Source organism: Erithacus rubecula (assembly GCF_903797595.1).
Source record: "Erithacus rubecula genome assembly, chromosome: 26".
NCBI classification, from domain to species: domain Eukaryota; kingdom Metazoa; phylum Chordata; class Aves; order Passeriformes; family Muscicapidae; genus Erithacus; species Erithacus rubecula.
Window position 1 is genome coordinate 512,700 of NC_136678.1, and position 51,505 is coordinate 564,204.

The following is a 51,505-nucleotide window of genomic DNA, read 5'->3' on the forward strand; positions in this document are numbered from 1 at the left end:
AAATAACTGTCTTTCAGCTGTTACCTCTTGACATTTCTTCACTGCCTTTCCTTAGGTGAGTGGACCTTCTTTCAGGGAAAAACATGTCTCCTCTGCAGGGAAAGCAGTGCCCACTGAGTGTCCCAGCCTGCTGGGACATTCTGCAGCCTTCCAGTGGCAGGTGGCAGCTCAGCCTGGCACACAGGGGTTAACAGGGCCTTGGGTGGGTGGGTGGAAAATAAGCTGTGAAATGGAAGAAGGTCAAGCTCTTGGAGGAGGTTTCTCTGTTGCAGATGGTTTTAAATTATCAATCCCTCTAGAGGAGAGGCCCCAAGAAAACTGTAAAACCAGGGCTGGAAATGAGGCAAAGCACGATCAGGTTTGTGGGATCAGTGGAACAGGAGCAGTTGTGGCTCTCCTGGGACTTGTTAGATCCCACTGTCTTTCTAATTAGGAATTCCTCAGTTATCCAGATCCAACAGCTAAATGTGATTGGAGGCCAAATGCCATTAGCACTTTTCTGTGGAGAGCAAGTGCCTGGAAAGGGAGAACACATGGGAAGAGGAACAGCACAAATCTTTGTTGATCTGGTTAGCTCAGGCTCTCTAGGATTATTCTGCTCCTGCTGCAGCTGAGGAGAGCTGAATTCAGGTTTCAGTAGAGGCTGGTAAATGCTTCCTGTGGGAGCATTACTAGACCTTACCCAGTGTGTTACTCTCTTTACAGACTTGTCTGGCAATGGGGTTTATTAAAGGTGCAGTGTCTAGTCAGCAAAGCCACAAACTGCTGTCCTGGACCAGCAGGACTGATGTCTGAGGGAGCATCTTTGGGATTATCATTAGCAGGTGAAAATGCTGTGGGAATCCTACATTGCTAGAAAACAGTGGCTGCAACTGAGAGGATTTTCCAGCAGCAGTCCAGATTTCCCAGATCTTTGTCTTTTCTTGGCCTGTCAGCTTTCAAATGGTTTATATTTGACTTTGTAATTACTTCTACTTTCTACTTTTATATCACTGCAAAGGTAATGGGATCTAGAACTGAAGGATCTTAGCTCAGGCATCAGTTTGAGCAATTCCATTTTCCTCTGCTATCATGCTTTTCTTATGAACTGGGGAGGTTTAAACACTGTCGCCAGCAACAATGGCTGAAAAGAAAGAATGAATGAAGAAAATTACTCCAGAATTTAATTTTCACATTTATCTCTTAAATTGTTGGTTGAAATGGTGATTTCCAGCCCTGCAAAGGAGAAGTTTTTGATACCTGTGTGAGAATCTTCTTTCTCAGACTAGTGGAAATGGTGCTCTGTGGTTCTTCTGCCTTGATGCAATCTAGCAGGAGTCTAAACTGTGGCATCAAGGGTTTTCTGTGTGTTCCCATTAACATCAGATTTTAAAATTATCATCTTCTCATAGGAAACCAGAGGAAAGCCTTCTTCTGGTTCTGCCAGTCCAGCCAGCCTGTGAACCATGGCCATCACAGTAAAAACACTTCTCTTGCCACCTTCTGGATCCAGCCCTTCCTCTCCAATTGAACACGAGATTTAATATGAATTTATTCACCCAGTGCAAGGAAAGCAATGGCTGTGGGGTCTCAGGCTGAAGTGAGTGAAAGCAGCCTTCAGGTTAGTCAGGTTTTGTTGCCTGCAGGTCAAGCTGCTGGGAGAAGGGAACCTGCAGTCCCAGACTGGCCATCTCTGTGAGCTCAGGAACTAAGCAAAGGCCCCTCTGCTTTAGGGGAGCTTTCTGAGCAGAGGAAGGTTTACAAGGTCTGCAAGGGCAGACTGGAAGCAAAAGATTTGGGGTCACAATGCACTGAACTTGTACTTCTGGGATAAACCTGTCCATGGAAATCAGAGATCCCAGAGTGCTTTGAGTTGGAAGAGAACTTTAAGACCATCTAATTCAAATTCCCTGCAGTGGAGAGAGAACCTTCCACTGATGGAACGAGTGGCCTTGTTTGCTGCTCTTGGGATAGTGATCAGCCTGTGTCTGTGTTGGAGGGAAAGGAGCAAATTGAGCTGTGCCTTTGGCTGTAGCAGTGAAGCTCTTCTAGAGCAACTGGATTTCTTTCAGGACTCCTGGAATAGCACAGACTGAGGGTCTCTTCTGCTGAGGGCCAAGCCTAGGCATGGTTGACCACACACAGATGTGGTTTTACTTCTCTGCTAATGAACTGTGATATTTCCTAAGACTCTGAGTACACGACCTGTGTGGAGCCTGTCCTCTCCTTGGATCTGCACAAGTGTTTGTCCTTTGGGGCACAAGGTCTTGCACTGGAGATGCAGCGTGCCCTTGAGTGATGGTCGCATCTGGGCAGGCTGGCCCCGGCCATGGCCGGCCTTGCCAAGGGCTGCAGGGCACCTCCCCTGGCCTGGGGGACTGTGGGGCTATAATGAGCCCCAGAGCTGCCTCAGCCCAGTCTGGAGACTCCCAGCAGCTCCTGGGCACAGCCTCACCCTCTGCGAGAGTGGGGAGCTGTCAGGGCTACAAGAGTTTGCTGTTTCTTTTGCCATTTAGTGAGATTTTCACCAGGGCTGATAAGGGGCTTGTCTTCCTCCCCACAGGTCACTGATAGCTGGGAGCAGGGGTCCTGCTGGAGCACTATGAGGAGCCCTGAGCTCTGAGTGAACAAGGGCACCGTGGGCTGGAGACACAGAAGTGACTTCCAGAGGATCATCTCAGAAGCTCAGCCTGTAGAGAGTGGTGAGTTTGGCCTTGACACCACTGATTTGTGTGGGGATGATGCAGAGCTGGCAGTGGGAAGTGACACTTTGTTGTCACGCTGAATGTGGCTTTGTGTTGCGGTGAATGGAAATGGTTGTGAATGTTCTGGGAGTAGTGGGCTGCTGTAGTGGCTCCTGTAGGGTACACTGATTTCCTTGCATTTCCCTGGGAAGATGCCAGGCTGTTGAAGATCTGCTGTCATTGTCCCCTGGAGAGGACAGGAGACTTGTGGCACAGGTAATTAGGGTTTCTAAGGGTTTGCATCCTGGAGGGTGAGTATGGGTATGTTGTCTTTCCTTCCTGGCAGCGAGACACTTGTGTTTGCTCTTTGATACTTGCTGTAAATCTATTGCCTGTATCAAAGTCTTCTGTTATGAAAAGTCTATGGGAGTATTGTGGCCAGGAAGGGCACAGACTGACTGGTTCTCATGCTGCCATCCCATCCCTGCTGCTCCCAAGGGACATGGATTCACTGTCCTGCTCTGTTGGATTATGGTTATTTTCTTTAAAAGAGCCAAGCAGTTGTTAGTTGCTACGAAGTTGTCTATTGTAAAGGCAGATCAGTCTGGAAAGGAAAAGCATCCCAAGCATTAAAGTTCATGCTAAAAGTTTTCAGTATAGATTCCTCAATAGAAGTAAAGTCTCAGTTAGAAGGGGAAGCTGCTCCTGTTGTAGTCCCAGGAAGGCTGATGCTGCTGCAGCTCCCGTCTTCTTCTGGGTGGTGATGATGGGGGTGGTGAGGGGAGAGAAGAAAGAGAGAGCAAGAGCAAATCTCTCCCCAGTGCATAGATTCTTATACAAAAATTACCCAATAAGCTAAAAACACAAACCCAAACCATTTCTTCTTAACCTATTAGAATTCTAGTTTCTTAGCCAGGTTACGTATAAACTATGTGTATGATCTATCTTGTTCTATCCAAAAAATGCAAGCAATATTCTTACTATAGTTTCATTATGTCTAAAACTATGTTCCTGGAGCCTCTATGGAAACTTGTTTTCAACCCAGGTATCCAGGACTGTGTTTTTCAGCCTTCCCTAGAACTTGTTCTTCTACACTGGCATCTAAGACCTTTCCACTTTAAAGTAAAATACATACTTACTTACTTACTTAAGCTTACTTATCTAAAACTTAAACTTACACCTCTATTTCATGTATGAGTGGCTTCATATACTTCAATCCTTCCAAAAGTTTTAATTCAATCCCTGCACTCTGATTTTTCTCTGAAGAATTTAGAAAGGCCTCTGATTTACTGACTCCAACACTGCTCACTGGTAGGGCTTAATGGCTTTTGCTCCCTTAGAAAATAGGGATGGTGTGTGTCTCCTCTTGGCCTTTGGTATCAGTGCTGCTTTCATACATAAATGGGTATGGGCTATCCAGTTTGTGTGTCTGTGGATCCTGAGCAAGCATTTACGTTGTGTTCATAATCCCTGGGGCAGAGGAGAAGATCAAGTCAGGTATAGATTTACCAAAGGGATAAGTCACACAAAATATGATCCTTGGGCATTCCTCCCCACTCTGCACAAGACCTCCATTCATCACTGGAGAGCTTGTGACGTTCCCCCTCTGTGACCTGCTCAGAAGTTTTCATGAAGTTTGCCTTCCGCAGTTCACTGGCCTTCAGTTCTGTGGTTCTAACCAAAGCATTTGAAATTTTCCTTTAAGATTCATCTGAAATGGGAAGACTCAAGCTCAAAAGATTATTTCAAGTTAACAAAAAAAACCCACAGAAAGCCAACCCAAAGCTAAAAGAGAAATTTAGGTGAAATTACTTATTCACCAAGTATCTGGATCTCTGGGATAAAGCACAGTTAGAATTTGACTGAGCTCACAACAATTAGGTATTTTGTTTAGAACATTTTCTGTGCCAGGACTGTCCTGATTTTCGTGATTTACGAAAACAGATTCAAAGAGAATCACAAAGAGAAAAGCTTTGTCAGGGGAGGCTCAGGCTGGATTTTGGGGAAGGTTCTTCCCCCAGAGGTGCTGGCACTGCCCAGGCCCCCCAGAGAATGGGCACAGCCCTGAGGCTGCCAGAGCTGCAGGAGAGTTTGGACAGCACTGCCAGGGATATACAGGGTGGGATTGTTGGGGGGTCTGTGCAGGGCCAGGAGCTGGACTGGATGATCCTGGTGGGTCACTTCCAGTTTAGCATATTCCATGATGCTCCTACAAAAGAGAATTCTGCCTCTGTTGCTGATTACTTTATCATTACTGATTTAAGTCCATGCTAATGGCTTTGTCCCTGCTGTGTCTGTGTTTGTGCAATGCCTGTGGCACATCCTGAGCCTCTGCACCCATCCCCTCCCCATCAACCACTCACTGCGTGTCACTTCCCTACAAGTTTGGCTAATTTTGCTCACCAGTCTGCCAGCAATTATGTCACATCTTGTCCGTGCATTGCACTGTCTGAAGCCCATAAATAATTCCCTGTGACACCCCCAGTCCTACAAATCCTCTGACTCCCAAGTGTTTTGCTTATTCACTCAGCTGATTTATGGCCCCAGGACTGGAGTCCAGTCAGGTTCACAGGGAATGGTCTCTTGCTCTGTCTCATCCAGACAGATTGATGAACACACAGGATGAAGGGCACCATCCCACGTTGCCAGGCTTTATTTTGGGACATTAAAAATGTTGTCAGTAGCCAAGGGCTTGCTCCAGCTCTGCACTCAAAGCTGTGGAAGTTTCCCTCTGTCTCCAGTGGGGATGTCCCTTCAGCTGCAAAGCAGACTTCTGCCTGGAATGAGGAATAGCCAAGTGGATACCTGAACAAGGCTAATGAATGACAGGGATGTGTTTTACAGAGGAGTGAAAATGTTAAGCTGCTTCCAGTGTCACCCTGTGGTGCTGGGTGTGTAGCAGCATTCACCTCGGGAGGGGTGACTCTCTTGGAAGCATTTATTCCATTGAATGAATCATTCTCATGTGGACACCAATGTTTCAAGTGAAGATATATGAATTGCACTATGACAATTTTTGGAAGGCTTTTGCAGTCTCCTTTTAAAGTTTCTGTGATTTCTTTTTCTCATTGTACTGGAGTCAGAACAAAACCATGGTCATTCATGTAACAAGAGAGTAAAAATTTTAAAAGTAAGCAGGGGTAGGGTTTAATGACTCTGTGCCAACCAGGGTGTTATTTTCTGGTCCTTATTTAATACACAAGACGCTGGAAAATGCAACGTGATTGGATTCATTACACTGAAGGAATGTTCCCTTCATATCCAGCACTGTTATTTTAACCCTGCAATCAATGTGTGGCATTAACGTGCTTCCTTCTCATTCTCCAGAAGTCAGGAATTCACAGGAGTTTAAGAACTCACAGGAGCTTATTTTTAATCCAAGTAAATGTCTGAAATCTTTAAGACTCTGTAAGCTCAGCAGTTTATACACAGTGCATGTTGTGCACTGAGAGATGGGGCTTGTTACTGCCTGTGCAAATATTGTTAGTATTTGGGGGTTTTACCAAACTAGTTTGGGTAAAATCAGTTTCTTGTTATGGTAATACGTGTCCACTGTCAAACCAGGCTGAGAATGAAACATTCTGACATGAAGCTTTTGGAGATGTAAGGAAAGGCTTTGGAGCTGAGTTTGGGCCACCTTGCTGTTTCAGGGTAGCTGCTCCTCACCACTGCCCAGCATGGAGGAAAGGAGTCAGGAGTAGCAAAGAATAAATGCAAGTGTAACATAAACAGAGCTTAGGGGAAAGCTGCTGCAAGCTGGTGTCAGGTCATCCTGTTTGGTGAGTGTTGTAAGCATCAGGCATACCAGCTCCAGGAGTGGTGACATGTTTAGGAAGATACAAGAGGCAATAGGGGATTATGTTTGTTGTTAATAGGCTCAGTACTCTGGAGGACAAATAAAATCCATAAGAGGGTGATCAAGAGCCTCTCAAAATCTCAACCATATACTGTGTAATTCCCTGCCTGGGGCAAGACAGAGTGCCTTGGAATCAGCTTCTTTTTAGTTCAGTTTTAGTTTAGTTTTGTATCTTTTCCTTCCCACAAGCTCCTCATTCTCTTCATTCCCAAGTTTTAAGACATCCCACAAGTGTTTATAGGAGGAGCTGTGTGATGTGCCAGACTAGCAGCACTCAGATGAAACGCAAACCCCTGTGGTGGGAGCAGCAGAGGTCACCCAGATCAGGCCAGGAGGGGACAGGAGAGAGGGCTTGGCTATTGCTCACACAGCTCTGTTCCATTTCTCAGTGCATTTCCACAGGAGGCTCACAGAGATGTCAGTTATTGCTGAGATTTGTAGAGCATGCAGAGCTCCAAAACAAGATTTGTGCTAAGGACAAATTGGAGGAGTGATTTTTTTGTAGAGAGGTGTCTGTGTTTTGTAGAGAGGCTCTTTGCAGCTGCTGGGTAATGGCAAAACACATTTTGGTTCAGAAGCTGACCCAGAGGTGCTGTGAGTGACACTCTCTTTGGCCTGGCTATGGGATATCCAGCACAATTTATTTTTGGTCACAAAGTTGTCTCTTACCTTTAGCTGAAACCCACTCTCACCCAGACAATGCAGCTCAGAGTTGAATGTGTGACAAGGAGATATTGGGGTCATTCCCTGTGTTTTCATCAGGTCAGAGCTCAGCTGGATGGATGCTTGGTGTAGCTGTGCTCCCAAAGTCCCTGTGCCTTTCAAAACTGATGGAAGTTGCATGTTCCTGTGTCCCTCTGTTGACTGAAGGAGTCCAGAGGGTAAACAGAGACACAGCACTAATGCCACAGGCAATCCAATCTAATTGCTCTTTCAGAGCTGCAGTAACTCTATAGTTCCTGAGCATCTCTCACATGACAGAGAATCTGCTTTCCCAGCTCGCTGCGAGGCAGGGATGTGTAACATTACACATTGTCCAATTTAAAATACAGGGAAAAGACTCCTTTGGCAGAACGTCCCGAGTGATCCATAACAATAACTCCTTAATGCCAAGCTCACACTTCAGCATTCCCTTCTAAAGGCTTCTTGTCTGCTGTCAGGTCTGTTGCTAATTTAACCAAGCTAAATGAGATCAGGATGTACCTCTGCTCCATGCCCCAGTTTAGACATCCATCTCTGTGGTTTTTCTTCTCAGCAACTGCTCTTGCCATCCATCAGAGCCCACCACGTGAATGCCATGTGGTGAATGCTTGCCTGAAACATGAGAGGAGGTCTTTAGAGGAAAGCCAGGTGACAGAGGGATGCTGCTGGATGTGTACATTTTCCATTCAGCCCTGCTAATCATCCTCATACCCAGGTTGTGTTGGGCATGACAGGCTGATTGGCAGGTCGGTCTCTACTTGGCTGCAAGGGTGTGGCAAGTGAGAAAGGATAAGCTGTGTGTCAAGGTGTGACTAGAGGGTTTGCCAATTTTAAATATTTATTTCCAGAGATAGGATTTAGGCGTAAAGACAACGCAGGCTCAAAACTTAAAAAAAAAAAGGGTACAAGAAGAAATTTATTAAAAACACACACAAAAAAATATTCAGAATAAGATTCCTAGACTATTCCCTCCTCCCTTCATTCCACATTTTTTACCAACCACATACAGAGAACACTTCAATCAGTTATTCACTCAAATAATCATTTCAGTTCACTTAAGAGAGAAAAGTTCCTTTTTCTGCTTTAGACTTAGGGGGGTGTCTTCACCTTCACAGTCTGTATCCTCATGGACCTACAGAACTATGAATTTTCCTCTCATTCCCACAGTCCTTCCAGAGCTGTGTTATGGGTTACAATGCACACATAGGGTACTGCTTTTACAGGCAGGATGCTGAAAAACAAAATCCTCTTCATCTCCTTCTCTATCAAATGTCTCTGTTCATATTCCAGTCCCAAAACAGAGAGCTCAGTTTCCCGAGGCAAGGAAAGTCTTCAACTCAAGCACCCATCCTCCCCAAGTGTATTTCACAGTTTAAAGGAATTTTAGTGAAGTCATAACCCCCTCCTAGCCCCACAACAAAAGATTTTCAGCTACTTATCAGTTGCATCTTTTCAATCTCTTCCTATCAGGAACTTTATCTTCATTCCGCCGACCTCTGTGGACTCCATGCTTTATTCCTTCTCATTAAGGGGGTTCAGGAGATCTAGAAACTTATTCAGGCAGTAAGAAGTTAAAATTGTGTCCATATCGTTAAGAGGAAAGCATGCGGCCGGTGCCAGGGGTTGTCCATGTGGCCCCGCCGAGCCAAGCCAGGGCCAGACTAAGGGCTTCCCGCAGAACCGGTGCCGGGCAGGGGTGCTGAGCCGGGTCCCCCGCAGAGCCGGTGCAGAACCGGGGCGGGGCGCGGCAGGGCCGGGCCGGGCCCCAGACCGAGCCCGGAGCCAGGCCAGAGCCCCGGCCGCGGCCCCTGCTCCTCCCGAGGCCGGAAGCCAAAAGACCCCCCTGAACTTCATCCACTGTGATTTGTGAAAGCAAAATAACTTTTCATTGGTTTTCCGAGCTGTCCATCACCAAACCAGCTCTCTGATTGGTTCCAGCAGCTAACAGCGGAAGCCCCCAGAGACGGGAGAGTCCCTCCCACTCCCCAGCCTCGTGGTGCTTGCCCTGAGGGGAATCCACCCTCCCCCGGCCACCTGAAACCAGCACACTGTGTCACTAAAGGGAGCAGTGTTAAGGTCTGTCTTTTCCCTTGCAAACTGTAAATAATGAAATTATTTGTCTTTTTCAAAGGAGAACTTGTATGTATTTGTGCTGACCCCAGCAAGCTGAGTAAAGCATCATGAGCAGCCATCAGACAGGTGAGAGAACAGACACAGCTCTGGGGAGCCCCTGGGAATAACCCCAGCTTGCTTCTCTGGCTCTGACTTGGCAGCAGAGCCTTTCTCATGCCAGATTTTGTAACTGGAACAAAAATTGGAACATCCCTGTCCAAACCATCACTGGAACTGTGAGCCGAGGTGATCCTGAATTAGGACTTTGATTGCAGAATTTCCCACTTGGACACAACTTTGGCAAAGCCACCACAAAATCCCAGACCTTAATGCCCAAGCCTTGGGACACATTTCCAGCCTGTGGCACTGGGATGGGTGGGAGCTTTGTGGTCCAGGAGGAGTTGAGCAGCAGCAGTTATTGCTCTGCAGGAGATAATGCAGACTGAGAGATTCTTTCTGAAGGACAAGCATATTAATTGAATGTACCTTTTCTTGCCTTTCTAGTAAAAATCTTCAAGAAGTCTGCTATCCCAGGAGTTATTATCACTCAGTTTGTGAATGATGTTCCACAGGGATGCAGTACACCTGATTTTGAGAAGAAACCACTCACTCTGACACTGCAGGAAGGTGAGACTCTTGATAAACAGGCAAAGCCACAGATCTGGAGGTTTGGGTCCATGTCCCACCTACATGAAAAAAATATCATAATTAAATCTAGTGAGTTTCTAAAGTGATTTGACATGACCACAAAAAAAAGTGTTGTATAGCCAAAGTCTTTGTTATACTGATGACAATTCCATGAGTACTCACAAATCTCTCCTGAGTTGTCACTATGTGTATGCAAGACCAACATCTGGATCTTATGTGTACAGAAAATCTAGTGAATTCTGCAGGAAGCTCTCACAGTAAGGATTTTGCAGCAAAAGATTAAGCACATTGAAAAAGTTGTTGGTTTTTAAATTTTCTTATTGAAACTTGTTTCACGACTTTTATCAGCTGCTTTTTAAAGTAGGATACACTGACTGGTGGTGCTAGTTAGGCTATAGTGGCCTTTCTGTGCCTAAAAGGGCTCCAGGATAGATGGACAAGGGCCTGGAGCACCAGGACAAGGGGAAATGGCTTCCCACTGCCAGAGGGCAGGGTTAGATGGGATATTGGAAGGAATTGCTCCCTGTGTGGGTGGGTAGACCCTGGCACAGGGTGCCCAGAGCAGCTGTGGCTGCCCCTGGATCCCTGGCAGTGTCCAAGGCCAGGCTGGATGGGGCTTGGAGCAACCTGGGACAGGGGAAGGCGTCCCTACCCAGGGCAGGGGTGGAATGAAATGGACTTTGAGGTCCCTCCTACCCAGGCCATTCCCTGGTTCTGTGATGATTCTGTAAGGAACAACATAAGGATCTTGCACAGAGCAGGCATCTGATGAGCCAAGAACTGGAACCAGTGAAGAGCCTCCCAGAGGTCTCTCTGCACCTGCAGAGAATCCTTTTGTTTTTTCCTTTTTGTTGGTGTGGAGTAGCCTGAGAACATTGTGTAGCTCCTCTTCCCTGCCAGGACTGAGCCAGCAGTTGGATTTTGGTGTTCCACAGGATTTCCAGGATCCACTGAGGTTTTATGAAGGAGCACAGTGGAACCTGTCCCACTTCCTCCTCCTCCACCTGCACATTTCAGGCACTACACAAGGCCCCTGGCTAAGTTTTCACCTATGTAAATTTTCCAAGTTATTTCATTTTCAGCAGGTTCTTTTCAGCTCCCAACAAACTGTTGGTGCATTCAGGTTGGTCACTGTAATTCTGTGTCTGTGCAGAGCCGTTAATTCTGTCGTCATCACCCCACTGTTCAGTGGCTGAGCTGATTCTCCTGTGACAGATGGCAAGCATGGGAAAGTGCAGTTAAAGTGGCTAAAATATAACACAGGGATAATCAACTGGAATCAGACTTCAATAAGAGATAGTACTGCAATCTCAAAAGCTGACAAATGCTTTTTGATAAGGATCTGTTGGCAGGAACTTGTTCCATCAAATAAGTTTGGTGATAGTGACTGCAGAAAGGTGTGTGAAATATTGCCAGACTTTCTAGGGAGAATCTGTAACAGTGGTGGTTGCCTGAAGACCAAGAGTATTAAAAATAAGAGAGAGTGATCATTTTTAGCCTGAGGTGTTTCCATGGATAACTCACCCTCATTTCTATTCCCACTCACCCACACAAGTCACTTCTCTGACTTGCATCCCAGTATTTTCTGTGGTTTTGGAGCCTTTTGGAGAAGAGGTTTGTTCTGGGTAGTGGGAAAGCTGTTGGAGATTTCTGTGGTGGGCTGCAGGGTACACAGATTCCTGGGAGCAGGGATGAAGGAGAGGAGCCCCCTTTTCTTTTCCCTCTCTTCAAACAGCAGAGCCTGGTGGGTTTGGAGTGCAAGGTGGTACCAGTTAAAGACTGGAGAAACAATGGGATTTGATAGAGGATCTGTGTGATGAGAAGGGATTTGGACATTTTATGGATAAAAAGCAAATCTGGGTTGAACTTGCTGTTGGGCTTCTGATTTCAGTGATGGTCAGAGATGTCAGAAGCCATGTCTGGCAGGTTAATGCCACATTTTAAAGGCCTTTATGATTGAATACAGACAAACCCTAAATTACTGATGTGCAAAAGAAGATGTTACTGTTATTTTTGAAGAATTTTTCTGCATAAAATAACAGAAATTACTCACTCTGGGGATTACTCTTGATAAAATAAGAGGCCAGGCCTGAGAGTCCTCATGTTCAAGCCTGTCTTATATAACTAAATTCTTGTCTCTTTTCAAAGGCAAAAATGCCATTTTCAGAGCTGTGGTCAAAGGTGTCCCAGCTCCTGAGGTGAAATGGTCGCGTACACGGAAAGGAATGGATGATCCTGCCAAATATGAAATGTCCTTCAACAGTGCTACAAATGAATTCATTCTGCAGGTAAAGATCAAATGTATCAGAAAGGACTTGTGTAACTGAGAGAAATGGACAGGAAAAACCTGCAGTGGGATGAGGGGAAGCAGAGGGACAGCTCTGATCTCTGCTCTCTGTGACAGGGACAGGAGCTGAGGGAAGGGCTGGAGCTGGGCCAGGGCAAGGTCGGGCTGGATATCAGGAAAGGTTCTTTCCCCAGAAGAAGGGAAGTGCAGGGCACTGAACAGCATCCCCAGGGAATGGGCACAGCCCCAAGGTTGCCAGAGCTCTACTCTGGACACACTTGGACACCACTCCCAGGGACAGGCTGGGACTGTTGGGAGTGTCCTACGCAGGAGCTGGACTGGATGATGCTATGGGTCCCCTCAAACTCAGGCTATGCCATGATTCTACACATCCCCTGCTCTGAGCTAGCACAAAGATAAGCAAACAAAGCTTTTTAAAGCCCCTTCTGGGAACGGAAGAAGCCTCTGAGGTGCCATTGAGTAGCTGCTTTATGAGAAGCTGAAGGTGAACTGAACACTAGCCCTTTGTGTGAGCAGTTTCTGTGCTCTCCCTTTGAAGATCAAGAGCCTGGTTCTGGATGACAGTGATTTGTATCGCTGCTGTGCCATCAATGCCTACGGAGAGGCCTCGTGCTGTGCTGGCCTCAGGATCATCCAAGGTAGGACTGACAGCTCTGGGGCTCTGCACAGCTCCTGTGCCCCCAGGCAGTGGCTGTGCTGCTCCCTGGGCTGGTTCCAGGATTTTGTCTGGGTATTCTTGCTGTGAAAGTTTGGTATTCCCCTCATTGAGGACTGGAGATCTTTTGGTGGCTCCCTGACATTGTGGGTTTTAAGGCAAGGGGGAAGAAAGTGGAACTGTGCTCACTGCACTGGTCCATAATTAGATCCTTGGATTTAGTGCTGAACTGCCTCGATCCTTTCTTGTTGTTGAATAAATCCATCCCTCTGTGCTGCCTCTGGACCTTGTTCCTGCTTCCCTTTAGAGTCAGTGCAGAGAAATGGGCACTTTGTGGGTCAGATGTAACTGTTATTCTTGGAATCCACTCTAGCAGAAGATATTGGAGGTGCCCATGTCACCTCTGTGCTTTTCAAGTAAGTTTTGAAGGCGCCTATCTGCAGTTGCCATTTCCACCTTGGCTCCCCATCTCTACAACAAGATGTTGATATTTCCTCCCATTGCTTAGACCATAAAATTGGTAGGGCAGAAATGCTCTCCTCCTCTGCGTGGAGTCTCCAGCAAGCACAGACTCAATGGCAATAGAAGTATCACTTTTATAGATGGAGGTTACTGGGAGCAAATGTTGGACTGACAAGGAAATCCAAACTGGGATTCCCTCTTGCACTGGTAACAGATAAAATGGTTTCATGGCTCATTTATTCACTGCTGTTAATCTAATCTTGTTCATCCTATGGCTGGTGCTCCTTTTTTTTCTCTTATAAATGATCAGTTGGCTTTAAGAGGAAGGCGAAATATGTTCCTGTTCATGCTGCTGACGGTAAGTTGAAGATCTGTATGGGTTTTATATCACTGGGTGGGGGGGGTTGGGTGGCAGAGCAAATAATACTCTGTCTGCCACACTATTTATTGCTACCCCATACTTGTAAAGACCAGAGTAAGAGAATGATTAATGAGCCTCTAATGTTCCGTCATCTCTGACTGCTTGCTCTTTACCTTTTGCTAAACTGATGATTTTAGACAGTTTTGGGCTTTTCTAATTATTGATTGTGAAATCATTAGGAAAGGAAAAAAATGATTTGAGGATGTTAAACACATCTGGATCAAACTTGTTAACATAGCTGAAAATAGTGTGTTTCCAGAGGGAAACCCCTTTGGAGAGATGAAACTTCATTGGGACTCAAAGGATGAGCATGACAGTGAGAATTGTCTTATTGTAATTTCACTACAGTTTTTTGGTAAAGTGTGAAAAAACCACCAGGGAAAAAATCCTTTTGAGCAGAATGATGTTGTCAGTGGTTATTTTGCATTATCTTCTTTGGGAGGATGTATTTCACAATGCTGGGCATGTGATTGTTCATTGTTCATTATTTTCACCACTCTTGTAACAGAGCTCAAGAAGACACTTCTGGACTCCAAGAAGCTGCTGAGGAAGAGGTAGGGCTCTGGACTGAGGGCCATGCTCCCACTTCTGAATGCTTCTTGGTGGTAGGGTGACAGTGATAACAAAGAGACTGTGTTTCTACAGTAGGGGACAGCTGCAGAATCTGTTAGGACAACATTTCTTGTGTCCAAAGTTGTGGTGAGATTGCTATGGAGAGACAAGCCAGAACAGCTTGGCACTGCCCATTGGACTGTGATAAACAGTGATAACACTTGTGATAACCACAAGGTTCCTCATTTTGAGGGATATTTCCTCTGCACCACAGGGTTTTGACAGGGAAGCTGTGTTTCTCTGCTTCCCTGAGTTTAGCTCATGAGTAGTTTCCCATCCAAAGAACAGCTTTTCATGCACTGATGGCTCTGGCTGCCCAGGCTGAGCTCTGGCTCCCAGCCCAGCTGCACTGCCAGGTGCACAGGGCAGGATCCTTCCCTTCCCAGGTGAGAAGCTCTAAGCATTGCTGATAATGATCTCTGTGCAGAATCCTGAACAGTGCTAGGCAATTACCTGGCCTGGACCAAACAGTGCCAGAGTTTCTGGTGATAATTCTGCAGTGTGGAGACTGTTCCCTGGCAGCATTTCATCTGTAGTACAGATGCAGAAAACCTGTTCTGGAAGTCCCAGTCCTTCCTGTGTGCACCTACAGGGTCAAGTGAACTACAGGAATGATTGAGAGAGATGAAAGTGAATTAGGGAGAGAAAAGCAGGATGTCTTGTTGTTCATGAAAATGTCTGAATGTTTCCCCCCCCCCCGGTTCTCAGGGTTGTAGCACCAAAACCAAAGCCCCTGGACAAAGAAGCTGTGTGGCAACTGTTGCTGCATGCAGATAAGAGAGATTATGAGAAAATCTGTATGAAATATGGAATTGTTGACTTCCGTGGGATGCTGAAGAAGCTGCAGGAGATGAGGAAGGACACAGAGACTGAACAAGACAAGGTAAAATAAACTGAAACCACTCATTTTTAACAAATTGCAGGTTCTGAAAACAGGCTAAATCTTCCTGAATTGCTTTGGAGATGAAAATTTTGTTGTATGACAGTGGTTTATGACAATATTTTAAAGAAATTCCACTTATTTACTTATAGGTGAAAATGCTGGTTAATTTTTTGAAGCTTAATTCACAGATATTAGGAGATACTGACCACAGGAATATTCAGTTGTTTCTGATAAGAATTCAGACTCCAAATTAAAAACTATATGTTCAAGAGTAAAAATTGGCCTTCACATACAGGGGCATATAGAGGTCTGGATGGGAAGTGTGGGAGTGACCAGAATGCAATACACAAAAAATAATTTATGTATAGAAGGAAACCGTGGCAACTTACAGACACTGCAACTCACTGTACCAGAACTGTGACTTAGAGGTATTTCTACTACATAATGTTAGGGGTAGCTCTTTAAAGTAGATTTCACATTAAATCAACAGCTTAAGAACTTCTATCATGGTAGCTTTATAATTTACTAGATTCTTCGATATTTCTTTGCAGTTAATTCACGGTCTTAAAAACTTTGAACACATCAAAGTCAACAAGGACGGAAATGCTACGTTCAGTCTGGAGATGGAGCTGAAAAACAGCAACAGCAACGTTTACCTGCTCAAGGTGAGGGAAATGAGTTGGGCAGCAGCAGCTCAGAGCAGCCCCTTGAGTGTTATACAGAAAAGGCTTCATCTTCTAGGCAGTGGCTGAGAGCAAATAAATGCCTTAAAGTTGTCTGTCTTTTGCAGATCCCTGCTTGGTTAGGGAGCAGTGTGGGTGTGGGGTGATCTTTGGTGATAAATATCCCTGGGGATTTGTAGGTCCAAGTACAGAGCATGCAGTCACTTACTGACATCCTGTGTCTTCAGGAAATTTATGGAACAGTTGAGTTGGAAAGGACCTAAAAACTCATCCCATTTCGTCCCCTGCCATGGGACACCTTCCACTGTCCTAGGTTGCTCCAAGGCCTGCCCAGCCTGGCCTTGGACACTTCCAGGGATCCAGGGACAGCCACAGCTGCTCTGGGCACCCTGTGCCAGGGCCTCTCCACCCTCATGGGAAAAAGCTAATTTCTTATATTTAACCTGACCCTTCTTTAGTTTAAGCCCATCACCCCAAGAGTGTCTTTCAGGCTGGAGGAATTCTACAGTTTCATATAAATTTTATTCACTTTCTTAAGAGCATTATTGTACTTTAATGTCCTCTTAGGAAAGAAGATCTCAGAGGTGTAAAACAATCCCTCTGAATCTGTAGTCCCACAGATGGGATCCTCAGGTGCTCAGTGCTGGTTGTGTTTTTCTGAAAGATGCTTTTTAATCCAATTGTGGTTAGAGGCTTTAATCCAGTGGAAATCAGAATGCCCTGAAGGGGAGGACAGACTAATTATGAATCTCCTGGATCAAAGGTATGACATTAAGTCTATGAGCCACAATTTGGACAATGTAACCCAAGAGTGCTACAGAAAGTGGTGAACTCTCCTGCTCATCCAGGGTATAAGGATGCTGAAATCTAAGCCAAGAAATTGCTTTTTCTTTGTAGCTGCAAGAACTGTGTATTAATTAAGCTTCAGACTCTTATGTAGATGGCCAAGAGCTGCTGTTTTGCTGAGTTTCAGAGCCTGGTGCCCTGCTCTGTGCAGGATTCACTGCCCAGACAGTGCCTGTGTGCTGCAAGGAGCCCTGGGCACTGTAAGGTTACTCATTTGTATCTACGAGGGGGTTGTGACAGCAGTCTGTTTGAAATGCCTGGCACTGTTGAGCCCCTGCCCTCCCCAGGATGGCGAGCGGCTGCGCTACGGGACAGGGGACGAGTACAGGAAGCACTGCCTGAGGAGGGTTGGCAGGAGGTACCACTTCACTGTCAACGACGTGCAGCCAGAGGACGCGGGCGTGTACCAGGTCAGGGTGGAGGATGTCCCCATCTTCTCAACTGAGCTGGATGCTCAAGGTAAGGAATTCAGTTGGATGGATGTGATATGCAAATGTGACTTTTTTTTTTTTTTTTTTTTTCTGGAAAATTGTGTCTAGGAGCAAGTGCACAGCTCAGTAACTCCTGACCACCACAGAGGACTGGTTTCATGCTGCCCAGTAAAGGCTTCTTGTCGAGCACATGTGATAAGGAGCAGGAGGGTTATTAAGTGCTTTAGGTGCTGCATTTGCAGTCCAAGGAAGCAGCCTAAGCTCGAGTACCAGTCTGGCTGTGGGTGACAGTGAGCACACTCCTTAACCTACTCCATATTACAGTTTGCTTCTGTAAGCTCAGAATAATAACAGCAAATTCAATCCAAGCATCATGCTGCAGGAACACATCAATGACTACAAACTGGCAGCACACCAGACCTGTGAGGTACTAATGTCTCAGAAGATAATAAAGACAAAAATCTACTTTTACAGAAGCACACCTGAGTTTTTCCTTTTTCTCAGTAACCCGATGCTCAGAGGCACCACAACTTCCTGTTCTTTCCTCCTTCAGCTGTAGCAATGTGGCTGGGAGCACAGCAGCAGCTGTCTCCTTCCCACAGCTCTCGCTCTCCCCGCAGCCATCCCGGCGCGGTTCCGGCAGCCGCTCACGGACGTGCGCTGTGCCGAGGCCGGGGACGCCGAGTTCCAGTGCGTGCTGTGCACGCCCTGCCACCAGCCCCTGTGGCTGCACAAGAGCCGCCCCCTCCAGGCCAGCGACAAGCACCAGATGTCCGTGACACCCGACGGCCTGAGCCACAAGCTGATTGTCAGGAACGTGGGGCCCTCGGACAGCGGGCTGTACACGCTCGACGCGGGACAGGGCTCCTCCAGCGCCTGGCTCCTCGTGGAGTGTGAGTGACTGGCACTGAGTCGTTCCGTGGTGTGTTGGCACAAAGCATGCTCACTGCCTGATGGCTCAGGGGGATGTTGATCTGCTAGGAAATGAATTGCTGAGCCGAATTCCGAAATTATGGCTGAGTAAACTGGGTGTGTTCAGTGTGGAGAAGATGAGAGACCTTGGACCTTTCCAGTGCCTAAAGACGCTCCAGGAGAGCTGCAGAGGGACTTTGGAAAAAGGATGGAGGGACAGGGCAAGGGAATAGTTAGATGGGATATTCGGAAGGAATTCTTCCCTGTGAGGGTGGTGAGGGCCTGACCCAGGTTGCCCCATCCCAGGCAAGGTTGGACATTGGGGCTTGGAGCAACCTGGGCTAGGTAAAGGGGCAGGGGATAAGAATGAGTCTTAAGGTCCCTTCCCATCCAGACCATTTTGTGAATCCATGATTCTGAATTCTGTTTTGAAAAATGGAGGTCTGGGTAGACCCTCTTTCCTCTTCAGATGAGACCAACTTTTCCTTGTTTAATTAGTCCTGACAAATGCTATTGGCTTGTTTGCTCTACAGTTATGATGAAGCAGCACATTCTCCATCAGTTATCAAAAAAATGCTCCCCATCTCCCCACATGTTTTTGAGGAAGCTCAAGTCCCAGTGATCACAGTGCAGCAGGCAGGGATTCAGGGAGCTTTTGGTACTCTCAGTTCTACACTATCAGTGCCATTCTTCTTGTTAGATAATATTTTTCATTCCCAATTAGAGTTAATCATGCTGGAAGGAGCTCAGAGAAGCTGGGATAGTGGGAACATTCAGTGCAGGCACATTTACAGTCATCTGGCTTATATTTGTTTGCTTATGAAAAGTGGTTCCTTTGGTTCCCTTTGACTCTGGTTTCCTTTGGGATCTTCCTGCTGCAGCAGGGGTCTCTCTCACAAAAGACTCTCCAAAGCAATATTGGAAGCAAAGAAACCGCTCGTGGGTTTCAGGGAGCTGTGGGCTCTGATAAATTATATCCACCCTGGAAATCAAAGCATTGAGTGACCTGCTCTCAGAAGCCTGAATTTCAGATTAATCTAAAGCTATTCACAGATCTGGAAGTTTTAGTCCAAGTTGCACATCTCTAAACCAGCCATTATCCAGATGTGCAAGCTGCTTCCATAGCAGTGAAATCCCAGTGCCAGGGTGAGAAGTGATGGTGTGCCTGTACATGGAATATTCTGTAACTCCTCCATAGCTGGAGGGTGAAGGCAGATGGAACTAATGAATCCCACATACAGTCTCAGCCCCTCTAAATCAGACCTGCCTTACTGGATGTTTCTTTTTCTGCTGTTTTTGTTTTTTTTTGTTTGTTTGTTATAATGAGCTTGTTTCCATTAAAAAACAATGCATTTTAACTAAAAATAATTATCTTTAATTAACATTTCATTGTCTGAATGTGGCATTCAATAATTCAGGATTTGAAATTATTTTAAATTTACTTAAATGTATCTTGCGTGTGTGTCCTAAAATGAAATTCAAACCGTGCTAACACATTTTCTTTGGTTGTTGATGCAGTGCATGTCCTATTGATTTTCTGTTATTTTGCTTTTCTTCTTTTTCTGTAAATTGTAAATCTGCTCCCATGAAACAATGCAATTTCAGGTGCCAAAGGAAAGAGGAGACAGGATGAAGGAGAAAAGATTGAAAGGGAGACATCTGAGTGGCTGAAAGAAACCATGGCAGACAACGAAAGGGCCAGGAAGCTTCGGCGCCAAGAACAAGCTGCTGCAGAAGAACGTCCTTCCTTTTCCACATCCTCTGGTGTGGGGAAAAGTGGCTGGTCCAGAACTGGTCAAGGCAGCAGTCAAAGCAGGGGCCAAGGACACTCCATTGATTCTGATGATGGAAGCCAAAGATTTTTGGGAAAAGAGGGGCTACGCAAAACCCACATAAATGGAGAGGTGGGGTCTGGGCAGTTTCCTGGAGCAGGTCTAGATGGAGATTCAGCAGCCACTGATGGCAGCATCTTTGGACTAAAAGGCTTAGAAGGCAGAAGTAGGTTAAGGGCTGTCCATAGCATGGACTCTGTGTCAGGCAGAGCAGGTCCTGGTGAGGCAGTAGGAGGGGCAGGTGAATGGAATTCTGTGGATGGCAGAGGTGAGGGTGTGCTGGGTGCTGCTAACATTGACATGGAGGATGGAGAAGGCTTGGTCTCTCAGCTTGACAAGTTTGGGAGTTTAGGTGATGCCAGTTACAGGGCTGGTTTGGGGATTGCTGGGAAGTTGGGTGCTGAAAGTTCTGTGCCAGATGGGCTTGATCCTGATTCGACTGGAGTGGGAGCCAGTGTGGGTGATCTGTTCAGCAGGACTGGTCCAGGAGCTGGAGCTGGAGGGAATGCTGCAAGTGCTGGAATGGCAGGAAGAATGAGGTCCCACCACAGCAAGGATGAGCATCCCAGTGTGGGTGATATGAACGGAGCAGGTATAAACAGAGAGGGACAAACAGGGATTCTCTATGGCAAGGATGGCCTGGCACCTCATGCCAGTGGTCAGTTTGGGCAGACAGGAAAATCTGGCTCACTATATGGGCCAGGAGGCCTTCCAGGTGGAGATGGGGCTATACCTGGTGCTGGTGGCAATTCCACAGGAGAAATGGAGGCTTTGTATGGTCCAGATGGCCAGGCACTGGGAGCAGGTGCTGGTGGTGCTGGTGCAGGGGGATTTGGATCTGCCTATGGAAAGGATGGTCTCCCAGCTGGGGCTGGTTTTGGTGGTGCTGGTGCAGGGGCACTTGGATCTCCTTATGGGAAGGATGATTTTCCCATTGGAGGAGGTGTTGGTGGGGCTGGTGCAGGGGGACTTGGATCTCCCTATGGAAAGGATGGTCTCCCAGCTGGGGCTGGTGGGGCTAGTGCAGGATTTGGAGAGTCTTTGTATGGCCCAGATGGCCTGCCACTTGGAGCAGGTGCTGGTGCAGGGGGATTTGGAGCTCCCTATGGAAAGGATGGTCTCCCACTTGGAGCAGGCAGTGGGGGTGGTGTTGGTCCTGGGGGATATGGAGTTCCCTATGGAAAGGATGGTCTCCCAGTTGGAGCAGGTGCAGGGGGATTTGGAGCTCCCTATGGTAAGGATGGTCTCCCAGTTGGAGCAGGTGGTGGTGCTAGTGCAGGGGGATTTGGAGTTCCCTATGGAAAGGATGGTCTCCCAGTTGGAGCAGGTGCAGGGGGATTTGGAGCTCCCTATGGAAAGGATGGTCTCCCAGCTGGAGCAGATGCTGCTGGTGCAGGAGGATTTGGGGAGGCTTTATATGATGGTCGGCCACTTGGAGCAGGTGTTGGTGGTACTGCTGGTGCTGGTGCAGGGGGATTTGGATCTCCATATGGAAAGGATGGTCTCCCAGCTGGAGCAGGTGCTGGTGGAGCAGGAGAAGTTGGGGGTCCCTATGGAAAGGATGGTCTCCCAGCTGGGGCTGGTTTTGGTGGTGCTGGTGCAGGGGGATTTGGATCCCCATATGGAAAGGATGGTTTTCCCATTGGAGCAGGTGTTGGTGGGGCTGGTGGTGCAGGGGGACTTGGATCTCCCTATGGAAAGGATGGTTTCCCAGCTGGGGCTGGTGCAGGAGGATTTGGAGAGTCTTTGTATGGACCAGATGGTCGGCCACTTGGAGCAGGAGTTGGGGGTGCTGGTGCAGGGGGATACGGAGTTCCCTATGGAAAGGATGGTCTCCCAGTTGGGGCTGGTGCTGGTGGGGCTGGTGCAGGAGGACTTGGAGAAGCTTTGTATGGTCCAGATGGTCGGCCACTTGGAGCAGGTGTTGGTGGTGCTGGTGCAGGGGGATACGGAGTTCCCTATGGAAAGGATGGTCTCCCAGTTGGGGCTGGTGCTGGTGGGGCTGGGGCAGGGGGACTTGGATCTCCCTATGGAAAGGATGGTCTCCCAGCTGGGGCTGGTGGTGCTGATGCAGGATTTGGAGAGGCTTTGTATGGTCCAGATGGCCAGCCACTTGGAGCAGGTGGTGCCATTTCTGCAGGTGCCAGAGGAATTGGAGCTCCCTATGGAAAGGATGGTCTCCCACTTGGAGCAGCTGCTGGTGTTAGTGGTGGAGGGGGCATTGGGGGTCCCTATGGAAAGGATGGTCTGCCAGTGGGAGCAGGTGCTGGTGGTGCAGGTGGAGTTGGGGTTCCCTTTGGAAAGGATGGTCTGCCAGTGGGAGCAGGTGCTGGTGGTGCAGGTGGAGTTGGGGTTCCCTTTGGAAAGGATGGTCTGCCAATGGGAGCTGGTGTTAGTGGTGGAGGGGGAGTTGGGGGTCCCTATGGAAAGGATGGTCTGCTAGTGGGAGCAGGTGCTGGTGGTGCAGGTGGAGTTGGGGGTCCCTATGGAAAGGATGGTCTGCCAGTGGGAGCTGGTGTTAGTGGTGGAGGGGGAGTTGGGGATCCCTATGGAAAGGATGGTCTGCTAGTGGGAGCAGGTGTTGGGGGTCCCTATGGAAAGGATGGTCTGCCAGTGGGATCAGGTGCTGGGGTAAGTGGCTCAGGGGGAGTTGGGGGTCCCTATGGAAAGGATGGTCTCCCACTTGGAGCAGGTGCTGGTGTTACTGGTGCAGGTGGCATTGGGGGTCCCTGTGGAAAGGATGGTCTCCCAGCTGCAGCAGGTGCAGGTGGAGTTGGGGGTCCCTATGGAAAGGATGGTCTCCCAGCTGGAGCAGATGTTAGTGGCTCAGGGGGTGTTGGGAGTCCCTATGGAAAGGATGGTCTCCCAGCTGGAGCAGATGTTAGTGGCTCAGGGGGTGTTGGGAGTCCCTATGGAAAGGATGGTCTCCCAGCTGGAGCAGATGTTAGTGGCTCAGGGGGTGTTGGTGGTCCCTATGGAAAGGATGGTCTCCCAGCTGCAGCAGGTGCAGGTGGAGTTGGGGGTCCCTATGGAAAGGATGGTCTCCCAGCTGGAGCAGATGTTAGTGGCTCAGGAGGTGTTGGGACTCCCCATGGAAAGGATGGTCTCCCAGCTGGAGCAGATGTTAGTGGCTCAGGGGGTGTTGGTGGTCCCTATGGAAAGGATGGTCTCCCAGCTGCAGCAGGTGCAGGTGGAGTTGGGGGTCCCTATGGAAAGGATGGTCTCCCAGCTGGAGCAGATGTTAGTGGCTCAGGAGGTGTTGGGACTCCCCATGGAAAGGATGGTCTCCCAGCTGGAGCAGGTGCAGGGGGATTTGGAGCTCCCTGTGGAAAGAATGGTCTCCTGGCTGGGGCTGGGGCTGTGGCAGGAGCTGCTCATTTCCCTGTTGGAGGTGAGGAAGCAATGGGATCTGGCCGTGGCATGGGTGCCACACTGAGCAGAGCTCCAGGATATGCAGGAGGAGAGGGCTTCTTTGGGGAAGGCTCTGCACTTCCCCAAATGCAGGGGTCTCCCTATGGCAAGGACAGAGGGTCAGCTGTAGGCATGGCTGGTACAGGAGGGGTTGGGAGGCTGGGAGGGGGTGAATGGGACTCAGTCAGTGGTAAAGGAGGTGTGGGAGGTGCTGGTGGGCCAGGTGGTGAATATGGGCTGGATGCACATCTTGGCAGATCTTCGAGAGGTGAAACTGGAAAGGGCTCTGCCAGTGACGTCAGAGGGCCAGGGAACAAAGGTTCAGCTGGTGACAGAGAGTCTCTGTCAGGTCCAGGAGGAGCCAGGGCAGAGGACAGAGATTTCAGACAGTTGGGCTCCCTTTATGGCACAAATTCTGCCTTTGGAGGGGCAGGGAGTAAATCCCATGACAGATCTGTTGATGGGAGTAGTTCAGGTGGATTTGGTCAAGGTCCACTGAGTTATGGCCAGATGTCAGGTCCTTGTAGTGAACCTCCTTCAGCAAACCAGAGAAACAAGGAACCTGACCTGGATCTTAAAGCAAATGATTCCCTGAACAAGACAGAAAGCACAGGAAAAAAGAGACGGAGTGTCCTGGATGATCTCAAAGGTACGTGGTTACCTGGGGACCCCTGGTCTTTGCATTTTGATACTCACATTCCTAATCCTGCAAAGAAATGGGATGTTATGGTTTAGATAAACACAACTCTGTGTAGAAATGTGGTTGTCCTATGATCTGTTCCTAATTCTCCCACTGATTGGCTGTTTGATCTTACACAGTTTGCTCTGATCAAATTGCCTTAAAGGTCTAAATTATTTTCTTTGTCTAAATGATCTAAACCAGGTCTCATCTCTTCATTTGTATTTCACATATCATGGAACAGACCAGTTTACATACATACTAGTTCCCATAAAGTTTCAAGAAATATCATCCTATTTCTTTGATACTGTTCCAATTCAAAATGGAAGGTTTCACTTTATTTCTCAAACACCTACTGCAAAGAACTGTGTTTTCTAAGTTCTGAGAACAATTCTGTGCCTGCTTATATGGGATTATATAATGTAAAGAGCTCTCTTCTCTTGTAACATCAGGAATAATAAGGTGTTGCATAGAGTAAGAGGGAAGTAGTTGTTTGCAGCCATTTGAATAAAACCTGTGGCTCCACCAGCAAGATGATGATGATGGGAAAATTGTCGGAATGAGAAATTTCAGGTGTATAATCAGAGGGGAATATTCACCTAATGGAATTATTCACAAGTTAGGAATTGTCATTGCTAAACCATAAATATAAACAAGGAAATAAAATCATCAAAACTGGGGTTCAGGGGAAAGGAGTGGCGTATGTATTAGAGAGGAGATGATGATGGTAATGGAGAAGAACTTGGGAAGGGAAAGAGGAATACAAGAGAGCAGAGGAGAACAGTGTGCCTGGGGCTGTTTAGGGAATGTATTGGACAGCCCCATGTGTGGTCAGTGCAGAGGAAGAGGAGGATGAAGCAGTATATCCACAGCCTGGAGCAGACTGGTTTTTCCACTGGCTGTAGAGGGAGCCAAGACAATTAACACAGACATAAACTAGCAAATCCACAGCTGGATAATGTGATTTGTGATGAATCCATTGCCCATGAGGTGGATATTGGGATGGCTGTGCATTTCTTTAGGGAACGGAGTGTGCCCAGCTGGCCCAGTGAAGTGGCACAAAAGCCTCTCCTCACCAGAGGACTTTTTTTTTTTAAGTTCCTTTCCCCTCACGTTGACGTGAATTTTCAGCTCTAGGTGTCTTTCTGTAACACAGACTTAGCTCTTTTCCCTTCCTTTGTGCCTGTTCAGTCCCACGCTGTTACCTCAACAAGCAGCTGGCAACCGTGCGAGTGCTGAAAGGGGATCCAGCTGAGCTGTCCTGCACTGTCAGCAAGGACAACGTGACAGGAACCTGGTTTAAGGATGGCCTAAAGGTATGTTCCTTGGGCTTGCTGTTGGCTTTGGGTAGCAATGCTCTGCTCTCTGTCTCTACTTCCTAAGGGTGGTGTTAATGTGTCCTTCTGCCTGAAAGTCACCTGCAGTCTAAGTGGGGCCCTGGAAGGGTTCACAGAATCCCACAGTGGTTTGGGTTGGAAGGAACCTGAAGGATCATCCAGTCCCTGGGCAAAGATACCTTCCATTAGACCCAAGTCCTGTCCAAGCTGGCCTTGGACACTTCCAGGGATGGGGCAGCCACAGCTTCTCTGGGCAACAGAATACCACAATATTGTCATTAAACATGCATGACATTCTGTCCTTGTTTGAAGGACAGGTGTCTGCCAATAAAGGCAGAAGCTTCTCTTTGAAATGGAGAATGTAAACCCCCTTACTCCAAATTATTATTATAATTTTGAAATTAAGGCAAAGATATGGGAATTAGGAATAACAGTTCTTTACTAGGAAAATTAAAATAGAAATACAGTATTACAAAAAACAATCCCAAAACATTGACAGAGTCAGAATCCAAGCTGACACCCGTCAGTCAGTCAGGGTGGTGGCAGCAGTCCCATTCAATGGTGGCTGCATCCTCCTGCAGTGGCAGATGGGGTTCACCTGGAGCAGTGCTCCTGGAGAAGGTGCAGTTTTCCTCTGAAGGTCCAGGGATGATGTGGAAAAGTCTGGCTTTCGTCTGGAATCCAGTGGAAAGATGGATACCTTGCTGTCCAAAATCTGTTTTTATCTAGGTAGGAAAGGCTTGGCTCCTCCCCTGGCTGGAGCATCTCCCAGTGGGATGATGGAATTTTATCAGTCATGCACTGGGACTCAATGGCCATTAACAGGAGATATCTCCTGGAGGGAGGATGGGTTGTGGAAAAGATAAAGATGATTGCCCCACCTAGTCTTAAAGATGGCCCATTAGCAGATAATATGTGCCATGGAGATAAGGAAATCACTACCCTACCCGGCTTCAACAGATGGTGATAGAATACACATTTTCTGGTCACATCAACCCAAGACACATTCATAAGTCTTTTCAACTGCATTTCAAATTGTAGTCTGTCCAGTTTCAGTTTGGATTGCATTTTTTCCTTTTTTTCAAACGGATAGGTCTCTGTCCTTTACTTTGTAGTTAACAAGCATGGATGGAGTCGTCTTTGAAAAGAAAGGTCTTGTCCACAAACTGATCATTAACAAAGCAGATGATATTCATGCTGGGAAATACAGGTTTGAAGGTGGAGATGTAAAAACTGAAGCTTCAATTTTTGTTGAAGGTGAGTCTCAAACCACCAAGTCAGCATGAGATGGGCTTTAAATGTAATATGTTTACTCAGAGACATGTCGTTGGTAATTGAGATAACTTTATTATAAAGAATTACAAGATAAATGGGAAATGTTTTTATGTACAGATTGATTCATTATGCATTTGCAAATTTAACTAGGGACCCTTCTGTCAGCAACTCAAAGATTTTAGGGTGCATGAAACACTTTATCAGGCAGATTCTTCATTCTTGTTCTTAGTGTGTTACGTAGGAGAAATTTTCTCAAGTGAAGGGACAGTGTGATACCGCAAAATTTTGTGATAATTATCCTGTAGCAAAGTACAATTAAAGGTTCAGATCCAAGTGTTGTGAGCCTCTAAGCATTGCTGGCAGCACCATGAGGGGACCTTTCCCTCTAAGGTGAGCCTTATCTTCCTTGAATTTTGGTTTATAATGACCTTGTATCACCTGCTTAGATCCTCCCCAGGTGGACAAAGTCCTCCTCAAGAACTTGACCAGTGTCCCCACAGTGGTCAAGGCTGGGGAGGGTGTGAAGCTGCGGATCCCGTTTGAGGGTCGGGGGCCCATCAGGGCAGCGTGGCTGAAGGACAGGATGGAGCTGGGGGATGACACCAGGGTCCGTGTGGACAAGACAGACACCTGCACCACGCTGTCCATCTCCAGCTGCGACAGGAGGGACTGTGGGGATTACAAAGTCAGGCTCAAGAACGACAGTGGTGTCCTGGAGATCAACCTAAAGCTCATGGTGATAGGTAAGATCCTGTAACATTCACTGTGGCTTTCACTGTAAAGCTTAGGCAGGGAATCCATTGACACTGGTGACAACCTTATTTGGAGTGACTGGGTATTTTGAGAGGAACAAGACTCTATACATTGCCCCAAAATCAGGGTACAAGGAAAGATTGCTGAACATGCTTCTTGCCTTTTAGTACAAGGGAGCACAAACCTAATTTGGTTTTTCATGGCCTAAGCAGGTGAGTTTTGAATGCTCAGATACTGTTGGAGATGTGGCTGTACACAATATGCAAACTTGAAATAGGTTATCAAGGTCCAGTTCAGCCCTCCCATAGACATCTGGGTTCCTTTGGGAGACCAGAAATTATGTTTTGCCTGTATTGCAAGCTGAGCTGGTGCAAGGCTTGACCCAGTTGACCCAGAGAGAGCAAGGGCCTGCCTTTCCATTTTCTCCATCAAAAGTTAGAAGACTGCAAGTTTGGAAGAGGCAATTCACATGCCCAACCCTCATCCTACAACTGTGCCTGCATTTCATCAGGAACAGTCTTCCAGCATGTGAGCAAGGGACAGTGTCTGCTCCAAACCCAGGAGCAGGTCTGGGTCTGGAGCCAGCTGTGTCTTTGTTCATCTTCCCAGACAAGCCACAGCCCCCAGCAGGACCCATCAAAATTGTAGAAAGGTCTGCCAGCAACATCACGATCCAGTGGAAGCCCCCAAAGGATGATGGGGGCAAACCAGTGCAAAGGTACCTCGTGGAGAGGCAGCAGGTGGGCAAGAAGGACTGGGAGACTTTGGGAGAAACCCCCAGGAGCTGCACCAGCTTCACCACGAGCAAAGTGGAGGAAGAGATGAGCTACTACTTCAGGGTGAGGGCCGTGAATGCTGAGGGAGCGAGCGACGCGCTGGAGTCAGAGGAAGTGAAGGCTGCTGGTAAAGGTGAGGAGAACTTCTCATAATTCATAATTAAAATTGGGAAATTCATTATTAAAGTTGACATCTAAGGAAATCCACTGCATTGTGGATATTGCTACAGATCTCAACTTCAATCTTCACACAAAGCTGTGGAGGTTGCCCAGCAAGAGCAGCAGTTTGCTGTAGGCTCTGCTGATGCTGAGTGGGATGTAATTATTCCTTGGTCATGCTCCATTTTGGATTGGAAAGGAAGTTTCATGGGGGAAATTCAAAATGCATCAAAATCAAAGGAGATTTTTACCAGTGTGGCTGCAGAGGGAACATGTGAGGCCTTTTCTTAACTCCACGGGCAAAAGAGTGTCTCTGTATGTGCAGGAATTCTCAGCATGACCACTCCATTCCCCTGATCTGCAAACATTGTCTTTGTCCTTCAAGGAGTTTAAATGAACATGAGTGTGCCATGAGCACAAAGGCAGTACTAGAAAGCAATGCTCAGTTGTAATTATCTTCTCTCTCCATTCTTATTCCTATGATTCTGTATCTTGAACACTTTAGCAGAGGGCAAAGAAATCTATTTTGTTACCAGTTTCTGTTGTTGAAAACGAGAATGATGCTGACTGTTGATATCATGTAGGAATGACACAGCCCCCTGGCAGAGGAATTGTCAATACTGATGATAGTGGGTCTTTTGTGAAATCCAAACTCAGGAGCAGAGTCCATGCTGGATCCTGTTTGTGTAGGGAACAGGATCTACAGCTTCAAGTCTTAGACAGATTATGAAAGCACATCCATAGGAATGCCTGGGGGAATCTGGAAGAAGGAAGTGCACACAACACCATTTTATCTTGCAAAAAAAACATACCTGCTAATAATGAAGCCCTCATCTCTTTTGTAGCTTCCCCTGGTGCCCCAGATCCCCCTGAGATCATCAGTACCAGCAAGGACACCATCACCATATCCTGGAAAGCTCCTTGTAAATCTGGCGCTTCCCAAATTATGGGATACATGGTTCAGAAACGCAAGAAGGGCACTGTGACCTGGCTGCCAGTCACCAACGTGCCTGTCAAAGGTGGGTATTCTGACTCCTGGAACAGCCTGGTGGATTTGAAAAGGCAAAAATGTCACCTGTGTTTATAAGCTGCTTAGGATCTTACATCTTTCACGTGAAGGTGGTGATGGGTGACCTTGAAGGTATTTTTCAACTAAATGATTCTGTGACTAAAGGGCTGCTTGATTTTGAAAGGAATACAATGAACACATGCACTTGGCTAGGGAATGGCAGGGGAATCAGTGCCAGTTTTTATGGCTCCTGAGAATTTTTCAGTCCATAATTCTACCTGGAATAAGGCACAACTTTGTTGTGTCACCTTTCCTGATGGGGAACAGCTGCCCTGAGGCAACACTCTCCTCTCCTCTCCTCTCCTCTCCTCTCCTCTCCTCTCCTCTCCTCTCCTCTCCTCTCCTCATCCTCTCCTCTCCTCTCCTCTCCTCTCCTCTCCTCTCCTCTCCTCTCCTCTCCCTCTCCTCTCCTCTCTCTCCTCGTCCTCTCCTCCTCCTCTCCTCTCCTCTCCTCTCCTCTCCTCTCCTCTCCTCTCCTCTCCTCTCCTCTCCTCTCCTCTCCTCTCCTCTCCTCTCCTCTCCTCTCCTCTCCTCTCCTCTCCTCTCCTCTCCTCTCCTCTCCTCTCTCTCCTCCTCTCCTCTCCTCTCCTCTCCTCTCCTCTCCTCTCCTCTCCTCTCCTCTCCGCAGACAAGAAGCTGAAGGTGCCTGGCCTCAAGAAGGGTGTGCAGTATGAGTTCCGTGTGGCAGCTGTCAATGCTGCTGGCACAGGACAGCCCAGTGACCCCTCCGAGCCCACCTTTGCCCGGGACCCCAACAGTAAGTGCCCTGCCTGTGCTCTGCTGTCAGGGTATTCGTGGATAGATGTTCTTCAATCTTCTATAGAAGTCTGTGGAGACAAGGATCAGTAATTGGGGAATATTTCATGGTTGAGAATCAGCTGGAGGAAGGAATGGAAGGATTTCCTGTAGGATGTCCAAGTTAAGACTTGGCAGATCCCAATGTGGGATAATGTGCAGTGTGGAGGAACACTCAGGATGGGCTGCAGAGTGTTTTGGAATGTTGCGGATTTAGTGTGGGGCTGGTAGGAGCAAGGATCTCGATCCAGCTCTGAAGAACTGGGACAAGGTGGGGCAGGATAAGGTGGAAATCCAGTGCACTGCAAGAATGTTGGGGAATCTCAGGCAGTGACTGAAAAGAGAGAAGAGAAATCCTAGAAAAAATAATTTAAATAAAATTTCTCCTTCCAGAATCTCCAGGCCAAGTGCAGGGTCTTAAAGTGAGCAGCAGTGACAGCACCAGTGTCACCTTGACATGGAACAAACCTGAAGTACAAGATGGGAATGACGTGAAAGGCTATGAGGTGGAGATGAGGCCCTGTAACAGCCTCACCTGGACCAAGTGCTTCACCCTCCCAGCAGAGAGCACCTCGTGCAGGGTCCAGGGCCTCCAGGCCAGAGAGAAGCTGTTCCTGCGTGTCAGGGCCCTCAGCGACGGCGGCCCCGGGGAGCCCTCTGAGCTCCAGGCTTGTGCTGCAGCTGCTGCTCCCGTGGGTGAGTCAGGGCTCTGGGCTCTGTGCTGGGAATGGGCCAGCAGGAGCAGCCAGGGCTGAGTCAGGGCTCTGTGCTGGGAATGGGGCACTCAGGGAGGAGGAGCAGCCAGGGCTGAGTCAGGGCTCTGTGCTGGGAATGGGGCACTCAGGGAGCAGGAGCAGCCTGGGCTGAGTCAGGGCTCTGTGCTGGGAATGGGGCACTCAGGGCTCTGGAGCAGCCAGGGCTGAGGGATACTGGGATGGGCTCACACAGCTCAGGAGGGGCAGCTTCTCCTGCTCCTCCTCACTGCAGGGTTATTTACTCACCTCAGCAGGACAATCTCAATATTAACTGATATTAGATATGCAGTGCATGGTGCTCAGCTCATTTAGAGATTTTTTGATAAAAAACCCCTCAGAACTCTTATTTTCTCACATTTTGCCCCCTGTGCAGGGCCACACCACAGTCACTTGACAGAACTTGTATGTGCGTTACCTCCATTTTTAGACAACTTTCTGAAATTAAACATTTTATTTTGTTCACTTAAGTCACAATTTTTATGCTGTTTTGGGATACTTTATTTTACTTTTTATTGTTTTGCTCAAAAGTTTTCACCATTTTCACGTTTTCATCTTTATTTGCAAGCTGTAGCTCTGTTTTTTCCTGTTTTTTGGGAACATTGCAGAATTACAGACATAAGAGAGAATTCTGTGAGGGATTCATCTTCCTTAGTTTGGCTCCTAAGTGAAAGGAGCCAAGTCTACTTTGGCATATGCGTGGAGACCCCATTTATCAATAAAAAAATAAAATAAAATAAATCCATCTAAAGCACATGTTCAATTCTATACTGGAAACACTAAATACAACTTATCACTACTCTATTTGGTATTCTTAGAAAAATACTAAATGCTGTAGTATATTGACGAAAAGAGAAAAGAAAACATTTTAAATGCTAAAAAATACTATCTTAGATAAACTCTGGCAGCTTTCCTGTTGACGTTCTGTGCTCTGTATTGCATGCATATTTTATAAGTATCCATTGGAATTTTCTTCTTCTAGACAGCATTTAATCACAAAATACGATCCCTGTGATGGGATAAAGTGTGGCAAAGAGCCACTTTCTCTGTGACTGAGACACCACATCAATACAGAGATTGTTGTGAATGTATTTTTACATAATTTTCCCTTGTTTAGTCATAGTGATAAATAAATAGTAATGAAATTTGAAAGGTGTTAAGTCTGGGACTGAATCAGGGAGATTATTCCCCCTTTGAATTCCTCACCAGCCTCACCCAGTTGGGAGAGGCACTAGGGGGTGCATCACTGATTGTCATCAGTGATTGTGCCAACATCCACATTTTGGAATAATCTTTGTCTTTTCCAGTCTCTCCCAGGTTGCTGATAGATGATACAGTGAAAAGCTTCCTGGTTATAAAAGCAGGGAATCCCATCCGGGTGAAGATCCCCTTTGAGGTGGGTATTCAGGGCTTTGGAGGAATTCCCTGCCTGATTTTATGATGCATTCAGTAGCAGACAGGAAAACTGAAGCCACTGTTTTTATGTAATGGAATTTTGTCTACAAGTCAGTGGGCAAATAATTTAGCCTGCTTGGGCTGTGTAGACTTTCATGGTGAGGAAAACATGAGCCAGAATTGAGCAGTCAGTCTTGGCATTGGTGTTTCATGACATTGTGGTCGTTCCTTAACCTCTGCAAAGAATGCTCAGTGGTGTCCACCTGGCCTTATCAATGTTATCATCATCTGGGACTGCTCTGTCAGACCTCCCAAATCAGTGGTTTCCCTGTGACTCCCTCAGAAGGCCTTGGGGGCACCATTTCCAGCACCACCTTCACTGTGCTTGTCTCACCAACAGCAGCACTTGAGCTCTGTGACTTGAGAACTTGGCAGGCACTGACAGAAACCTCAGTGCTTTGGTGTAAGCTTGGAACAACACAGGCTTTTTATCCTGGAAAGTCTGGTCAGGCTTTGGAAGGGGCTGCCCTTGGAGTCCTGGAAGGTGTCACAGGGACACCTGTATGTGGCACTCAGTGCTTTTAACGTGGGGATGGGGCATGGGTTGGACTTGATGGTCTTGGAGGTCTTTTCCAGCCTTAATGATTCCATGATCCTGTGAAGTCTGGGATACCAGAGGAGGGTGCTGAAGTGTGTGTATTTGCTGGCCTTTCTCCTAATCTCTGGGAGAAGAGACCAAAGATGGCACAATGGAAATAAAAACTTAGAGGATGTTTTTTTTCCTTTCCAAAACCAACAGAATTTTTTTTTTAAAGCAAAAAATATTAACTCTTGACATTATCTGACCGTGATCTGGCATATCTTGTTTGACACAGTTCTGAACACTTTACTGTGATAACTTCCTTAAAGGACAACAAGGAAAAAATTTGTAAAGAAACTGTAGAGCAGATCAGGACCCTCAGATCCATAATTGATCCATATTTCTAACATTACTGTGTTGTGGAGGTGCATATTTGAGGTAAGACAATGAAACTAAAGATATAAGACATAGTCTGGTGGTAAAACAAGTGGCTGTGCCTTGTTGTTTCCAGGGATCTCCCGAGCCAGTGGTGACCTGGTTAAAGGATGGGCTGCCCCTTCCCAGCCAGGCTGTCGTGAGCACCGAGGATGGGAGCACCCAGCTGCTGCTCAGGGCAGCTGAGTTCAGTGACAGTGGCACCTACACTGTGCAGCTGGGGGATGAGCTGGGGAAAAGGGAAACCTTCAGCTTCCAGGTTCAAATTGCAGGTAACTCACTGCCATCCATCCAAATCTACCAGCAACTCCTACTCAATGGAGGCTGGGGCATGAAGGGACTGAGAGTAGTCCTGGGAGAAGGATTTGGGTGTGCTGGTGGGTGAGAGCTGGAAATGCCCTGGTCCCCCAGTATGGGCAGCAGGGGAGGGGAGGATTCTGCCCCTCTGCCTCCTCAGGTGACATCCCACCTGCACAGCTGCCTCCAGCCCTGGGGGCCCTCAGCAACAGAAGGATGTTGAGCTGCTGGAACAATTCCAGGGCAGGCCATGGAGCTGCTCCAAGGCCTGGAGCCTCTCTGCTCTGGAGCCAGGCTGGGAGAGCTGGAGAAAAGAAGGCTCTGGGAGAACCTTAGAACCCCTTCCAATGCCTAGAGGGGCTCCAAGGGAGCTGGAGAGGGAGTTGGGACAAGGGCCTGGAGGGACAGGACAAGAGGGAATGGCTTTCCATTGCCAGAGGACAGCGTTATATGAGATATCAGGAAGGAATTCCTCTCTCTGAGGGTGGCAGAGGTTGCCCAGAGAAGCTGTCCCATCCTTGGAAGTGTCCAAGGCCAGGTAGGGCAGGGCTTAGAGCAACCTGGGATAGTGGAAGGTGTCCCTGCCCATGGCAGGAGGTGGGACTGGATGGGCTTTAAGGTCTCTTTCCACCCAAACCAGTCTGGGATTCCATGATTTACTGTGAATAGGGAGAAGGCCACAAACCGAGTGTGGCTGTGCAGGCACAGGGAGAACCAGGGTACAGTTTTCTATGAAACTGTCTCCAGAGTGAATGAGGGAGGTCAGCACAGGCTGGACACTGAGCACAGCTCTCCCAGCTGAGATCCCAGGAGGGGAAGCAGCTCAGCTGTACCACTCTCCTCTCACTGCTCAGCAAGTGCAAATGTTGTGCAGCAGCAGCTCAGTTCATAGCAAATGCATTTGTGTGCCTGGAGAACGAAATAATGGAATTTTGTCCCTTCCAGTGACCAGGATGCTCAGACATGCAGTAGACTTCAGGTTTTTAGGGTTCTGTGTGACCATTCCTACAGCTGTGACATTGTGTGCCCTCCCCTGGCAGATATCCCCCAGCCCCCTGGAGCCATCCGGCTGGAGGAGAATGTTCCCAGCACAGTTACAGTGACCTGGGACCCCTCAGCATCCGAGCAGTGGGACAAGAACCTGTACTACACAGTCCTGAAACGGGAATCCCAGAAGGGTCTGTGGCACGTGCTGGGGGACCTGATCTACAACAACAAGTTCACCTTCACCAGGGTGGTCCCAGGCAGGGATTATTACTTCAGGGTTGTGGCAAAAAATGACCTGGGAACCAGTGATCCATCAGATACTGTGCAGCCCTGGAGGGTCTGGAAAAAAAAGGGTAAAACATTTTCAGATATTTTTCTGTGTTGTGTTTTGTTTCTTTGATTGCTTCTCACACCCTCAAATGGGTCTCTCCTGGGAATATTCAGTTGCCCAGAACAGGAATGTACAGAGATGTCCTGAGGAATTCCAGCTGGGCAGGGAAGGTTTGTCCTTTCTGGAGGGACATTGTGCAGACAGACCCTTCATTTCCAGCCATTATGACATGTGATTTGCCCCAAAATTAATTCCCAGCAAGATCTAAGGCTTTAGTACTGTAGGAACCAAAGTCTCTGACTTCCAAGTTAAATGTTAGGTAATTCTGAGGAGCAGCAGAGGTTACAATCCATAGGTGCATGGGATCTCTTTTTGCAGAATTCCAGACACTGCAAAAACAAACCCTGCAGTGCTGGGAGCAGTGTGTGAGTGTGCCTTTGGTGCTGTTTATTTTTCACAGCTGAATTTCGAGTGAGAGCACAGAAATACAGGGGAGTTAACCAGAACCAGCCCCCGAGGTTCCTGGTGCCACTTAGGTCGCACGTGGTGGTGACGGGCAGCGAGTGCCACATGAGCTGTGCTGTTGGAGGCCATCCCCCCCCCAGAATCACATGGTACAAGGACAGCAGAGACCTCTCCAGAGATCCCAACTACTTTTGCACCAACGACTTCGGCGTGTGCTCCCTGGTGGTGCTGGGGGTCACCAAGCAGGATGAGGGTGAATACATGGTGGAAGCCAGCAATGAGGTGGGGCGTGCCTACAGCAAAGCCTTCCTCGCCATCAAAGGTAACTGCACTGCTCCTTGCCTGGTGCACCCAGGGGTGTCACTGCTGCCCAGGGCCTCAAAAATGGCCCCCAGCCAGCTCCACCTGCTGACAAAGCAATGGTACATTTGGGCTGCTTTACTGAATTCCTGATCGTGGTACTCATGATCGAGGACCAAACAAACCAGAAATAAAAAAGCATGTGGGAAAAACCACTTGATTTCCACACGAGCCAGAGGTTGTGGCTGAGCTTGAACAAATTTTTTAGAAAGAACAATCCTATCTTTATTAGATAGGATAATATCAAGGTTAAGTTTCTCTCTAAAACAGGAGCTGCAGAATACAGAGCCAGGCAAATGTGCCAGCTGAGGAGAGCATTGAGAGGACATGTGATGTTTGGCCAAAGCCAACACAAAGGGAGGAAAGAGAAGGACATGGTCAGAGGCATTGGGATCCTGATATGGATGGAAGGGCAGTGGGATTGGCTGGGGATAGACTCTTGGATATATTTATGGATGAATATTGTTGGTGACTGTACCTGGTGAAATATCCTTTACTTGGAGTCAAATATTTTTCTTTCAATGCAAAATACCTTGCTGGATTACAGGAGTGACAAAATGGGTCAGTTAAACCCCTGTCACCCTCTTGCAGACTTTTAGGCCCTGTAACATTTCAACTCCCCCTCCCAGGGAGCCTTTCAGACTGTTTCTGATCTCCTTCACTACAACCCTGAGCTGTTTCTCTCTTACTCTCACTTTCAGACTCCTCCCTGTAGTGTGGCTCTGCTGAGAACATCCCTGCATGGCTCCGAGGATGAGAAGGTTTTGGTGAGGACTCATCCATATGAAGGCTGTGCATTTATTGTCAGATGTTCTTCACAGTCTGAGGGTGTTACTTTTTCAGATTGCACTTTGAACATAGTGCTGCATTATCATCAATACTGGGGGGAAAAAAGCTTTAAAGGCACTGTATTTTTTTTTTTTTTTTTAACAATCAGGCTTTCCATGAGACCTTTAAAACACAGCTTAGAAGCTTCAGGAACACAGAAGATGAGATGAAAATAATTGGTCAAAATTAAATTTTCTATGGAGAACACAGTTGGGAGAGACCATCCTGCCACACCACTCCTCTGCAACAAGGACATTTCTGGACATCAGGAATCTCTGGTCCTTTCACTGTGCTTTTTTAAGCCAAAACAATCACTTTGGATTCCATGTGATTCTCTGCAGGTTTCTCAAATCTAGCAGAAGCAGTTCCACATGTGTTCTACTACCAGTAGCAGTTAAGTAGATTATCTTCCCTAAAAGTTAAAAAGAGCATCTGCTTGCTCATTTTGCCTGGGCAGGAGATGAAATCTCAGACCAGCCTGGCATGGGGTAGGTGAAACTCCCAGTGCAAATGCACTGGTGGGAAGAACTGGAAGTTTACAACCAGTGTGTGAGCAGAGCAACTCCCAAAACGCACAGCATGTGCTGTACAAAGGCTGTGCCAGTGCTGAAGCACCCCCACCTGTGCATCCCACTGCCCCTTGTCGTGGCACTGCTGGGAACCTTCTGCTTTGTGCAGAAGGAGATGAAAAATCCTTCCTGGCTGACCAGAAATACGAGGGACCCCCAGGGACCTCCTGCCATGGCCAGGGGTTCCCATCATTGGGCTGGATAGCAAAACGTTGTGGTGGCCGTAGGAGAGGGTCACAGCCAAAGCACCCAGGGTACTTAGTGACAGGAGAGAGCAGAGCCAAACACAGCTGGGGCCGGAATATTCCTTGGGATTACATTTTGTACAGATGTAGCAGCTACTGATAATGAAATTAAACCACAATTCAGTGAAATCCACCCTGAGTCCGTGTTTATTCCGGAGAAGGAAGGCGGTCAGTTCCTGGATCCCTGTCTGCTGCTGTTCCGCATCTGACTGCAGCACACTGACCCCTCATGGAACTGCCCCAGCAGCTGCTCCCCCTGCGGGGCTGGACGGAAACTGGAACTGAAGCTGGGGGACCTCGGGAAGCCCCCGCACAGCAGGAGCAGGAGATTTCTGCAAGTTGTGCTGAGATGTCAGCAGCAATTCCAGGAAATCCGCTGCTGCTGCTGCTTTCCCCTGAGAGCTTCCAGCCGAGGGGCGGCTCCCCCGCCGGGAATCACCTCCAGGGCGGGAGGGCCATGTCTGTGTCTGGTGTAGAGACCGTCGGGCTCCATGGCAGGAGTGCACTGGGACGGGACTTTGGATCTTCGCCCCCAGGGCCCGGCCGCGGCTCTGGGGCTGCGAGCGCGGCCCGCGCACGGAGCAGCCGCTCGGTACCGGCCGGGCCCCGCACCGCCCGCAGATGGGCTCGCCCGCCCCCCCGCACGTCCATCACACCAATGCCGTCGGTGATTGGCCCATCCTCGGGCCCTCCCCGCCCCAGCCAATGGCGGCGCGCCGGCCTGAGCCAGGATGGCGGCGTCCCGGAGCAGGCGGGCTGAGCGCCTCGGCTCCTCTCCCGACGAGCCGGGCTGTAGGAGAGGGTCACAGCCAAAGCACGCAAAACACTCGGGCGGGCTCCGAGCGCTGGGTCTCTGCCTCCGGAGCGTCCCTCGGCTCTGCCCGGCGCTGCTCCGACAGCGAGCGCTGCTCTGGCCCCGGGAAAGGCGCGGGCACCGGCCGCTCTCTGAGGGAGCGGGACGAGACGGGCTCGAGAGGGCGGGAAAATAAAATGAAATAACAGTAAAGAGAAGGAGAAACGGACAAAGCTGGCGGTTCGGGCGTGGGGCGGCGGCGAGAGGAATTCCGTGACTGCGGGGTCGCCGGGGAGCGGAGCGTCCCGGGCCGGGAATGGCCCTGCATGGCCGGGAATGGCCCAGCACAGCTGGGAATGGCCCAGCATGGACGGCAATGGCCCAGCATGGCCGGGAATGGCCCAGCACGGCCGGGAATGGCCCAGCACGGCCGGGAATGGCCCAGCACGGCCGGGAATGGCCCTGCATGGCCGGGAATGGCCCAGCACGGCCGGGAATGGCCAAACACAGCCGGGAATGGCCCAGCACAGCCGGGAATGGCCCAGCACGGCCGGGAATGGCCCAGCACGGCCGGGAATGGCCAAACACGGCCGGGAATGGCCCTGCATGGCCGGGAATGGCCAAACACGGCCGGGAATGGCCAAACACGGCCGGGAATGGCCCAGCACGGCCGGGAATGGCCCAGCACAGCTGGGAATGGCCCAGCACAGCTGGGAATGGCCCAGCACGGCCGGGAATGGCCCAGCACAGCTGGGAATGGCCCAGCACAGCTGGGAATGGCCCAGCACGGCCGGGAATGGCCCTGCATGGCCGGGAATGGCCAAACACGGCCGGGAATGGCCCAGCACGGCCGGGAATGGCCCAGCACAGCTGGGAATGGCCCAGCATGGACGGCAATGGCCCAGCATGGCCGGGAATGGCCCAGCACGGCCGGGAATGGCCCAGCACGGCCGGGAATGGCCCTGCATGGCCGGGAATGGCCCAGCACGGCCGGGAATGGCCAAACACAGCCGGGAATGGCCCAGCACAGCCGGGAATGGCCCAGCACGGCCGGGAATGGCCCTGCATGGCCGGGAATGGCCAAACACGGCCGGGAATGGCCCAGCACGGCCGGGAATGGCCCAGCACAGCTGGGAATGGCCCAGCATGGACGGCAATGGCCCAGCATGGCCGGGAATGGCCCAGCACGGCCGGGAATGGCCCAGCACGGCCGGGAATGGCCCTGCATGGCCGGGAATGGCCCTGCATGGCCGGCAATGGCCCAGCACGGCCGGGAATGGCCCAGCACAGCCGGGAATGGCCCTGCATGGCCGGCAATGGCCCAGCATGGCCGAGAATGGCCAAACACGGCCGGGAATGGCCCAGCACGGCCGGGAATGCTCAAGCATGGCCGGGGCCGGGCACGGTACGCCGGGGATCCCCTGGGCCGGGGTACCGCCCTCGCCATTCCCCACCGGCTCCCAGTGCCCCCGGGGCTGCTGCTGCTCCTCTGAGCGTTTTCCTGGGGCGGCCGCGGCCTCTCCCAGCTCCGGGAGCCGTCCGAGCTCCTCGCTGCGGCCGGAGCACGCTCGGGATCTCCTGGAATTCCTCGTGGAGCGGGGATTCCTGCCGGGGGGAACAGCAGGGGCTGTTCGCGGCCGCTGCTGCATCCACTGTCCGGGGCACCGGCGCAGCTCCTTGGCTTCGGTTCCCGCGCAGTTGTCCAGGACCTGCTGCTCACCCAATTTGTGGATAAATATTGGGGATATTCCTGGGCACTGGGTCCAGCGTGGGGGGCAGCAGAGCTTCTCCCTTTGCTGGGGGAAAGGGATAAAGTTTTTGGCCAGTGCAGAGGGAAACAGAGGTAGGATTTTCCCCACTCGCGGGTGGGCTCATTCCTCACCCAGAGAGGTCAGGCCTTTGCCAGGGTTCTGCAACACCGGCAGCTTCATTTTCCAGCCGGGAGTTTGTAAACCAGTCAGGTGTGAGGAGACGGCAGGGGAGTCACAGCAGGGCAGCTCCCGCAGCCCAGGGTGATGGGGAGAGGGCCTGGGAGCATTCACGTGTAGCCCACAGGGACGGGGGTGTGTGTCCCATCAGAAAGGATCCGCTTCCAGTGCTGCCTTGGGCAGCAGGGACAGTCTGTGTGTCCCCTGCACACAGGCTATGGGGAGCCCCCCTTTGAGCAGGAGCAGGTCAGGGCTGGGACCTGCTCCTCTTCAGCAGCACATCCCGAGCAGCTCCATGGCAGGGGTGGGATAACGGGTTTGGGGTGGGCACAAGAACATTCTGTCGTGGAAGCTGCTGAGGAGCTTCGTCTGCCACGCTTGGCGGGAGAAGGTGGCGCCTGTCCTGCCATCCTTCTTCTCCAGAGAAGGGATTGGGAGCCATAGGCACAGCTTGGAACACACCCAGCATGGCCTGGGCACTGCCGAGGGTGGGACGGGGTGGACAGGACCCTTTTCCCACTGGCTGTCAGGTTCTGGTTTCTCTCCACGAGTGCCAGCATCTCCTCAGCTGCTCTTTGTCCACCTGTTTTATTTGCTGTCAAAACAACCAGAAAATCTTCCCAATCCAGCAGTTCCAGCTCTTAGTTCACTTTAGCAGTTATTAATAACAACACATAAATAAATAAATAAATAAATAAATAATTTTTTAATTTTAATTCGAATGTTTCATCCTTTTCCCCTGTTCTAGTGGAAGGTATTTCTTCATGGCATGGGGGTGGAATTGGTTGTCTTTAAGTTTATTTCCAGTCCAAATCCTTTTAATATTCTGTTACTCTGCTCCTCCTTCCAGGATCTATTTGTAATGGCCAAAATATGTCCTCGAGGGACCCTGAACCTTTGGCTCCCTGTCACCAAGGTTCCAGTGGTGCTGCTGGGGTGGCACTGCTGCAGCCTCTGCTGCCACTCAGGAGTCCTTGGGAGCCCCTCCCCAAAATTCCCATCCCATGAGACAGCAGCAGTGCCCCATTAATGGAGTTCGTGAGCACTTGAGGAGAGAAATGGGAGGAGGGATGAGCTGAGCTTGGGGCTCCCACCCTGTGCAGAACAGGGTGTGCTGTGCTGTGCTGAGCCGTGCCTCTGCCAGCACTGGGATTTCCCCCCGTGTTCCTGGGCTGGGTTTGGTGTCACTGCTGAGGTCAGTAGCTGTGCCAGCCTGGCATAGACAAGCTGGGGAGCAGGTTCAGACAGCAAAGTCCCCTCTCAGCCCTGAGTAGGGAGGGTGGATCGTGCTGGAGCAGGAAGTAGCTCCTCGCACTGGAGCCTCCTGGGCAGGAGATTGTTTGGGGTATTTAGCTGATTTGCACCAACCCTCCTCCCACACCTCAGAATTCTTTTGTTTGGACTCCATCTAATCTTTGGTGACTTAGTGAGCAAGAACAAATCTTCCCATGAATTGGCAGGATTTTCCAGCCTGTTTTCTGAGTGCTGAAATCTCACTCAGGAAATGCACTGGACCTTCTTCTCTGTCAATTTTCCCTTCTTAAGCTCTGCTTAGGAAAGGGTTTTCTCCATCGAGCACAGTGACCAAGGCTGTGCCTCTTCATCCTCAGGTTCCTGGTCTCAATGTGCTGGCAATGTTCATGTCCATGTGTTTGCCCTGTTCATTTGTGTTTCCCTTCCCTCCAGGACAGAGTTGTTCAGTGCCATGGCACTCAAATGTTGGTGGATCCCCTCTGGAAGGAGCTGCTGCTGCATCCAGGAAGAGTTTGGATCCTGATCTGGGTCTGCTGGGAGCAGGATTGGGGGTGGGAGTTGTGGTCATGTCTTTGGGAAGCCTTTTGTCCCAGAGAGCTTCAGTGCATCCCGCAGGGTGGGATTCCCTGGCAGGGCCTGGCTGTGCCGGTGTCAGTCCCCAGGCGGCCCCCGGGGGTGAATTTGGGTCCTTTTTCCCTTTGGGACGGGTAGCTCCTCTGTGGCTGCAGGAATCCCAGCCCAGTTGGATTGAGCCTGGGCAGCGTTTGGCGCGGCGGCAGCCGCGATTTGCTCCATCTCCGGCTGCAGGTGCCGCGGGAGGGACCCGGCGCTCCCGGAGCGGCTCCTGCCGCCCGCACCGCCTGCCCCGTCCCCTCCTCTCCAGGGGATGGTGCTGGAGCACTGCGCCGCTCCCTGGCTCTTCTGAGAGGGTTTTCCGTGCGGGAGGCTCTGCGGTTCAGCTCCTCCAGAGCCTGGAGACGCTTGAGCCTCGCTTAAGAGCTGCCATTGGCATCACTCGCCTGCAGCTCTTCTTTCCTGGCTGAGGAGATTCGGGCAGCAGCAGCTGGAAACTTGAGGGTACCCTGGCAGCTGCAAAGCTGCTGAGGCAACCCTTCGTGTGCATTGGTGAGGACATTAAATACCACTGGTCCCAGCAGGGCCCCTGAGCAGTCCTGGGGCAGCTGCCAAGGCCTAATGAGAGGGACTAATTTGGCACTGATTGTACAGCACTGTCTATTCCTCAGGGAGGTGATCCCAGCCCGTGTCCTTGAACACCCACACTGAAATGTCTGGCCAGGGAGGGATGCTTTGTGCTGGGGGAGGCTGGTTTGGGATGTGGCCCTCCTGAGGAGGAAGAACAGGAGCCCAGTGAGATCCTGGGTTGCTCCATGGCTTGCTGGGGGCAGGGTTTGGATCAGCCCCTCTGTAGGGTCAGGCCTGCTTGGTTTGTTCATGGGAAGTGACAGGAAATGGGTCTTCTTGTCCAGCACACCTGGACAGGATGGGCAGGGGACAAGATGGGGACACAATGGAGTGGGGACACGATGGAGCATCTTTCTGACCCTTGGCTCTGGATCTGCACTGGCTGCCATTCCCTCCATGGAGCCCTCCATGTGCACGGATGATGCTCCCAAAGGGAAGAAGCTCTGCTCTTACCAGATTCCAAGTCCTTGTTCTCTGTCCCTGTGGGTTTGGATGCCACAGGGGTGTTGGTTCCTTCCCTCTGACCCCTGGCTGGGGGCCCTGGTGTGAACCCTCGGAGCTGGACTCACTTTCCTGCACAGGACAGGGGTTCTGTGGAGGCTGGAGGGAGACACTGACAGCTCACATTTCCTGGCTGAGTCACCCCAAAGGTTCCAGCTGGAAGTGCTGCCATTGGCACTGCAGGGAAGAAGACCTGGACAAGTGTGGGGTGTTCCCAAGCCCACCAGTGTCCCAGCAGTGGTTCAGCTGTGGTGGGAGCTGAACTTCTCGAGATTTGGACAGTGGGTGCAGAGCTGCAGCTCCCAGGGCACTTCCCACCCATGGCACTTTTCCTGCAGGGAGCGTTTCTGGATGCAGGAGCTTGTCCAGCCTGAAGTGGACCTGTCAGCCATGAGCACAGCTGCATGGAGGTGTCCACCAGACCATGATTTCCTGCCTAATCTTAATTCTGGGGCTGGTTACAAGAATGGCAAACCAATGCCACGCAGCAGGATGGTGTCAGCCCTGCCCTGCCCTGCCCTGCTGAGGGCAAGTCTGGGGAATGCAGTGGGGGCTGGATCTCCCATGTGTGGAGCCTCATGGAACACAGCCTGAGTGCCACAGTGTGGGATTAAACCAAACCCTGCTGTGCCTGGTGGAGCTCCAGGTCTCCAAGGAGTTCTCTTCAAAGCCAGGATGCAGCAGGGCAGCACCAGTGCAGTGAAAGGTGATGCTGTGTGTGCTGCTCTGGCAGCACCTTGATCCATGGGAAAGATCTTGTTACACCACCAGCAGCTGTTTGATAAGGAAACCATCTCCACATCTGGGCAACTCAGCTGCAGTTTTTTCTGCATAAAAGGACTTTTGAGGTTTCTCCTTGGTCTTTGCCCACCCTGGCACCTACAGAGATCTAGGAGTCTGTCCAGGGGTATCTACAACTCAGAGAGAAAGGAACATGCTGAAATTGGAGCTATCCAGCCTGGAGAAGGGAGAGCTCTGGGGAGAATCTTAGAGTCTTTTGCAGTGCCTAAATTGGCTCCAGGAGAGCTGGAGAAGGCCTTAGGACAAGGGATGGAGTGCCAGGACAAGGGGGAATGGCTTCCCACTACCAGAGGGCAGCCTTAGATGGGATATTGGGAATTAATTCCTCCCTGTGAGGCACAGGGTGCCCAGAGAAGCTGTGGCTGCTCCATCCCTGAAAGTGTCCAAGACCAGGCTGGATGGGGCCTGGAGCAACCTGGGATAGTGGAAGGTGTCATGGCAGGGGGTGGAATGGGATGAGCTTTAAGGTTCCTTCCAACCCAAACCATTCTGGGAGCCGATGGAATGAAACGTGAACAAAACCAGTGTGAGCAGCAAACTGCCATTGCTTGCAGTGGCTCACACTGGTTTCCCTCAGCCTTCCAGTGACTCGGGCTCCTCCTCACCCTGGGCAGGCTCAGCCTATGCAGCACATGCAGATTTGCATGACAGACCCAGAGGCTCTGACCTGGGAAGTTCTGTTACCCTGCACATGACATTTCCTCTCATTTCCTTGCTCCTGTGCAGGACCTGGCCTAAAGCTCCAGTCTGGCCAATTCCATTCCCTCTAGGATGGCCTTGGAGTAATTGGAGATTCCAGACATGGTGGCTTGTGCAGCATTTTTATTCCCCTGTGCACACAGCTCTGCCTTTCTCCTCTTTCTGTACAGCCACCTGCTCTTTGTGTGGTCCTCAGAGAATCACAGAATCTCCTCAGTTGGAATTGATCCACAGGGATCACATCCAACCCCAGGCCCTGCACAGACCCCCCAACAATCCCACCCTGTGCATCCCCGGCAGTGCTGTCCAAACTCTCCTGCAGCTCTGGCAGCCTCGGGGCTGTGCCCATTCCCTGCGGAGCCTGGGCAGTGCCAGCACCTCTGGGGAAAGAACCTTTCCTGATTCCCACCCTAAACTCCCTTGACACAGCTCCAGCCTTTCCCTGGGGTCCTGTCCCTGGTCACAGAGAGCAGAGATTGGAGCTGTAGCCCCTGCTGAGGTTTGATCTCAGTTCTTTTTCTCCATCTGAACAAACCAAGTGCCCTCAGCCACTCCTCATGTGATTTCCCCTCCAGACCCTTCCCCATTTTCTCCTCCCTCTTTGCCTGGTGCTGCTGCTGTCACTGCTCAAGGAGCCCCAGGTTTCTCTGCTGCCATTGTCCCCCAGAGCTCCGTCCCTTCGCTGGCTGCAGCAGCCCCTTCCCCCCGTGTGCTGCAGGGCTGGCAGGGCCGGGGGGTTCCCGCTCCCCCAGCCTGCTGCTGCCTCTCCCTGCCCACGCCCTGCTCCTCTGCCCTGGCGTGGCCTCTGTCCCCGCCCGCTGCTCGGAGCAGATGAAAGCCGAGCGCGGTGCCTAATTTATAACCAGCTGGGAGCTCAGCCTTGGCAGGGCAGAGCACGCCAGGAGATGTGGCAATGCCCAGGGAGCTCACACTGCTTATCAAAGGATGCTTGAAAGGCTCAGCAATGCGAGGGGAGGGTTGAGTTGCTTCATTCCAGCAGAGGATAAACTCCTCTATTACAGGGACACGTGCTTGGGAGAAGCAGCTGAGAGCTGGATTTTCAACTCGTCCACAACCCCTGGAGCCTTGTCCAAAGGGACCCAGGCTGAGGAGAGGGCACCTGGCTCAGCAGGGCTGCACCACCTCCCTCTGCCACCTCCTGGAAGAGTGCCCAGAGAGCAGATCACTGCCTTTAGCACAATCCCAAATGTGACTCAGTCCCAGGCCATAGCCCCAGGACCTGTGGGCAGCAGGAACTGTGGCCAGCACTGACCTGCTGCTGCCCAGGCAGCCTGGCAGTGCTGACCTGACCATTCCTCCCTGCCCTGAGCCCTGGGCACATGTGAGGAGCCAGCAGGGACCACAGGCATGGCTGGTCACATCCAAACTGGTCACAGGGCAGTGGCCAGAGCTTCCCTGTCACCCTCCTGTCTCTGCTGCGAGGTGCCACTGTCCCGGCTGCTGGCCCTCTGTGCTGGAGGGATCTCATTGTGCTTGAGGAAGGGCAGGATTTGAATGGTCCAGGGTGGGAGGGAAGCACAAAAAGTCTCCAGGTCCTTTCCCTGTTCCAGTGCAGGACACTGTGACCCCTCAAAAGGGGTGTCTGTCTTCTCCTTAAAGGTTCCAGTGTAGCAGCTCCATGGGGTGAAAGACACTCACCTCAAATCATCAATAGTTCCCTTTTTCCCCCTCAGACCCCCCTTTTTCAGGGATAGGAAGAGTCCAGGAATTGTTCTCCCCATGAGCCCTCCCTAGCAGCCAGGACAGGGGAGAGTTCAGGTGCAGCCTCCTGCCCACAGTGCAACATTGGCTGTGAAAGCCTGGGAGCCTTTGGGGCACTCCTGTTCCACCTGGGAATGGCCAGGCACTGAGGGAAGGTGCTGTGCTGCTGCCCAGGCCATTTCAGCAGCTGTCTGGGGCTTTTTGGGTTTCTGTGGGTCTTGAAGAAAACTGTCCCACACTGGATCCTCTGCAGCTGCCTCGAGTGTGTGACACCCCTGTCCTGGTGTCCCTGTGCTGCAGGAGGGTCCAGAGAGCAGCTCCAGCCCAGGCTCCTCCACCACCAGTCCCTCTCTAGCTTTAGCTTCTTCTGAGCTCTTACACCCAGCTCTCTCCAGGACAAAGCCTGGGGCTTGTGCTGTAAAAAACCCACTTCACCTTCCCTCCAGTTATTTCTGACACAGGAAAAACCCCTGTGAGAATGAAAATTATGTCACAGGCCACACAAGAGTCTGAGAGCAGGAGCTGTGGACACAAGCTCTGAGGAGTGATGTCCCAAAGCAGGATGACTGGGAGCCCATCTCTGGATGGATGATGGATGACCAAGGACCCCAGATCAGTCTCTGTGCATCTTGTTGTGATGACTCTTCCAATGTTGCTGAGCAGGGCAGGCCCTCAGGACAGCCATGGCAGTGTTTCCCTGTCCCAGCCACTGAGATAGGACTTCCCATCCTGGCCAATGTTGAAAAAGTGTCCTAGTTGCAAATGTGTCCTCTGTGACTTCCCACGGCCTGGGCAAATGCTTTGGATGCCATGTGCTGTGCCAGGAACAAGAAGTTTCTCTGTCCAAGGAGGTTCCCTCCTCCCAAGGCTGCTGCTGGGCTGCAGCAAAGGGCTCTTTCCTCTTTTATTCAGATCCCCATAAGGGCAGGAAATTCCCAGGACATGAGACCTCAAGTGGAATATGGAGTAGAAGTGTCTGGAAAACTTGTGTTATACCCCATTTCTGACCAGAAGACTCTAAATTTTATTGTATTTTGCCAAACCCAGTTAAATCAGAGGTCAAAACCCATTCAGGACTGCTACTATTCAATCACTTCTGAAACCACTTCCTTGATTCTCCAGAGAAAACACTGAACAAATGTCAGCCTGGTGTGATTACAGGAGGAGCACAAGGCACTTTGATTTACAAAAGAAATGTAAGATTTCCTTTTCAGCCACCCCTAAGCAGCAGAGCAGTTCCTAATGAGGTAATTTCGTTGGAATTACCTATGTATTCCAGCCTCAGCAGCTGCAGTGTCTGTAAGCAGAGAAATTGCTCCTGGGTGCCACAGAAGGGGTGAACCTCCTCTGCAGCCTTGCAGCTTCCACTGCCCAGCAGGAGCCTTGAGTTTGCAGAAATGGCAAAAAACCACAATAAGCCCCTGAATCAGCTGTGTTTTGTTGTCCCCCTCACAGGGGGTTTTCAGTCCCCTGGATGTTGTGAGTTTGGAGTTTAAAATGGCTTTACTTGGCCAGTTTTGGTTGCATAATGTTCACTCCTGGTCTGTGTATAGAAACTCCAAGTCCATGGAGCTGTTGGGAAATTTGCTTAAACCCCCATTTTTCCCTTCTCAGGGAAGACCTTTGGTGCCAGAGGAAACCAAATCCAGGGCTGAGTGAGGAGCTGACTCCAGCCTGGAGAAGCAGAGGTTCCCCAGAAGTTCCTGAGAGATTCCCCAGAGGTTTCCTTGTCCCTCTGGAGAAGGGCCAGAGCCCTGCAGAGTGCTTTGGAAAGGGACAAGTGGCACTGTGGAGCAGCTGCAACAGGGACAATTCCCACTGCCCATAAGGAAAAAGCTTTACCCATGAGAGCTGTGCAGCCCTGGGATGGGATCTTCTCGGAGAGCTCAGGGGCAAGGACTGAAGCCACTCGAGCTGACCTTGCACTGAGCCCTGCTTTGAACATGGCCTGGGGCTCAGGACCTCCCAGTCTTTCCAACCTTTCCTGATTCCCTGACCTGCAGGGCAGTGACAGTTCCCACATGTGGAGCTTGTTGCACCCTGCAGGAGTCACGAGAGAGGGAGATGTCCCCTGACAGTGACTGTTCTTCCTTGGCTTTGGCAGCCTGGGAGCTGAGTCTGGCCCAAGCACCACCTGCTTTCCTGCACCAGGACGAGGCAGTGTGGGACATTCCTGCACAGATGACCTGATCAGTCTTCTCCATTCCAAACAGAGATGTGTGGCAGGAGGGCAGGGATGCACTCTGGAACATCAGTCTTCTCCTTGGCTTTGTGCCATGCTCAAACCTCAGACCCTGCCTAAGGATTTCTGCTTCTGTCTCCCTCTGGATTTGCCAGTGAGTGTCACCAGCTCTCTCTGCAGTGCCTGGGGCTGCTGGGATGTGGAGTAGGAGCTCAGCCAAGCACCTGAGAGGAGGAATAAATCCCTAAAGCAAGGCTGAGGGGTTGGAGCCTGGCCAGGCTGTCCCAGCCTGGGGTCTCTGTGCTCATTCCCTGCAATGTGGAGCCACAGAGAGAGGAGCTGCACTGGCAGTGCTCAGCTTCCCAGAGCAGCCCAATCTCCCCTCACACACAGAAACAGGACTGCAGGAGTTCAGCCTGGTGCTTCAGCACACTTCTGACCCAGAGGGGATTTTGAAAGGACAGACCAGGCAAAAGGGGCTTGGAAAATCAGCACCAACTGTGCAGGAATGACTTGAATGCTTGGATGTAAGGGAAGCTCCTTGCTCATCTCTCTAGCACTGTTCCCTGATGATGGTTCCGGTGCCAGGTCATAAATTCTCTTGGAAAATCTGTGTTTCCCTGTTCAGTCTGAAGGTGAACATGTGGATACTTGTCCACCTTGCAAAGCCAATTCAGGATGGACTGTTCCTGGAAAGCAGGAATGAAACAGAGAACCTCTGCAGGCTGTGCTGATTGGCCTCGAATGGAACCTCTAATCTCTGGTGCTGTGTCTCAGTGTTTAAAAAAAATACCCTTCAGTAATCGTGTCAGTAACATGAATTGCACAAACCTATGGAATGGTTCAGAGCAGTTTTTATTTAACAGGATTTTGATGGTTATTTAGAAAAGAGAAAGAGCTTTCAGGTTGTCCTGTTCATCCTTTCCTGCTGGAAATCCTTCCCTGCAGCCCTCAGTGGGTGCCAAGGGAGTAAATAAAACCTGGGAGAAGCAGCTCTGCCCCACACTTGGTGTCCAGTGCTGTTGTCATCCCCTCCTCCTTGGGTTTGTCCCCAGCACCAGAGAACCCCCCCACTCCCTGGACCTCTGGAGTTGGGTGGGATGGAGGATGAGACCCATGGGTCAGCCCTGCTCTGTGTGCCTTGTAAGTGACCCCAGAGTGGTGCTGCCCCAGTCTGGTGCTGCTCAGTTGGTCCTGGGAGTAACTTGGGAACCTGTCTGTGCTCTCTTCTCAGCCATCTTTTCTCCTCATTTTCCAGGGCTCCTCACAGCAGCAGAGACTCCTGAGGGATTGCAGTGGGATGCCACAGGATCCACAGAGGGGGAGGAAGGTCCTCATCAGCACAGCCTGGTGCATCCCACCCCAGGGAGAAATCAGGTGCTGTGCAGGAATCAGAGCCTTCCCTGTGCAGACAACAAGGAGGGTGGAGAGGCAGTCCTAGAGCAGCTGCTTTTCCAGAGAAGGGGATAATCATGGGTTCACTGATACTCTTCTGCTGTGGCAGGTTCCTGATGGGCGCTGGGCATGGGGTCAGCCCAGTGTTTTCTTCTGGGAAGGGCTGACCTGTGTTGGCAGTGGCAGAAAAATCTTCCTGGAATTTGGGAGGGCAGGAGGCCAGGTCTGGAGATGGCATCACTGCAAAGCTGTGATAACAATGCTCTGCTCCTCCTCGTGGCAGGACAAACATGGCAGTGCCCCTTGGCAGCCTGTGATGGGGCCACAACCCTGCTGAGGGGCTGGCACTCCTCATGGGCCCACAAGACCCCAGGCCTGAGGGGGAACCAGCACAGGGCACTTGTCTGAGCAGACACTCAGAGCAGCCTCCCACACTGCCCTCCCAGCAGGGCCCCCTTTCAAGTGAAGGGGAAGGCTGAAGCCTTCAAGGGAAGGCTCTTTCAGCAATCCTGGGCCCCAAGAACAGGCTGCAACCCCTGACTTGCACCATGTCCTCCCACAGGTCTGCTCTGAGGATGTCACACCCTGCCATGGAGGTGTCTCTGCACCAGGGAAGTCTCTGAGGTGGGGCCAGGTCCAGGGTTCCTGAGCTGGGCTCTCTGTGCAATGTCCTGGGGCTCAGCCTGGGTCTTTGTGCCCAGACTCAAACTCCATCTCAGGCTTTGCCCTTGGGCTGCTAGGCTGGGTCTGTAGCAAGGAGGGGCTTTGCCAGCAGGGTCCCTGGGTGAGTTTGGGTGTGCAGAATCTCCCCCCAGTGCAGCTCCTTCCCAGAACAGGGACATGAAGAGCTCCCCCTGACCAGGGCACAGCAGGGCAAAGAGGACTGGGAAGAGATGGGATAGAGCAGCAGCTCCTTGGCCTGTTCTGGAGAGGCTCCTCAAGTGAGATGGGTACACAAGGAGATGAAAACTGGGTGGGTTGGCCTTGTCCTGGAGGGGAAGCAGAGATCCTGCTCCATCACCATCCTCCCCTCCCAGGGCACCTCCCTGGGGCCTGCCCTTCCCTGGCAGCTGCACAACCAGTCCTGGTGCCTGTTTCCAGAGTGACCTGCTGACCATGTCCCTTTTTCCCTGCTGATCACATCCCTTTTTTCCTGCTGACCACATCCCTTTTTTCCTGCTGTCAGGCCTGCACAGCCCTTGGAGCTTTGAGCAGTTCAGAGTTGTGATGCTGTTGCTCATCAGAGGTGGGACCTGTGTGTCAGGGGATGTCCAAGAGGGAGGGGCAGAAGGACAATCTGTGTCCTCAACTGTGATGTTGCTGAGTCTGGAGCTGCTGTCAGGCCCCTGCACTGAGCTCTAAGGGTGCTCTCCAACCCAGAACAATGCTGTCCTGCCTCGTGTGCCCCTGTCCCCTACATGTGCCATTTGCCACCAACATGAGCAGCAAAGGCAGGGAACCTGGAGTGTGAGCTCAGGGAGGTCCTGCTGACAAGGACAAGGG

The 51,505-nt window shown here is 50.3% G+C and overlaps 1 protein-coding gene across 4 annotated transcripts; it reads left to right on the forward strand.

Moving 5' to 3' along the window:
- Positions 1-2,579: 2,579 nt before the first annotated feature.
- On the forward strand, positions 2,580-37,221 carry IGFN1 (immunoglobulin like and fibronectin type III domain containing 1). Of its 4 annotated transcripts, XM_079327086.1 has the most exons (30): positions 2,580-2,681; positions 9,353-9,420; positions 9,838-9,960; positions 12,130-12,269; positions 12,828-12,927; positions 13,717-13,764; positions 14,336-14,381; positions 15,148-15,322; positions 15,874-15,987; positions 17,139-17,310; positions 17,903-18,175; positions 19,800-21,170; positions 21,351-21,749; positions 21,807-22,295; positions 22,479-22,550; positions 22,596-22,733; positions 22,788-23,210; positions 23,265-24,086; positions 25,308-25,432; positions 26,569-26,710; positions 27,175-27,471; positions 28,091-28,390; positions 29,262-29,435; positions 30,114-30,242; positions 30,674-30,976; positions 32,340-32,428; positions 33,519-33,714; positions 34,780-35,079; positions 35,518-35,844; positions 36,584-37,221. In XM_079327086.1, the coding sequence occupies exons 2-30, from the start codon at positions 9,402-9,404 to the stop codon at positions 36,595-36,597; spliced, it is 7,320 nt and encodes a 2,439-aa protein (XP_079183212.1). In that variant the 5' UTR covers positions 2,580-2,681; positions 9,353-9,401; the 3' UTR covers positions 36,598-37,221. The 4 variants fall into 4 exon arrangements, with proteins under 4 accessions (XP_079183212.1, XP_079183213.1, XP_079183214.1 ...); XM_079327087.1 differs by lacking the exon at positions 22,479-22,550 and having other exon boundaries at positions 21,351-21,623; positions 22,242-22,352; positions 22,650-22,733; ... (1 more) ...; positions 23,325-24,086; positions 36,584-37,218; XM_079327088.1 differs by lacking the exon at positions 21,807-22,295 and having other exon boundaries at positions 21,351-21,623; positions 22,494-22,543; positions 22,658-22,733; ... (1 more) ...; positions 23,325-24,086; positions 36,584-37,217.
- Positions 37,222-51,505: the final 14,284 nt, after the last annotated feature.

Excerpts from the sequence above, each read along its gene's own strand:
- IGFN1 (XM_079327086.1), top strand. Across the intron at positions 22,551-22,595 it reads AGTGGGAGCTGGTGTTAGTG|TGGGAGCAGGTGTTGGGGGT; the intron begins GTGGAGGGGGAG and ends ATGGTCTGCTAG. Across the intron at positions 26,711-27,174 it reads AGCTTCAATTTTTGTTGAAG|ATCCTCCCCAGGTGGACAAA; the intron begins GTGAGTCTCAAA and ends TCACCTGCTTAG.